The sequence below is a fragment of the Cornus florida genome, unplaced genomic scaffold, assembly GCF_030987335.1.
Source record: "Cornus florida cultivar Cherokee Brave unplaced genomic scaffold, ASM3098733v1 CherokeeBrave_3.0.0_Hap2_Chr06, whole genome shotgun sequence".
Lineage (NCBI taxonomy): Eukaryota > Viridiplantae > Streptophyta > Magnoliopsida > Cornales > Cornaceae > Cornus > Cornus florida.
In genome coordinates, this window is record NW_026775576.1 from 25,589,920 (window position 1) to 25,662,008 (window position 72,089).

Sequence of the window (72,089 nt, forward strand, 5' to 3'; positions counted from 1 at the left end):
ATTTTTATTTTTTGTACGTGGAAGTCATAATTTTAATAATAGGGTATGTGATAAAAACTCTTTCTCAAAATATGATATTTTCAAAATATAAATATGATAATACAAATTATTTTTCGGTAATGATCATACAAATTAAGTTTAATAATAATATGTGATAGAAACTATTTCTAAAAATAGTGCATGATAGAAACTCTTATGTGGTAGAAACTCTTTCTCAAAATAAGATAAACTCAAAATATGAATATAATGAAACAAATTATTTGTTGGTAATGATCATACAAATTAATTGAATCAATAATTAAATCATAATTCCAAATTAATTTGATTAAGTCACTATTTTAATTGTTATACATTTTCTGCTTTAATTAAGTTAATATATTGAAATATTGAAATTCAATTATTGATATATTTTGATGTAGAATTATTGTTATGTATTTATTGAAATAAATTATATATTTCATTCTCTATTTAGATTTACTTTTATTGAATTTCAGTAATTCTTACTTTATATTTCGTTAATTTGAATTAATTTGAATTTGAATTTGAATTTTATTAGATAATTTTGAATTTTATAGAATTTATATCAATTAATAAATAAATACTGAAACTCCTTACGCAAAGGCCGAGAAAGTAGTTCTACACTTGATCTTAGCAAAAAGACCAATAAAGGTTAGCCAAAAGGCCGACCAAAAAAAATTTAATACTACACTTAATCTTAGTCAAAAGGCCGAGAATGTGTGATTATTATTTCTTTGACTCTATAGTTTTACAAGAGGCTTTCATATAATCATTTTTATTTAAAACTAATATGGGATTTTGTAATTTGAATTAATCTCTTTTTATATTTTGTTAATTTGAATTAATTTTAATTTTATATTAGGTAATTTTGAGTTTTATAAAATTTATATCAATTAATAAATAAATACTAAAACACATAAACACTATGTATATTTAACAATCGTACAGATATAAATATATAAAGACATATATTTAAATAATTAATGTAGTGTTTGATTAGTCAATTGAAGGCTCAGTAGTTCTGAAGAATAAATACTAAAAAAAGGTTAGCCTCTGTAAAATTTTAAGTGATATAATTATCATTGAATCAGTACTTAAAATTCAGCTTTTAAATTTTTCAAAAGCAGCGTTGTCTTTTATCCCTTTCTTGGCACCACTACTCTCCCACACTCCCACGGAGCCTTAGTTGTACTCTCACTCCAGCTGGCTTGCTTTTTCTCCGCAGGGGAGAGTTGCTAATACCAGTATAAACCAGAAGATCCTTTCATTTCACTGGTCCGTCTTTGTCTTCCTCTCTTCTTTCTCTCTCTCTAAAAACCCTAGCTGAAAAAAGTATTCTCCTCTGTTTCAACAATGTCTGACTACTTCCCGCAAGAAGTGTTGATCGAAATACTCTCAAGAGTTCCCGCGAAATCTCTGCTCAGATTCAGGTGCGTTTCTAAGTCTTGGCTCTCTCTCATCACCAGCCCTGATTTCATCGGCCTCCACCTCAATCAATCACACAACAACCACCACAACCCTCACCTCCTCATCAAATACTACTCTCTGGACCCCAAAAAGGAGCGCTATTCGCTCCGATTCGATGACGAAACACTCACCACCGTCCACGAGTCCTCCGAACTCAAATGCCCATTCAAGACTCGCAGAAATAGCTTCTTCCGGATAGTGGGCATCTGCAATGGGTTGATTTGCCTCTCCGACGACCAGTTTGGTTACACCTATACTCTCATCATCTGGAACCCTGCCATTCGAAAGTGTGTGAACCTTCCCAAGCCTCGCATTTGCTTCGACACCTATGGACCCTACATGTTCGTTCTTGGGTTCGGGTTTGATTCTCGCAACAACGATTACAAGGTTGTGAGAATCGCTTACCTTCGCAATAAAATGGGTTCTTGGGACGCCGGTGCCGGTGTCGAATCGCTGTTGGGAGGGGAAGATGATTACATTGTTCCTCCTGAGGTGGAGGTCTTCGCTCTGAAAGCTGGGTCTTGGAAAACAATTGACACCAATGTGCCTCCGTATCACATGGTTGAGTATTTCTATTCTTCGCCTTTTGTCAATGGGACTATCCATTGGCTTGTGTATAATAAATCGGAAGGTTGGGACCAGAGTCATCGCTGCACGATTATTGGGTTTGATGTGGGTGGTGAGGTGTTCTGTGAGCTGAAACTGCCCAAGATATTGGCTCATGATAGCCCCCTGAACATGGTCATTGCGGTGAATGGGGACACACTTTCGGTGTTCCGGTATGATAATCGGGCGAAGATTAGGCATTGTTCGGTGTGGGTGATGAAACAGTATGGTGTGGTGGAGTCCTGGAGCAAACAATTCAATGTTGATTTGCAAGGAGGATTGTTAGGGCCTGCACTTGGGTTTAGGAGGGATGGTGAGATGCTGCTTGCTAGGAGGAATGGTGAGGTGATTTCGTATGACCCTGATAACAGAGCTGCTAAGAGTGTGGGAATTTCTGGCGGTAGAGACTCAATTTATGTTGGTACCTATGCTGAGAGCCTCGCGTTGCTCGATGGAGTGAATGCCGCCTCCGGTGCTAAGGTAGATTCTTGTGACATGGTTGATTCGGAGGAAGAACCTGTTTCTAATGGACCAGATAGAAAGGCACTAAAAGAACACGCACGCATGCATTTTGTTTTTTCGTCGGTGTTTCTCCATCAGTAATGTGTGTTCTTATTTAATATGCATAGTGTTGACTCAATGCTACTTACTCATGGAAGTCAAGTGTAAACATTGCATTACTTCACATCTTTTGAATGATGATGTGTTGGCAATTGGTAAGTTGTTAGGATTAGCTTAGTAGTTGTTTTGGCTAGTTATTAAGGTGATCAATCAATGTTACAATATATACTTATTTATCAGAGGGATGGTCATATGGTTTACTTTTGATATTGTTCATCAACTTAATTATCATGTATTGGAATGTTGCCTCATATGGTCGCATATGATGCCTATAGTGCTTTTAAATGACAGTTTATTATCTTAACTGTTTATCATGAATGGGTTGGTAAGTTTGGGTGACTCCAAACTGTGCATTGAGAACTCCATGAACATGCTCTCGAATAGAAAATACTAAATAGTTGCTGGTATGACAATTTGTTATGGTTTTATTTCCTGAGGTGGGGGTTTATGTTGGAAGCTTCCCATAACATTCTCAGGCTGTTTTGGAAGTAAGTCAGCCATTACCTCTTTTACTAAAAGATTGAAAATGGAATTTGGTATCTGATAACAAATAATGCTTCAATTTAGTGAGGACAAAGTCTAGATAATGAAAATTTGACTCAATTATCTTTATTAATTGTTGATATTTGTTCTTGTTAAGTAAACAGTTTTAGGCTGCACATGGATATTGAATTTCAACTTTGCATTGAATTAACTCTGAGTGGCAACCACTAATCTTTCTGGGTCATATATAACTGCAACAAATTTTTTATGGTATGCGTGTACTGGAAAGGATTGAGATCACCCCACCAGTGGACTCCAGTGCTGATGGAGTAATTTCAATCCTCCCTAGTGCAATGGAAAGACCAGCTGCACTGGAGAGGATCCTCTTTCGTTGTGCCTCAATGTTGTGAGTTGATTTGATTCATTTGAAAACTGACAATGAGGGAGAAAGGAAAGGTGGAATACGTGTGGAAAATATGTGTTTTTTTGAGTATTTTGTGGTAATAGTAAATTTATCTTTTACTTATAACAAAAAAATAATAATAAATTTATCTTTTGTTTTATTTGTATAATTTGTATGTTGAATATAGTGAGCAATTACCAAGGAAAAGGTTTTGATAGCTTGTCTTTGTAGCTATACGTTTTTGAGGCCTCCATTTGCTACTGCATAGTTTTTTCTCAAATCTTTTATTCAAAGTAATCAGTCAAGTTCCTCTTATATTTGAAGTGAAGGTGAATTTCCAATATATGTGAAGTTGGAATCAGTGCATCTTCCTTCATTTTTATGCTATTTTTGGTTTGTGTTCTATAATTTTATGATTTTTTTTTTTTCCTTTTTTGGGAATTAAATTGTTGCATGCTTACATGTCCAAGCACACTATTTTCTTTGTGATCATTCCGGTGCATTAAGATTTTGTAGCTGATTGGAGATTCATGATGTCTACTCACTGCTTTAGAAAATATTTGAATGAGCAGAGCCGGCCTACCTTGATATTGTACATGATCTCATACGGTTGGATAACTTGGCTGTTGTGCTTCAAGGTTGTGGTTGAGTTGAAAATCAACAATAGGGGAGAAAAGAAAGGCAGACTATGGATGAAAATGGTATGTTTTGTTGACTATTTTGTGGTTTAGTAATCCTTTATTGTGTGATGTTATACATTGCATACAGTGAACAATTTCCAATGGAAAGCTGCATTTAACTTTTTTTGTAGCTTTATACTCCTGAAGCCTCCATCGTTACTGTTTTATTCCCCCACCCCCCCCCCCCCCCCCAGCGGCAATCTTGTCACTTCTGCTGGAATTTTGTTTTGTGGACTATATCTTCTTTTTCATTTGATAATAAATTGTTACATATCTACATATCCAAGCACATCATTTTGGTCATTATGATGCGGTAAACTCTAACTGATTGGAAGATTCATGTTGTTTATACTATGCTTTAGCAAATATTTGAGAGAGCAGTGCTTATTGCTTACCCTCTAACCATCACACCTGACCTAATTACCCAGGGGTTGTTTGGACATCTAATGAATTTTAAATTGGTCCATTGTTTGATAATGAAGTGGAATGCACAAGTTGGTACTGTCATAGTTACAAGATGAAAATTCAAGATTGGATGAAATACTGATATTAGCAAGTTTAAAGTAAAACTGATCCTTTTTGGATTCTTAAAAACATGATGTACTCATTTTTTACCTACGTAGAACACTTTGTGCTTGTTCTAATTTCAGGTTGGATAATAATCTTACATTTAGTTTCCTTTCTCAATATCATGTTAGTTCTTGTTGTTCTTAGAGTTGGGTTGTGGTGGTGTAGTTTCTTAGCAGAACTAGAGAATTAAAGACAAAACCAAAACAAACTACATCATGCTGGTTTATTGAAGTTCCTTTAGGTGGTTATTATCATTAAATTGTGTAGGTTATCTGTTCATTTTGCATCAGCTGAGGTAGTGTAAATCCTTTATTGTTTTTTAGTACTTCCTCTAGCACCCTATGACTTTGTTTCTGAAGAATTTGTGTGTTATACCATTACAACTGAGGAGGCGGTATCAATTTGGATAGTTTACTATCTGAAGGAAGTATAAGAAGCCCAAAGGCGTAGATAACTATATGGATTATGGATTTTGTTTCTGTGGTTGTGGATCATTGTTTTGCCTTTTCATTACATACTTTCTTATTTCAATTTTTTTCTTTTCTTTTTTGGTTTTAACTTAGCTCAGATGAATTTAAGATGTTCTCTTGCCCTTACCAATTTTCATAAAATTAAGAAAACTGGTGGGGCAAAGTCGGTGCGTGAGTTTCTTGACAAGGTAAAAAAAAGAAGAAGGTATTTTTGAATTACTCAATTGAAGTTCCTTTTTATGTTTAGTTGAGATCAGTGCATCTTCCATCATTTTTTATGTCATTTTTTGGTTTGTGTTCTATAGTTTTTTTTTAATTCCTTTTTGGCGAATAAATTGTTACATGCTTACATGTCCAAGCACACTATTTTCTTTATGATCATTCTGGTGCTCTAAGTATTTGAAGCTCATTGGAAATTCATGATGTTTTATACACTGTTTTGAAAAAATTTGAGCAAGCAGAGCTTACCGCCTAACTTGATATTGTACATGATCTCATATGGTTGGTGTTTACACCCTTATTTTCACTCAATGGAAAATACACACGTGGAAGGAATTCTTAGTCAAGCCGGGTTCTAACACGTGGAAGAATTTGGGTCAAGCCGGTTTTGTGATGGGTGAGAGTTTTGCTCAAGGAAGGGTCTCAATAAAATCCAGTTAGGAGTGGTTGGCTTGGTTATATTAAACTAGTTTAATTTTATGAAGGCCTGTGAAATAGGGTTTGACTCAAAGAAGCCCATAAAGAAGATAGGCAGTTGAATTAAATTGCAGGAAAAGCCACGTAAGAAATGTTTGGTCAAAGGAACATGTTTATTATTAAACGTGGAGAGATTGGAGTTCCTAAAAATATGGAGGACGGTTTTCTTCAAAAACCACTATAGCCATAACCAAATTGCATGTTTGGGGCTACTACTACCACCATCCGGGAAAATAGGAGTGGTGGCCATTTGCTCAGACAGAGGAAGTCGTGCAAATCAAAGTACGATCACACAACTGTTGGCATGTTTGGAATGTTGGAACTCTAGAAGGATTAAAGCACGGTCACATGATGGCACAATTGCAGGGCAACTCCAGACACGATAATAACGTGGGAAAAGAACGTGGAAGTTCTAGAAAAATCACACAATTGCATGTTTGGAACGTTGGAGCTCTAGAAGCACGTCTGCACGTTTGCATGTTTGGGACGTGGAGGTTCTAGAAAGATCAAGAACGGCACGATTGCATGTTTTGGGACACTTGTCAGCTTTTGGTGGCATCAACCAATGGAACTGCTATTGTTAACTGTTATATTTTCATTCTATAAATAGGACATTATGTATAACGTAATAGGGGCTCAACGCTAAAAACGCATTTCAATACAATCTTTACTTTACACTGCAATGCAATTTTATTATGTTTAGTCTAAGTCCTGCACTTTACTTTACATTAGATAATCTTACTTTCCAGTCAATTACTTTCTCAAGTAGTTTGTTTTTTCCTAGCCAGTTAACTATCCTGAAGTCCTTTATCAAAGGCAAAAAGAACCTTGAGGTGTTCATTCCAGACCTCAACACAATCGTCTGGTCCTACAGTCTTCCCTCTGGAATATTGTTTGGATCTCTCTTTGGAATTACTGCAGTTCCTGGCACGCCCACCCGGTTCCATCAGAATCGGCGCCCACTTTTTTCAGGCCAAACAGTTGGATTCTTGGATGTTGTGCCTCTAGCTTGTGGTTGAGTTGAAAATTAACAATGGGAAGAAAGGAAAAGCAGATTATGGCTGAAAAATATGTGTTTGGTTGAATATTTTGTGGTTTGGTAATCCTTTATTGTGTTGTTTTATACATTGCATATATTGACTAAAGGGAAGCTGCTTTTAACTTGTTTTATAGCTTTACACTCCTGAAGCCTCCGTCGCTGCTGTATTTCTTTTTCCTGTCACTTTTGATGCCATTTTGTTTCGAGTATATCTTTGTGATTTTATTTATTTATTTATTTTAAAAGCTTGTTATATATCTACATGTCAAGTACATTATTTTAATCATTATGATTTGGTACACTCTTTGAAACTGATTGTTTATACTAGGCTTTAGCAAATATATGAGAGAACAGAGCTTATTGCTTATCCTCTATCACACCTGCCCTAATTACTCGGGTTGTTTGGACATCTAATGAATTCCGAATTGGTCATGTTCGGCTCACAAAAAAACGTGGCCGTTTCCAAGTGTGGAAAGGAGGGCGTGGGTTGCGGGCGTGCCAGGAACTGTTGTCGTTCCAAAGTTGAGTTTTAAACAATATTCAGGCGATTGTATGAAGGACTAGAATGACCACCTTCAAAGGTTCTTTTTGCCTTGAAAAAGGACTTCGGGATTGTTCTATAGCTAGTGGAAAGAAAGACGATATTGAAAGTGCAGGACTTTGAATAAAAAGTTGTAACGACCCTAGCTGATGCCAAAATTTTAAAAAAAATTGGCATAACCTCCCCTAAAAATGGGCCTACCACAACCTGTTTAAATGAATTTTTTAATCTGTCCCAACACAATAAACATATAATACATTCTAGCATCCCTTTCATCCATTCACCATGCCTTACTTAGTTCCTCTCATGGTGGAACATCCACACACCAATTAATCTAAATTATCATAATTACATTCCCAAAATACATGGTTGAGATTTAAAGTCCCTGTCTTACAACGTTACATGATACAATTGCATGGAAATATATATACCATAATTCCATTAGTTTCATTTACATCAAACAAAAGATAAGTTCATTATTAAATTACAAGGCCATGAATACTAACTTAATTACATTTCCACAACTATGAATATACATAGAATGGTCAAAATATAAATTAGCAAACAACCTTCTAATAACTTTCAAACTTGAGATGGATTGTCGTCCACCGGTTAATTTCCAAGACCTGAAAAAAAAAATATAAATATATGGGGTGAACAAATTGCTCAGTAGGTGGCACCTAAGACACGCATCTTGTGTCCCCGTGAACCCAAATAAGGAATAGGACAATAGGAATTGGGGTCATACTGTGTAGGGAAAATACAACATAATATACAGTCTCAACACAATCAATATGGAGCAATGAAATGCAGTGCATGTTAATGTCGCTCCCCATTTTCAACAATTCAAATCCACCAATTTCAAACTGTTAATGTAACCCCCTTTGGTGACTCCGCAGCGCCGAGAGAAGGATTGGCTACTGTCCCTGACCTTTGGTGACTCCGCAGCGTCATTATGGGGCCCAGATAGCTCAACTACGCTAGGGCAATCTCCCTAGTTCCCTCTAGGTTACATTAACCTACCGGCCCGTTGGTGACTCCGCAGCGACCGGGTTTTCTCAAAAAAAAATTTCATCAAAACTTGTTTCCCCCAAAAGTTCCCCTTTTGTATCAAACAATTTCTTTCCCATTTTGCTACCCAATCACATGCATGATCATCATATGCTTTCATGATGCCATGATACATGAAAGATTCATACAATACACAATTTAACATGCTCCCATTCAACAATTTACAAAGAAATTACTAGCACCATAAGCATAATGGAAGCTACACATAGACATGCTTTCCATATAACAAATTCTACCAAGATATAAACACTGAAGCATGTAAAATCAACATCTAAGCATGTTTGTCTCACAAAACCACATATACACATAAACATGAATCTCATTTACAAAACCAAATCATTATTAGAGGTAATCAACTCAATTAAGCATGTTAAGCATCAATTAACAAGGATTAATTCACTAGGGGGCAAAAACTCATGGATTAGAAACCCCTACCTCTTAGAATTGCGAAAACCCTCAAAATGGGTCCAAATTTTGAAGTCTCTAGGGAGCACCAAAACTGAAATTGCTTGTACCCACGTGTAGAGTTCGTCGTGCTCTCTGTTTTGCCTCAAACAACACTTAAATCTACCATGTAATGAGAGAGAAATCAAGATCCAAAGTTTGGCTTCCAAAAGAAAAGAAAAATGAAGGGAAATGAGGGAGAGAGAGGAAGAAACAGGGAGAGAGAAAAATGAGAGAGAAGGAGTGGTCTCTAAACCACTAATACATTAGTGGTGGGTCCCTCCACTTCAAATTTTGATTTTCCATTATTCTTTTGTCACAAAATTCTACACCACATAACATGTACAATGCACTGCATACACATACCACTTAGTCCACATGAATTTAAATGTACCAATTGCAATTGGACCCAACCACAATCCCGTACGCAAAACGTGAAATGACAGAAATATCTTTGCAGCAACAAAATTTTCAGAAAATTAAAAAATGGCAAAAAAAATCGGAAACGTCGCAATCTACCCTCCTTAAAGAGATTTCGTCCTCGAAATCTACCCTCCTTAAAGAAAAGGCTCCCAACCACAGTCTTTCTGAGAACTCCTCACAAAATCCCAAGACTAATAACTCAACAACCATATTGCCTTTGACACTAGCGTCAACAGGCAATCACACATTGCCGCCAGAAAACTCAATGATCACCACTCCCATGAGGGAACTCATCACTCACAACGTCATGCACAAAACCCACTGAATCCTATACTCAACTTAAGACCAACACTGGTCTCCTCTACACTGCTACATAATACTTCGGAGCTCGAAGAAGAATGGTCACAAGACCCTGGTGTTACTCAAGAATTGACTCTAGAGGGAGGGTGAATAGAGTCAATGGCCAATTTTCGCAAATAATAGAAATACAATTTCTAATCAACAGTATAACCAATTATGCAATAATCAAGATATGAAAGTAATCAATTTAGCACAATTGTAAAAGAGATAAGGGAAGAGAAATTGCAAACAATAACACGGCGATTTTTGAGAGGTTCGGAAACTTCTACTCCTCGGCTCAAGATCCCTCTTGAGACTTATCAAATTCCTTAGAGCTTCTCCTTAATGGTGGAGAGCAAACCTTCAATTGAAGCAAGACTTTGCTTCTCTTTCTCGCTAGGAGAACACCCTTCTCCTAGGCTTCCTTTTGGGTCACACCAACCCTTTACAGTATCCTTGCTAAGAGACCACCTCTCTTAGTTTTACATAGGCCACACCAACCCTTACAATTTCTTTGCTAAGAGAAACTCTTTCTCCTAGGCTTACAACAGATTTGTAGATAGAATTTGTAGTACAAGAAATCCTCTCAAGAACTGATACAAATCAAACCTCACAATAGAGTATATATGAAATCAAGTGAAGCTCAAACTCTAAGTATGAAATGTATGAGAGATGATGAGGAAAATGCAGAACAAAAGCTCTGATGAAATACTAGAACAAAAGTTCAGCAAAGGCTCACTAAATGCTCTCTGAAGTTCACTCTGGTTCAGCTATGGAAGCTTGTATATGAGATGAAGATTGATGTCTAAACAGAGGCTCTATGAGTGAGTAAAACCAGAACAAAAGCTCTGTATAAAGGTAGAGCCAAAAGCTCTCTTTGATGCACTTGAATGAATGTTCTTGAATGCTCTCTCAAGTAGTATAATAGAGCAAAAACTCTATGAAGATTAAAACAAGAGCAAAAGCCCTTTTAATCTTTACTGGAATCTCTCAAGATAGAATAAGAGTGAAATGAGAGAGATGAAGAGAAGATTGAGAACAAAAGCTCTGATTGCAATGTGATTTAATGTCTCTTAAATGGTGTGTTTATTTGCAGACAAGCCCTCTGTATATATATAGAAATTCGTAACTCAATATAGCTGTTAGAAGTGGTTAGAGGAATTAAATGCAGAAAAAATGTCGTTGTAATTCAAAACCCTCAAAGGAGCCGGCTCTTTGCAAAAGTGGAGGCGGCTCAATTTCAAATGGAGGTGGCTCCATTAAAAAAGTGGAGCAGGCTCTTTTTTTGAAATGGAGACGGCTCAATAGAAAAATGGAGCCTTCTCTAGTTTTGTAGAGCCTTCTCTACTTTCCCGAGCCTTCTCTAATTTTGTAGAGCCTTCTCTAGTTTTTCATTGAGCATTCTCTACTTTCCTGAGCCGTCTCTAATTTTGTAGAGCCTTCTCTAGTTTTTGAGAGAGCTGGCTCTATTTCTTATAGAGGCTGCTCTTGCTTCATGAAGGCTGCTGCTAAATTGGACAGAAAAAAGTGCATGACTTCAAATGGACATAACTCAGTCCATGAAACTCCAAATGAGGTGAAATTTGAGTCTAAATTTATTGTCTTGAAGTCAGCTATCTAAAACCACTGGCCTTGCTCAAAAATGCCAACCATAGAAAAAGTTATGGCTATTTAAGTGTAACCTAGTCAGAATTTTTGCAAAGCAGAATCAGGTATTTTGTGAACCTCATATCTCAGTCATTTTAAATCCAATTTAGGTGAAATTTGAGTCTAAACTCAAGGGCTCGAAGTAAGCTTTCCAATGCCACTAGCCTTGTGTAAAAATTCCAACTACACAAATAGTTATAGTAGTTTTAGTGCAAGCTAGTCTGAAATTTTTCTGGGCTGAAAATTGCTTCTTTGAGATATCCATCTTTCTAGCACCTAGGACTTTGATGAATGATTTAATTTTGTTCAAGGCCTGTTTCTAAGAGTCTAGGGACATATGAAGATGATAAATTTCAAGTGCATTGTATTCTAGAGTCATTTACCAAATTTTGGCAACAAAGGCTTTAAAGATGAAAAATTAATTCAATGCCGTTTCCTTTTCTTTTTAGAGACCAAAATAAATATAATGATTAATGTGCATGGTCCTAGAATTTATAACTTAAAAAATGAGTTCTTTCAAAGCTTATCAAGCTTGAACTAACTCTTTCTTAGCAAAGATTTCATATGACAATATATATAAATGAAGTTCCTAGTCTATTGCTAATGGTCATAGGAGCATATGAATGATACATGATATGCATGGTCCTATAATTTTGAGCTTCAAAAAATATTCAAATATACTTTGACATTGAATCTTAAGCTCTCACCATCCTATCTACTCTTTTCTTCATTCTTTGACCATGATCTTTTAGGCTTGATGAAGACTTTCTTTCTTTCTTTCTTTGAAATGCTTTGTGTGATCTTTGAAGTCCGAGTTCTTCTTTAATTTCTTGCAATTTGATGCTTCCTTGAATCCATTGCTTGAGTGTTTGGAATGCTTGAAATGGAACTTCTAGCTCATCATTGAGGATTGAATGATTGATCAATTATACTTCACTCAATGAAAATATTAGTACATAAACATCATTAATGGTTTGTAATCATCAAAACATAAGATTGACCTTTAGATAAAATCCTTAGGCCAACACCTGGAACATGACAACATCCTATCACACACATCCTTCTAAAGGGAAACTCAGACCCCAAATGAGAAACCTCATCCAGCACACAATCAGACTCCCAATCTACACGTCACTGTCTAATCCAATACTCGTCATCCAACATACGGCTATACTCCTACAAAATCATACAATGACCACTAACGACACTAACCGATAATTATAATACTGGTCAACTTTAAGATAACTAAATGATGAATTCCCCAACAATTATACAATTATGAGTCACCAAAACAATAAGATGTACTACTCTGAATTCTGAACACAAATCCTCAAAACGAGATTCTCTATAATCAATGATTGTACCACTAACCCGTTATCAAACACCCAATACCACCTAACACCTTCCGTCACCTAAGATAAATCAGGTAAGTCCACATTGCCACACCAACACAACATACAGTACCATACTCTCACTATCACTAACAAGTTGGAACGATCATTGACCTTGACCCGGTATCGTGCCAAAGAAGGATTGATTCAGGAGAAATGGTTGGCCAGGCCACTCTCATCCTCAATCTGATCTCGACATAGACATCGTTCTTGTCCTCAGGTGTAAACCTCAAACACAACCCTAAACAGTCTATAAAACAACTATAAGATCCACTCTTTAACCAATCCATCACTCTACGTAACCCGACCGCCATACAACCACATACCAGCTTTAAAGATCCTAATCGCACTTTAATCATACAACCCTTAACAAGCGGGAAACAAAACGACCCCAAACATCATAATTACCAATTAGCACAAAAGATCACAGTCTTCTCATAGCACCTATATCAGGTAAACAACTCAATATCACCATTTGGTTTAATTCTTACCTCTTCAAAACACTCGATGCGACCTCTCATGCCTGAAACCTCAAAACCAAAGTCAATTATCCCTACTATTCTCCAATGGAATCCCATAATCATTTTCTAGTTGTATAACACCCAAGCAATACGAACATTTATCCTTAAGTCACTATTAAAATCAATCACCTCTAAAATCATCCGAATACATGAGTCATATCACATCACTTAATTATTCTCAAATTGCAATTCATGACACATTCCCTAGCCACCACTGCGAATAACAAACATTAGAAATACAAACCTCATTTGGCAACTCGTGCCTCAAATTCTACCAGTCAAAACCATCCTCAAAACAAGGACTACAAAACTAAGGCTATACCTCCCTCCGTGGAAGTAAGTCAACCCCTTCAATCAAAACCTCAATTGACAAACTCTAACAAAGTAACACTCACTCGCAATTCCATCCTTCCATGGATGCACACAACTCCTAGACAGAGACAAGACTCACAATAAACGATGTCCTTGCCAGGACTAGAACAACGGAAGAGTACCAAGCCCCGCTCTCACAAGAGACCAACAACTCGCACCTGTATGCACCCGACACCCTATTACACGTTACTCATCAACTGTCCAACCATGGACCCCCACTCGCTCCTGAGATGAAATGAACTTCCTATGCACTAGGAAAAGAACCGACTAGTAACACACAGAGAACTACGAACACCAATCTAGGCGACCTCGCCACAAACAAACCGTCACGCTCTATTAACACAAATACCTCACACACACTACGCTAACCAAAACTAACCAGATAAAAGCACCAACGCCCTTAACATACTAACACTAGGAAACATTGCTGTAAGTTGGACACCGCGTCCCCTCCAACCCGATAATCTCTAAATGAGAAACTCTGTGAAATATAACGACACCTGATCACTTGTTCTACCTCTACCCTTTTGAAGTTGACACTGCCTTAATCACCATGTACATAAACCCGTGACCTCAATCACAACGACATTATGACTTATCAAAGAAAAGGGTGTCTATCTAGCAACACCGTCCTCACTGACCCCAACGTTCACACCATCCATAATTGCCTCAACTGGCATACAATCCATCACCTACCTAACAACACACAACAAATGACTCGTAATTTCCAAACTACATTTGGATTATATCTTAAACCACTCTGCTCATTAGCACCAAGCATCATACTAAAACACCATAATGCCCCTACTGCCACTTATTCCAACCACAGTTCTATCATATCCTCCCACTGGACCATCAAACCACAATTATAAGACTATTCCTTAAATATCCTTAAGACAATATCATCATAACAAAAGAACAAACATTACTCTCGATACTCCTCATAATGATCAGTATATATATATCCTTAAAAAAAAAACCTCAATACGGCAATGCCATGCCAACAAATCCTCAAACAAAATGAGCACAAGATCCGGAATGCTCAACACCCACTTGTCTCCTTAGAATCATCTACAATACAATCATTCACGAACGCTTAATCGACCACCTAACCTATTGTTTCTAAGGTGATTGACATGACTAAGCAAGAAAATTTTGTGTCCTAAGTTCAACGTCATTACCACTACCATCACCATCTCCATTACTCGTTAATCCGAACAATCACCAAGGAAAACACTAATGAAATACTATACATAATTGTCATTACATACCTTCATCCACAGGAGGTCTCTCTGGTGACTCAATAGGAGAAACAACTGGACTGGCTACACGACCCTGAGTCTCCCATTCCTGTGACTCCCTAAGCTAAACACCGATTTGTGATACTGAAGGTCGAGTCGGTCCTTGCTCTGAACCTACCTCGCCAACTGGAATTCCACCTCTTTTGGGACAATCCTTCTTCCTATGGTCTAGCTGACCACACACAAAACAGACTCCAGAACTGGGCCAATCCCAAGGGCACTCCGCTCTCAAATGACCAATTTGCTTGCACTTATAGCAAGCCTTCTCGACTTTAGAGGATGTCCCCGGCGGTGAAGCAAAAACAGCAGAAGAATAAGAAGAATCACCCTTTAACATTTTCCGTACATGACTCTCACACGACATATCCCTTTCCTTAACCTGTTTCCAAAAATCTCCGCCTCTTGATCCGTCCATAACCCCTGTTCTCACTGACTGTGCCATCGACCTCTGGGTCTCTATGACTACTGCATGTACAAAGTTTGTCATAGCCTCAACCAAATTCTTAACCAAAAGATCCCAATCAAGGAACTCATCCTGCTCCCCATCATCATCTGCTTCTCTACGTCTCTTCGGAGGCATGATTCTAAGAATAGAAAGAAGGAGATCAAATACAACACAATCATACAACCCTGACTCAAAGCTTTGAACATTCACACACAATAAGGGCACCTAGCCATAACATATGAACCCGTTCTACAGTCGTGCTCAGGATGACTACACGCCAAATAGCTCAATCCACGAGCTAGAAGCCCACGTCATTCGTTCGATAAGAATTGGCTCCCAACAACCCTGAAGCTACTGAGCTCCTCGCCATCTCAGGTCAAACTCACACAATCGTCAACGCCGTGACAATTACCCCAACGTACTAGCGATCATTCCAATGCTTAACCTTATTACTACTACATAAGGATATGGACACATACACATATGCGAGGTGGATGAAACTTACAATATCATCGTTATAAACAATACTGCACGAACCGTGCCTACTACTTGCCATTGCCATAACTCTCATACTCATCATCATAACAAGATCAACAAGTCTTTAATCCTCATCATGGTGACAATATGCATTACTTTAAACATATAAACATGTGATCACATAGCAATTAAGCAGGTAAGCAAGTAAGCAAGGAAGCATGCTTCTTAAACAGTTAATCACTTTATCATGTAACACACAGGCATGTAAACAATTTAGCATGCAAACAACTTCCCATGCAATCCTACATAGGCCTCTACCCGTCGTCCTAAGGTTATTGAACCATCGCTCTGATACCATCTTCGTAACGACCCTAGCTGATGCCAAAATTTTAAAAAAAATTGGCATAACCTCCCCTAAAAATGGGCCTACCACAACCTGTTTAAATGAATTTTTTAACCTGTCCCAGCACAATAAACATATAATACATTCTAACATCCCTTTCATCCATTCACCATGCCTTACTTAGTTCCTCTCATGGTGGAACATCCACACACCAATTAATTTAAATTATCATAATTACATTCCCAAAATACATGGTTGTGATTTAAAGTCCCTGTCTTACAACGTTACATGATACAATTGCATGGAAATATATATACCATAATTCCATTAGTTTCATTTACATCAAACAAAAGATAAGTTCATTCTTAAGTTACAAGGCCATGAATACTAACTTAATTACATTTCCACAACTATGAATATACATAGAATGGTCAAAATACAAATTAGCAAACAACCTTCTAACAACTTTCAAGCTTGAGATGGATTGTCGTCCACCGGTTAATTTTCAAGACCTGAAAAAAAAATAATATAAATATATGGGGTGAGAAAATTGCTCAGTAGGTGGCACCTAAGACACGCATCTTGTGTCCCCGTGAACCTAAACAAGGAATAGGACAATAGGAATTGGGGTCATACTGTGTAGGGAAAATACAACATAATATACAGTCTTAACACAATCAATATGGAGCAATGAAATGCAGTGCATGTTAATGTCGCTCCCCATTTTCAACAATTCAAATCCACCAATTTCAAACTGTTAATGTAACCCCCTTTGGTGACTCCGCAGCGCCGAGAGAAGGATTGGCTACTGTCCCTGACCTTTGGTGACTCCGCAGCGTCATTATGGGGCCCAGATAGCTCAACCACGCTAGGGCAATCTCCCTAGTTCCCTCTAGGTTACATTAACCTATCGGCCCGTTGGTGACTCCGCAGCGACCGGGTTTTCTCAAAACTTTTTTTCATCAAAACTTGTTTCCCCCAAAAGTTCCCCTTTTGTATCAAACAATTTCTTTCCCATTTTGCTACCCAATCACATGCATGATCATCATATGCTTTCATGATGCCATGATACATGAAAGATTCATACAATACACAATTTAACATGCTCCCATTCAACAATTTACAAAGAAATTACTAGCACCATAAGCATAATGGAAGCTACACATAGACATGCTTTCCATATAACAAATTCTACCAAGATATAAACACTGAAACATGTAAAATCAACATCTAAGCATGTTTGTCTCACAAAACCACATATACACATAAACATGAATCTCATTTACAAAACCAAATCATTATTAGAGGTAATCAACTCAATTAAGCATGTTAAGCATCAATTAACAAGGATTAATTCACTAGGGGGCAAAAACTCATGGATTAGAAACCCCTACCTCTTAGAATTGCGAAAACCCTCAAAATGGGTCCAAATTTCGAAGTCTCTAGGGAGCACCAAAACTGAAATTGCTTGTACCCACGTGTAGAGTTCGTCGTGCTCTCCGTTTTGCCTCAAACGGCACTTAAATCTACCATGTAATGAGAGAGAAATCAAGATCCAAAGTTTGGCTTCCAAAAGAAAAGAAAAATAAAGGGAAATGAGGGAGAGAGAGGAAGAAACGGGGAGAGAGAAAAATGAGAGAGAAGGAGTGGTCTCTAAACCACTAATGCATTAGTGGTGGGTCCCTCCACTTCAAATTTTGATTTTCCATTATTCTTTTGTCACAAAATTCTACACCACATAACATGTACAATGCACCACATGCACATACCACTTAGTCCACATGAATTTAAATGTACCAATTGCAATTGGACCCAACCACAATCCCGTATGCAAAACGTGAAATGACAGAAATATCTTTGCGGCAACAAAATTTTCAGAAAATTAAAAAAATGGAAAAAAAAATCGGAAACGTCACATAAGTGCTATAGACTACTTGTTGGAAAGTAGGAAAAGTAAGTGCTGGACTTAAATTAAACATAATTAAAATACATTACTGGAATGTAAAGATACATGAAATGTAATTGATAAGCAACGATGCTGAATTGTTGTGTGTGTTGAACAGGGTTTGTATTCTAGGCCTAAGTGCTCTATTTATAGAGTTTCTTTGCAGCAGTTGGCAATGTGGCAATTTCAACAGCTTCTGAGCCCTCTAAGTGGAATGTTCGGATTGTGCCACGTGTCCCATGTCTTCCCCAGATTTTTCATAGTGCTGACATGTGTAAAATCATATGTTTCCATGATCTGTAACTTTTGAGAGGTGGTTTTAGTGGTTGAATGCTTATACCCACGTTTTGGAACTGCCCAGATGGAAAGACAACTGTTTCCAGCAGCAATTGGAAACTTCCACCTGGCTTGTCCGGGCTGCCAAGTGTCCCATGTTTTTATTGTTCTTCTTCTTGGTGTGTGGTCACCTCCTTTACTTCATACACATAACTCCACTACTTTAACCATATTATCCATTATCTTCGGCCATTTCAGTGGTAGTAACAATTTGAAAAACCACCATTTTCAACTGATGATGTATTTGAGTTTGGCCAGGTATCCCGCGTTTCTAATAGTCTTTTCCTTCCACAGAGACCTTTTTCCTATATAATTCTATACATATCATGCATGTATATAGCTGTCATTTATATACCCATGCTCTCCTTAGCTTTGGTAACTTTCTTTAGTTGGACTTTCCTTTGTGGTTTTGCTTTCAGGGCGTCATGTGCTCCATAATTTTCGCAACTTCCTCCTTATGGGTTGTATCTTTGGTGTGTGTATATATATATATACACACACACATACACTAGCCATTTTTGCAGATGATCACCCACATCCCTTTTCTTTTGCAACTCTGTATTTGACTTAGCATAGATAATGGCTGCATATTTGTCGGCATTCTCCTAAAAAGTTGGAAAAGATTTAGCACCACGTTCACCCTTCTTTGCTTGGTCAACTTAGTCTTGCTATATTGGGGATTTTGAAAACACACGCTTTTGTTCAATAACCCTTTATAACAACAACTTTTAAAAGAGTTGATATACCAAGTAAGCTCCATGGAACTCGCCATGTGTCACTTTTATATTGGTTTACCAACACCATTATAGCATAGACTCCATGTGTTGAAAACGGATTGGTTGGATGAGTCTTGTCTTGAATAATTGCATAAGGTTGCATGTATAGTAGTATTTCCATGCACTTCTTATTTTCCATCATTAGGAAATCGGGCCGTTGATCTAAAATGGTAAGTCTTTATAAGAATCGCCATTTTCTTACCTTTAAAGATCCTACGTGGTGAAATATAATTGGCCTATTGATCCTTGCTTTAGATTGCTACGTGAAGTCACATTTGTGCTTTCAGCGTGGCAAGTTCCATTGGAACTCGCCACATGCTTCCTTCTCATTGGTAAATAGTCCTCGTGGCATAAAATCAATCTTCAATAATGCCACAATATAACTTCCTCTTTTGAATATTTAAGCAATATTCTAGTGTGGCAAGCCCACTGGAACTTGTCACATGTAATCTTTCCATTTGCCTAAAAATAATTGGATAAACAGGTCCATTGTCTCATATTGAAAATAATGTACAATTTTGTACTGTCATAGTTAGATGTAGAACAGTGTTGTCAAAGGGGTGCGCCTAGGCTCATACAAGCACAACACTTGAGCCTGTTTGGTGACTAGGTACGCCTTTGACAACATTTGCTCCTTTAATATGGAATACAAATATGCTTTAATAGTAATTTAATTTTTCAATTGTGCGCCTTGCTTCATTCAGGTGCGTGTCACCTTGCGCCTAGGCTCTAAAGGACCTCTAGTGCCGGCCTTTGGACTTTGATAACACTAATGTAGAATCACTTAGATAAAGATGAAATGCAAGATTGCCCGAAATCCTGAAATCAGCAAGTTTGAAGTAAAATTGATCCTTTTTAGATGCTTAAAAACATGATGTACTCATTTTTAACCTATGTAGAACACTTTGGGCTTGTTCCAATTTCAGGTTGGCAAATATTCTTACAGCTAGTTTCCTTTCTCTCGTGTTACTTCTTGATGGTAATATAAATCTATATATTTTTTCATACTTTCTCTAGCACCCTATGACTTTATTTATGAAGAATTTGCGACAACAGAGGAGGTGGTGTCAATTTGGATAGTTTAGCATCTGAGAGAAGTATAAGAAGCCCAAAAGCGCAATGGATTATAAATGTTGTTTCTGTGGTTTTGGATGATTATTTTTCCTCTTCATTGCATACTTCTTATTTGAATTTGTGATGGTGTTAACTTAGCTCTGATGAATTTAAGATATTCTCTTGAGTCATAGGATCATGTATTGTCTGCTCTTGAGAGGCCGAATGAAAGGTTGTTTTTCTGTCCTCAGAAAGTATAACATGAAACAGAGGCCTCTGAAATTGTAATCTCAGTGGTGAATGAATACCTACCTGTATTTGTTTTCTGAAAACATTTCTATTTTCCTATTATCATTATTATTATTATTATTATTATGTTTATTGGTTATTGTGTTGGAGAACTAGGAGTTCTACTAGATGAGAATTTATTTTGAAATTTATAGCCGAAAGGAAGCTATACATTTTTTCAAGATCCCTTGTACTAATTAATGCATCTGCTGACATATTTTGCTTTACAGGAGAGGAAAAGCCAATATGCTTTACAACAACTACATGTATCATTTAAATGTGTCACACCACCTGCACATTGATCTTTTTTAACCCAGCTGTGACCGTCAATTTGGACGATTCTAAGTGCTTACCTTGCATTCCACTTATCATGGTACCATCAGAGAAGATTTAATTGAGGTTTGAAAGTGCAAGTTGTTGCATAAAAGAAATTTGCATTGCCAAAAAGATGAAGATGACATCAAGTTTGAAATGGATTCTCTCCTGTTTCTCACCGTGCAGTATCCATCTTGTGCACTATTAAATCAATAGTGCAACACACTACACGGTCACAGGCCACATCACATATATATGCAATACTCATGCAACATGTTAGATTGTGTTACAATACTCGAAAATTATTAAATTGAGAATTCAATACATTTATGCAGTTGTTGATTTAAAGTTGCTAGGTTGTCGTTTTAAACTCACAGGACGACACTGAACGAAAAGATGAACAAGAGAGGATCATGATCCCTAATTTATGAACCATCACACTAGCTACATGGTGTACGAGTTTGTATATTATAGTGTGTTGGGTGAATGATCATAGATGCGCAAGTCAATGCTCATTGTCAGATTAGGGATGACCACGGATAGGATTAGGCATCAATCCTAATCCAATCCGGTCTCAACAGATTAGAAAAATATAAATCGGCCACCGATGTGTGGGATAATAGATCGGATCGGATCCGTAGAATAACAGGTCGATCGGATTAGCCAATTGAGATTTTCTTAAATAGTCCAATATTATTTTTTAACAATCCAATTTGATCTGCATGGATAAGATCAAATCGGACCAGACTTACATATTGACGGATCAAATGCCCACCCCATGTCTGATGACTCACAATTCAATGTCATATCGTAGTGGCACACCATATTCACATACAGAAAGGTCAAGACATATATCCAACCAGCTGTGTGAAGAATTGGATTCCTTCCTTCAAATCTACTTCATCTTTTTTTTCCCATGAAAGAGCATCTCTTAAATGGGCAAAGAATCACACTATTACATTTAGCATAGAATAAAGAAAAAAGACAAAAAAACTGAAAGAATGAAAAGATGGGGTATATATTCACTAGGTGCATATCAGCATAAAAACAAAGGATTATAAAACTGAAATTCCACAGCTAGCCCAAAGAAAGCATTACTTCTTCCTATAACTGAAATTCCAGAAATCATCAGGAAGAAGAAGAAGAAGAAGCAGCCATGAGCAACCGCACCAACAACGCGCCAACACCTGGGAATTGGCGGTATGGACAAAGTTATGGTTCCCATGCTCCTAACAGTAATGACTGGAACCTCACGGTGTTCCCCCGATCACTTTCCTATGGAGCAACTCGGGTTAGTATCTTTTTGCACATATAATTTGAAACCATAAAAGAATTAAGCTGAATTATTACAAATTTTGCTGAACAAGATTGACTTAATTTTCGCCTATGCGATAATTAGATATTGATTTCAGTTGTCTTGGTGTGTTTTCTAGAATGCCAGTGGAGGTGCACAGGAACCATGGTGGACACATGAGGAAAGAGTGATCACAGGACCTCCTTTTGGCTTAGCCAGGTAATTACTGCTTATTTCCAAACCTGTTTGAAGAGTGTTTAATCTATATCTTACTCAAAATCTTCTATATTTGCAATTTTCAACTGACAGTTTCAAAGTAACTTAGCCAAGTTAGATGTGTCGGATAATTTCATCTATTATACAATTTTTGTTTTTGACAATATTATTATAGATATGGTTTATTTATTTAAAAATATTGCAAATTTTCAGTTCCGTTGTAGAAGTCACAGATTAACTCGAGACAAGTCAAAGATATAACAACAATTTCATCCATCAAACTTTTTTGTGTGGGGGTGTGGAGGGAGGGAGTTACTGTACTCTAATTTTACAGTTTCAAGAATTTAAACAAATATATATATATTGTCAATTTCCCGACCTTCAACTATTCTTCCCAAGAAAAATGACCAATCTTATTTATTGATAATATTATTATAGATATGGTTTATTTATTAAGTTTTTGATATATAATTGTATGCTCTTGTACAAATTAATGTTTAGAGCAAAAAACTCACAACGTTGTAGGACAAGTAGTGTTTAAATAGTAACCAAAATAAAGAAAGGGGATGAGAATGAGAATATTAGATGAGGCTAGACAATGGAGGTGAGAGGACAGACGAATGGAATGAGAATCAGATTGAAGATTGAAGGAGGTAGGATGGATAAATTAAGGGATTGAGAAAAGCAAGAACACGAGGGAGAGAAGACACAAAGGGAGAGTTCGCAAGCTCAACGATAATATTCAATATTCCAAAACTTAATTATTTGTTCACAAAGAAGCCTTTATATAGGCAAAGCATAATCAAACCCTAAAATATTAAAACACTAAAATATCCCTAAAAATAGAACATTGTCAAAAATAACAAAAAACAATTAAAATAAAACCTAATTACATAATCCCTAATTTCATCCATCTTTGCCCCTTCTCCAAAAGTAGAGCTTGAACATGTGCGACTCATCATCCTTGAAAATCATCATAGCCCGTTCCCCATCAGACACCCTCCTGTGCTATTTACAAGCTCTCCCTTAACTCGTCGGAGTTGTTCATGTACATGGAACTTATAAAGAAGTTGATTTCCAAATGCAACACAATATTGGCACAAACACTGTTAAAAGTTTGAACACTATCACTCCCATGACCAAAACTAGAGTCCTACAGTTTAAAGAGTACATGCAGTCAAACACAATTAGTTTCTGAAGTCTACATCTACAAGTGGTGCCAACATGTGATGTGAATCCTTGCATGTTTACCTCCTGGTATTTGTGCCACAAGGTGCATAATACTGAGGAAAAATCATTGATAGCAGGGTCATGGGTGGAACACTAGAGTAAAAGAGGTCTAACTGATCTCGGCTTTTCAAAATATAAATTTTCCAACAATGCTTTAGATTACAAATGTGATTATGCAAAAGTTTCCTGCACCTGCAACCTTTAATTCCTAAGAACAACCCCTTCCTCAACCTCTGATAATTTCTTCTAAACGCGGTCTCATTTCATGCTTCCAAGAAATGCTACCATATACTATATATGCATATAGTTTAAAGGGACCTTGTTTCAAATTATTAACTAAAAAATAAAAAGCCGTGAAATGCAATTAGCTAGTAACAGAATTGACTATTTGGCAGGCATTTAGAACCCAAATGGAAATGAATCATCTCATTTTGCCTTACATATGTCCACTTTCATGGCTTTTTACATTTCTAATTTTCTACTGACACATTATATAGAAAACTTTTTCCATCTCTGTCTGATTAATTTGCTACCATCAAACATGGATCAATTTGCAGTTTTCCAGCTCCATCTCATTCTCCTATACGACTTCTAGTCCTCGACAATGATTTGCCAAGAGAGATGAACCCTAGGCTCGGACAGTTCCTCCAGGAGTCCCATCCAAGGTTCGCGGGACAAAGGACTACGCAAGTCCCTGCACAAGATGAGGAGTCCAGATTGACTAAAGATCAGCAATACGCGGCCTTGAAAAACATGAAGACAGAAATTTACAATCCCATGCCAAAAAGCTTAGCAAAGAGACACAGCTTTTATTACAGAGACCGTGCCAGAAACAGTTTCAATGACAAGGGAAAAGAGCAAGACGATGATGGCAAAGCTTGTGCCGTTTGCTTGGAAGATTTAGAGTCTCAACAGATGGTTATGACCACACCCTGTGGTCATATGTTCCATGAGGACTGCATTGTGCCATGGATAAAGAGCCATGGTCAGTGCCCAGTTTGTCGGTTTGCACTCTGCGAGCAAGTTAGACAAAGTGCAGCGCCGCGAGTCAACAATAATGTGATGCCACGCAGTGATTCAATTTCAGGAGATCTCATTTCTATTATAAGAGCCATGGAGGATGCTTTTGAATGGAGGAATATGACCCGCTGATGCGGTAGCAAGCAGAGGACGACAGAATGTGCTTACTACTAGCGGCAGTGTGGTCTTTGAAATGTCAACCTATTATCACACAATGCTTAAGAACATAAATCAACAAAGAAAATGAACTAATAACTCAAAACTCAGATCGATAAAGCAAAGCTCATATATCTTTTATTCGAGGTCTTGACCTCTATTTATAAGAAATTCTAAATGATTGAGTTCTTCTAAGATTCGCATTGCAATCTCAATTATAGCATACTACTATTCGTAGTTTAGGCTTGAAATCACACTATTCGGGCGTTCTTAACGAGTCCAGTCTATCGTGCTTGGTTAACCCGGCCCTTTCTTCGTGTCAATGCTCAAGTTGGAAGTTAAATATTCTTCATATTTTTTGGTGGTCTCCTCTTGTGCTGATGTGTCAACCTTCTATTGGTGGGGAATTATTTTCCCTCCACAACATTCCATCTCTTATTTGTAGCCAATGATCATGGAAACTTTGTATCTTCTCAACAGAATCCTTCTGAACTAAAAGTTAACCTGAGAAAGAGATTTAAGACATGAGAAAGAAAGCACATAAACCAGAGAATATGAGATGGCTTAGAGAAATGAAATGATAAATGGTAGAAAGTGGTTTACGTAGCCCAGGACAACATTAGTTACGAGAGAAAAGAAAAGAAGAGAAATAATGACAATAATCTCTGTTTATGTTTGGATAAATTATGGAGGAAAAAAAAGAAAATGATAATATCCTTGTTTGGAAAAAGTATTGGAGAGAAAAAAAATGAATGAATAATAACCAAATTATTATCGTACTCTTTTATGAGATGGGACTCAAGTGATATGACAAGTTTTTTCTTTCAATTATTGAGTGTAGTTTCGAAATTATGAAAGTATTACTTAACTGATCTCATTTCTCTCCTAATTATTTCTTCTCTCCATTTAAGACAACTCATACACACTTGATACTATCTTTGTTTTCTTAGGAGCTATTAACTGCAATAAGGCTTTCTTATAATCTCAACTTTTCAATATAAAACAAGTTAAAGTGGCTGTACAATGAAACTTTTTATGAATGGAGCATTTATATGGTCAAAAACTGAATCACAATTTTACAAGAAAACAAAACACATGCACATACTTTTCAGGTTTCAAATTCTTCAAATCATAACCCATGTTCATATTTGTTCTGAATCACAATTTTACAAGAAAACAAAATACATGCACATACTTTTCACGTTTCAAATTCCTTAAATCATAATCCATGTTCATATTTGTTTGCTGTATCTTATTTGATTTTGATTTATTTGGATTGATCTGAACCACGTGGTCGAACATTATTTAATAATTAACAATTAATCCCCCAACAAATGGCTTCTTTAGCAATGCTCTTTAAATAAACAATAATAACAACATAATAGGAGTTCTAAACTTCATTGCGTAGCTATTTCAGTTTTGCATTTGGACTAAAGGCTTGAGAGCAAAAGTATTTTTTCAAATAAAAATATATGAAACAATTTTTTATTTTTAAATTTTTTTTATCACTTGACATGTCACATTCCAATCACATGTGCAATTTGCTCAGGTCTGGTATTTGAGAGATAACATCTTGAACATGATTATTTTTAAAATCGAGAAGTCTAAACACGACGTAGATGGAGTGTTGTAAGCATCACAAATTTTCTTCGTGTCTTGTTCGGAATCTCCGAATCAGAAAATAATTTATGAATTTTTTTTGTACTTGACTATAATTTATATTTAAAACCAATATTGGAGTTGCTGTTGTTCACTATTAGGGTTATTATAATCTCTCATTTTTAAAGAGAATGTTGAGTATTTCAAGAAGGAAAAAGCCATACTTCACAAATTTTAATTTGCAATTTTATCTTGAATTGTGGGATTACTTATTTGTCAACTCATTTGACTACTTTGTGTATTTTAAAAGCAATTATCAACTGCATTACGATTTTTTGAACTTTTCAAAAATAATAATAATAATAATAATAATAATAAAAATAAAAAACAATGAAAGGCACATGGAAGTCCAAACTCCAAAGTCCATACCCTTTAAGAAAAATAAGTGGTGCAGCAGTCGATACGCGCCCACCAGACTCTCTCATATTTGGGTTCGGACTTTTGGTGCGCAAACCATTTCCCATTGTCAAAATATCTAGAAGTAGTAGAAGATAGACACGGCAGTTGTTTGTACACCGCATACTCCCTCTCTCTCTGTCTCTCTCTCTATATATATATCCCCTCTCCGCTTGAGCGCAGTATTCTCTGCGCAACACCGCACCATCTCAACACCTCATCGTTTATTATACTTGGGACTCATCTGAGTCAAGTTAGTAAGCACTTCTTCCTCATTTCTATTTCTTCTTTTCCTCAAATCGATCAATTGTTGTCTATAATTGTTAAGAAGGTCCAAATTTGATGCTTTCGTTTATTGCTTTATAGATTAGTTGAGGTTGGTTATTGAACAATTGTGGTTTAGTTGTGTGGTGTGACCATAACTATGATTCATTGAAAGAGGGTGTGAACTGAAGTGTGCTTGTTTTGACATCAGTTCAATTGCAGACTAGTTTATCTGCTAAGTTTTGTGGGTCTCAAATTTCTTAATTAAGAAACTGTCAATTATTAAGGGAAAATATATAATTCATGGGTTTTATTTTTTATTACCCATTTATTTATATTTGGACCTACTGCAGTTTATTTCTATGATTGTTTTGAAAAAATTCAAAGAAAAATCATACGGAGTTTGTGGGTTTTTTTTTTTTTTTTTTTTTTTTTTTTTTTTTTTTAATATAGTTTAAGTAATTGTATTATTTTGCAATAAGAATTATTCCAGAATCTTGTGAATTAAGATACGCAATTTATCAGAAGAAAGATAGGAGAACTATAGATAGGACAAATAGGTTTAGTTCATGCTTCATAAGTTGGGTGCTTCTTGCTTATGAAGCATAACTTGTAGAATTGCTTTATTCCGGTGCTTTCATGCTATTTTTACAATGTTTGGATTGAAATTCGGTTATACTCTATTGTGTGTCTTCTTCATCCTAAATTTTGGCAGTAAATGTTGCTCTCTTTGCTTACCAAGCTCTCAGTATAGGATGGAGGCATTGTTTAAAGTAGTACTCTTTCCTAACAAGTTTTGGCAATGGGTTTCTCTATCTCTTATAGAACTGCAAAGGATTTTCTGTGTCAATGATGGTGAACTAACTATGTGTCTTGTTTTTGTGCGGTGCCTGTTTATGTGGTCCTCTCTTTTTCATTTTATTCATTGAAATATTACCTTATTTATATGAGATAGATGAAGCAGTTGATCTTCTTTTCGTCTTTTTTATTTTTTGAACTGGAATTTTTGAATGATTTTTAGTTCTGTGCTCACAATTTTTAATTTATCTCAAACATTGTATCAGAAGGTTGTTTTAAATGATGTACTTTCACCAAGGTTATTCTGACTAAGCCAAAACCCAATAGAATATTATATTCACTGATATTCTTTGCCAAGCTGATGAAACATATCCAATACAAAATCAAATTCACCGCAGAGTGAATAAATCCAAAAGAATGACAGAAAAGAAAGTAGGAAAAAGTCAAATATGTTACTTTGGACCCTATAATGGATTATGCTCCTTCCTAACATCATATTCGCTATGTTGTTTTTGCTGATTCACAATTATCCTTTATGATAGTTTTTTTTAGTTGAATTGATTTCGAATGACTATTCTATGCATTAACTTTGTTTTTATATTATCTATATATGTCTTCCGTTGTTAAACTAATATTCAAATAATTTTTTATGTCCAGCATTCGGTTCTGGGTCATTATACTGTAGTAATGACCCAGAACCGAATAAATCAAATCAAATTCACCGCAGAGTGAATAAATCCAAAAGAATGAAAGAAAAGAAAGTAGGAAAAAGTCAATTATGTTACTTTGGACCCTATAATGGATTATGCTCCTTCCTAACATCATATTCTCTATGTTGTTTTTGCTGATTCACAATTATCCTTTATGATAGTTTTTTTTAGTTGAATTGATTTCGAATGACTATTCTATGCATTTACTTTGTTTTTATATTATCTATATATGTCTTCCGTTGTTAAACTAATATTCAAATAATTTTTTCTGTCCAGCATTCGGTTCTGGGTCATTATACTGTAGATGGCCGCATCATCAGTATGCCTAGTGGGAAATGGTTTGTCTAAATGTAGCACTAAACCAAGTTTAAGTGAGGAGTTCTATGGCAGGCATCTATTTCCTTCCTCAAGCCTTCCATTATTGGGCAAGGCATCAAAACCAGTTCTCATAAAAGCATCTCTAGACCAAAGGCAGCATGAGGGAAGACGAGGCCTTCTAAAGTTGTTGCTTGGTAATGTGGGACTTGGTGTATCTGGATTACTTGGTAGTGGGAAAGCCTATGCTGATGAACAAGGTGTTTCTTCCTCCAGAATGTCTTATTCTAGGTTTTTGGAGTATTTGGACAAGGACAGGGTGACAAGAGTAGATTTATTTGAGAATGGAACCATAGCTATTGTTGAGGCTGTTTCTCCAGAGTTGGGTAATCGGGTGCAGCGAGTTCGGGTACAACTCCCTGGACTCAGTCAGGAGCTCCTTCAGAAGTTCAGGGAAAAGAACATCGACTTTGCTGCACACAATGCTCAAGAAGACTCAGGTTCTCTATTATTCAACTTGATTGGAAATCTGGCTTTCCCACTGATCTTAATAGGGGGTCTGTTCCTTCTATCAAGGCGCTCCTCTGGAGGAATGGGAGGTCCCGGTGGACCTGGATTCCCCCTTTCTTTTGGTCAGTCTAAAGCCAAGTTTCAGATGGAACCCAACACTGGGGTGACTTTTGATGATGTTGCTGGAGTAGATGAAGCAAAGCAGGATTTCATGGAGGTGGTGGAGTTTCTGAAGAAGCCTGAGAGGTTTACTGCTATTGGGGCTCGTATTCCTAAAGGGGTTCTTCTTGTTGGTCCTCCAGGAACTGGAAAGACCCTACTAGCCAAGGCAATTGCTGGTGAAGCTGGTGTTCCATTTTTCTCCATCTCAGGTTCGGAGTTTGTTGAGATGTTTGTTGGTGTTGGTGCCTCTCGAGTTCGTGATCTTTTCAAGAAAGCCAAGGAGAATGCTCCCTGTATTGTATTTGTTGATGAAATCGATGCTGTTGGGCGGCAAAGAGGAACTGGAATTGGAGGAGGGAATGATGAAAGGGAACAGACCCTCAATCAGCTTTTGACAGAAATGGATGGTTTCGAGGGAAATACTGGTATTATAGTAGTTGCAGCGACCAATCGGGCAGACATACTTGACTCTGCCTTGTTGAGACCAGGGCGATTTGACAGACAGGTAAGAAAGTATAACTCTTATGTTTTTTTTTTTTTTTTTTTGTGCATTCTTAAATATCTTAGAAATACTTAATTTGAAGCTCTGCTGCAGGTAATGGTTGATGTTCCAGATATACGGGGAAGAACAGAGATCTTAAAAGTTCACGGCAGCAACAAAAAGTTTGATGCGGATGTCTCTCTTGATGTGGTAGCCATGAGAACACCTGGTTTTAGCGGAGCAGATCTTGCAAACCTCTTAAATGAGGCAGCTATATTGGCTGGTCGACGTGCAAAGACGGCAATCTCACCAAAAGAGATTGATGATTCAATTGATAGGATTGTGGCTGGAATGGAAGGAACAACTATGACTGATGGGAAGAGCAAAAGTCTTGTGGCATATCATGAAGTCGGCCATGCCATTTGTGGGTAAGTAGAAAAATGTCAACATCTTTGTTATTAATGTTTGACGTTACCAATTCCAATTTTTTTATTAATATTAATACAAACTTTAGTTCTTATAAGAAGGTCACATTGCACATTATTCTACAATTTTGAGCTAGCCTTGAATATGAATTGGTAGTCTTTATCTTGGTAACATTTTCTACTCCCATTTTGTTTGGTTGTGCAATAATTAGTGTAAAAATTGTGATCTACATGGTTGTTAAAAGCCTCTATTTTCTATTCCATCTTGTTTAGGTGTGTAATAATTAGTAGACATGTTTCTTTACCCCTCATAACTTCTGGATCCAGAATTAGGGATCTAATGTTGAAAGAACTTCTCGGTCGTTTGATTATGGTGACGTAAATCTGTGACATTGTTAGCATACAATGGTTAATGAAGTATGTGGTACAGGCAATTTTTCTGCTTTTGTGAATAAGGAAATGCTGTAACCTTGATAAAAGCTTTGGACCCTACCAAAAATGAGAAAACATTCTTGTAGTTTTAGGCATAACAAATACATTTGTTTGAGTATATAAAATATGCAAGCTGAAAATTATGGATTTTATTTCTCATATTTTAAGAGTTAATGTGCCACATAGAAATATCAAACAAGTGTAAGACATGGGTGGAAATGGGGTGTATGTCAGCGCTGTTTGACAAGGCAATTGTCAACAGGGAGAGGCGCCTTGCATACTTTAATCTTATTTTGATTTCGTAATTAAAGATTTGATTTCCTGTCAGAGATTTTATTTTGTTCAAGCAAATATAGAACATGTGAAATGTGTTACTATGTCAATGTATGAAACGTGTCTAATGATATATGCAGCAGAGACATGTACACATTCACATCTATTTGTCTTCAATTTGTTATTCCACATGAAGAAATCTCACTTTTTCATATGTGGAACAGTAAGTTAACTTTAAACTAATCATTAATGGATGCAAGTTGAATTAGTTGGCTTTGGAATTGAGGATTTGTGCTCCATTTACTTATGATAGTGAGGATTGAGTTTATTTGAAGCAAGCTGCCTTTTCTATTTGTGGAGTAGTTTTTTTGTTGAATATTTCATGGATATCAGTGTACAGAATTTATTTTATACTGGATTTGGTAACCGCATGGTCTGTATATTGTGTTAAACCAATTTATAATAAAAATGGTAATTCAAATAATTTCACTAATGCTTTATTTTCTTTTTCATGCAGAACTCTGACTCCAGGGCATGATCCTGTTCAAAAGGTGACCCTTGTCCCACGTGGTCAGGCACGAGGTCTCACCTGGTTCATTCCTGCGGATGACCCGACCTTGATTTCTAAGCAGCAACTCTTTGCAAGAATTGTTGGTGGTCTTGGTGGTAGAGCAGCTGAGGAGGTGATATTTGGTGAGCCTGAGGTGACCACAGGTGCAGCCGGCGATTTGCAGCAGATCACTGGTTTGGCCAAGCAGGTAAATGATCCATACCAGATTTCTCTTTCAAGCGAGTTTTCTAATTTTTTTATGAACATCAATCTGATCCCAGCCATAACTGAAATGAATCCTCGTCAAATAATTGAGGAAACAAAAATTCAAACTCTGAATTATTTGCTGAGTTTGTAAAAGTATTACAACCTATTATGGTTATAGTTAACTTCGGTTTGTAAAAAAAATTTATGTGCCAAAAAGTTTTTTCTTCATCCTGGAGTTATCCAGAAATTTAAAATTCTTGCAGTGAAGAGCTCGTTCCTGTCCAATCAGTAGCCCTCATCTGTATTTTGCCCGATGTTCCTATTTTTTTTATTTATCAATCGGCTATAAAGACTCTTTTCCATTGATGAGTTCATTCGACATTTTTCATGAAATTTAGGGGGTTTAATTGATCTATTTGCAGATGGTAACCACATTCGGAATGTCTGAAATTGGCCCGTGGTCACTTATGGACTCAGCTCAGAGTGGTGACGTCATCATGAGAATGATGGCTAGGAATTCAATGTCAGAAAGGCTCGCTGAAGACATTGATACCGCTATCAAGAAGATTTCAGACTCCGCATATGTGATTGCATTGAGCCAGATACGGAGCAACCGTGAAGCAATTGACAAGATCGTGGAAGTTCTTCTTGAGAAGGAAACAATGACCGGAGATGAATTCCGGGCAATTCTCTCTGAATTCACTGAAATTCCAGCTGAAAATCGCGTGACTCCCTCTGTAGCTTCTCCAGTCGCTGTATGATAGCATAGTTATACAACACTTGTAATTTACACTGCTGATCAGTGTAAATGTAATACTCTGTAATGTTTCCCACATTTGTAAGCAGGAAAAATGACTCATTTGGATCAGAATGCGAATAGTTCCGTTTTTGAGCCTTGGTTCTCTTTGTAGACCTTGTTAACTAGTTGCCAATTCCTTCACAATTCTCACGACTCCAAAATGAAGTTTTGGTTTTCGGATACGTTATTTGTTAGTTTATTATTTTTCACAATTAGAGAAATGTTATTTTATTATTTTTTAGTATACTTTAAAAGTAAATAAATAATATTTTATTATTTTTCAATTATAATCTAATAGTAAATAAACTCTTGAAGGTTTTTTTAGTTGTTTTTGTGCCTCGTTCACATAATATGGTTGCTCATGTGTTAGCTGGGAGGGCTCTTTGATGTGAATATAGTTGTGTTTTTCTTACTACTAAACTTCATAGTCTCTTCGAGAGTTTGCTTGTACTGATGCATTATTCTCTGTTTGATATGAATACAAGTTCTTGCCTTTGATTTTTTTTTTTTAATTATACATGAATAGTAAATAAAATATTATTTTATTATTTATTAATTATACTCTATAGTAAATAAAAGAGTCATTTTTATTATTTTATTATTTTTCAATTATAGTTGAATAGTAAATAAAAAGTTATTTTATTATCTAGTTATACTTTAATAGTAAATAAAAGAGTCAATTTTATTAATTTTCAATTATAATTGAATAGTACATTTTTTATTATTATTATTATTTTTCAATTATACTTGAATAGTATGTAGAATATTATTTTATTATTTTTCAATTATACTCAAAATAGTAAATAAAAGAGTCAATTTTAACTAAAAAATAAATTTACCAAACATATATATATTTTTCTCTTTTTGAAAATTCAACAATTTAATTTGTTTTGGTTTAACAGAAATGACAGTACAACTTTTCGAAACTTATCTATTTACATAAATAAAATCACAACAAAAAAATAAAAACCACAATTTTACCAAAAGGGCCTAAATATATGATATAAACAAAAGGGCCTGAATATATTTTTGATAAATAAATGATATAAACAAATATATAAACAAATATTATAATATTATTATATATAAACAAATACATATGCAACTCTATAGTTTAATAATAATTTGTTTATCATTTTTTATAATTGATTTCATTTGAGTATATATATTGAAGAAATATCAAAATAGTAATTATTGTCATACATAAAACAAATAATATATAAATGCTTCCGTAATTTTTTTTCCCTTGATCTTTCTGTTAGTATTCGTAGTACACCCATGCAATATATTTTTGTCGTTTATGCAGAATTTATGACAAAATTATTTAAAGTTGGTTGTATTAATGAAAAAATTATTTAAAGTTGGTTGTATTAATTTAATTTTTTTGTTCTTCATTTTCCTAACTATACCATATACAACCTAAATTTTGTTACAGATATTAAAGTAATCCTTCCTAGGTTTTTTTTTAAAAAATCCTTCCTATAAATAATAAAATTTTATTTATTTTTAAAAAGTCAGATTATCAAATACCAGATTTTTCCAAATGGCCGTATTGCTTCGTCTTAGGCATTACATTGCTCACAAAGCCAACCTAAATGTATGGGTAAGTCTTGTCTTAGGCCTCTCGGCTTCATTGCTCTGCACACTCCAACCTCTCGCTTTTTCTCCACAAGCACCTGTAAAGTTCCTTCTAAACCTGTAGGCGAATTCCTCAAACTCTGCAACAAAGGCAGCCTAAAAGAAGCATTCGAGGCCTTCAAATCAGAAATATGGTCAGACCCAACTCTGTTCTCTCACCTCTTCAAAGGATGCATACAGACCCATTCACTCTCAGTCGCCAGACAACTCCATTCTTTGGTAATCACATCTGGGTGTTCCTCAGACAAGTTCATATGCAACCACCTCCTCAACGTCTATGCGAAATTCGGAGAATTGAGAACTGCTGTTGCGCTGTTCGGGGTAATGCCCAGGAAGAACATCATGTCTTGCAACATTCTGATTGGTGGGTATGTGCAAAATGGTGACTTAGAGAGTGCACGGAAGGTGTTTGATGAAATGGGTGAAAGAAATGTCGCGACATGGAATGTGATGGTTACGGGTCTAACACAGTTTGAATTTAATGAGGAGGGATTGGGTTTGTTTTCTAAAATGCATGAGTTGGGGTTTTTGCCTGATGATTTCACTCTCGGTAGTGTTCTGCGGGGTTGTGCTGGTTTGAAAGATTCACAGGCAGGAAGGCAGGTTCATGGTTATATCATAAAATCTGGGTTTGAGTTCAATTTGGTTGTGGGGAGTTCATTGGCTCATATGTATATGAAGTCTGGAAGTTTGGGACTAGGAGAGAGAGTGATCAAAGCGATGCCAATTCAGAATGTGGTTGCTTGTAATACTCTTATTGCAGGCAGGGCTCAAAATGGGTGTTCTGAGGGAGCTTTAGAACAATATAATATAATGAAAATGGCGGGTTTTAGACCTGATAAAATTACATTTGTCAGCGTAATGAGTTCATGTTCAGAGTTAGCAACACTTGGACAAGGCCAACAAATTCATACAGAGGCAATAAAAAGTGGGGTGAGTTCTGTAGTTGCTGTGGTTAGTTCATTGATTAGCATGTATTCAAGATGTGGCTGTTTGGATGACTCTGTAAAAGCATTCTCGGAAAGAGAAGAAGCTGACGTTGTCTGCTGGAGCTCGATGATTGCTGCTTATGGGTTTCATGGGAGAGGAGAGGAAGCCATCAATTTGTTTAATCAGATGGAACAGGAAGGACTGGAAGCAAATGATGTTACATTCTTAAGCTTGCTCTATGTTTGTAGCCATTGTGGATTGAAGAATAAGGGGATTGAATTATTTACTTTGATGGTACAACAGTATGGATTGGAGCCTCGGCTTGAACACTACACATGCATGGTTGATCTCCTTGGGCGGTCTGGCTGTTTGAAAGAAGCAGAAGATTTGATAACAACTATGGCCATAAAGGCAGATGCTGTTATCTGGAAGACTTTGTTATCTGCCTGTAAAATACACAAAAATGCAGATATGGCAAAGAGGATTGCCGATGAAGTTCTTAGGATTGACCCCTTGGATTCAGCTTCTTATGTTCTCCTTTCAAATGTTCAGGCTTCTGCTAAAAGATGGCGGGATGTTTCAGTTGTGAGGAAAGCAATGAGAGATGGGGGGGTGAAGAAGGAACCTGGTATAAGCTGGTTGGAGATACGAAACCAGGTTCACCAGTTTTCTATGGGTGACAAATCCCATCCGCAATTGATGGAAATTGATAGGTATTTGAAAGAACTGACAGATGAAATGAAATTACGGGGTTATGTGCCTGATACTGGCTCTGTTTTGCATGACATGGATGTTGAGGAAAAAGAATATAACTTGGCACAACACAGTGAAAAGTTGGCAATTGCTTTTGCTCTAATGAACACTCCAGAAGGTGTTCCAATTAGGGTGATGAAGAATTTGCGGGTCTGCTGTGATTGCCATGTTGCTATCAAGTACATATCTGAGATAAAACACCGAGAAATTATTGTACGAGATGCTAGTAGGTTTCATCATTTCAAAAATGGGATATGTTCTTGTGGAGATTACTGGTAAGGCAGGTTACAGTATTATTGTCCATGGTGTATTTTTTTTTTCCCTAAGAACAAGATGATTTCTTTTTAAATTATTTCTATAACAGAAGCTGCACCATTTTTTTCTTATTGGAAAGAGATGATTTTGTGTCATACTTACAATAGTTATTGAGGACTTTTGAATTATAATGCTATGGTTATTCTATATATAAATATACATAGCTAATACTTTTTCTTGACTCATAATAATGATTCAACGTCTCAGAAGGACTAGCTTGCAATTTAGTTGCATTTATTTTTCAGTTATTCAAGTTGAGAAAGTGTAATATTTTCACGACTATTTGATTCCTAATATGCTGAATGAAGATCTTTTTATTGCAATTTATTGCAATACAAGGTAAAGAACACATGTTTTGGAGAAATAACTAGGAACATAAATTTTTAGTCATGAACTCATTTTTGAAATTAAATTATTGATACATGGATGCATTGATAGTGGATATTACATGAAAATAGGGGGTGGCAATAATTTAGGTCATAGTAGAGATGAGAGTCATCTTGCATGTTTAAACCTGATGTGAAATAAGATTCCAGACATCTAGACCTGAATTTTCTAGGTGCAGATTGTATCAACTAAGAACTCAGCACACACACACACACACACGCACACGCACACACACACACATATAGATATACATAGAAGAGGGATAGAACAAGTTGGCTAGTTGTTAAAGGAAATAGAAGCTCTCTGCAACTTCTTATCTGATCTACCTTACCAAGAGATGTAGTTCTTGATAAGAACTATTTGTAGGTCCTCATTCATCATCTGATAGCCACCTGAATGGCATCTCCATTTGTATGTAATTCACATGCAGCAATTCCAAAAAAAGTCTGTGACTTCAACCCTCTACTATACGTCGCTATAAACAATACCTTTATTTAGCTTCTGTACTCTCTAACTACAAATTCTCTAGCTTTAGTTGCATAAAAGTGTGGTTGACAACTGCTTTTAATTAGAATGTAGGAACTAGCATGTTATTGTTTGTGTCATCTCTTCTTGTCTTAATTGTTTCTAATATTTAATAAAAATCATTAAAACTTTAAATTATTCTTATCATGCTTTTATTTATCATCATTATTTTTTCATTTTTAATTCTGTAATGATGATATAGAAACGTTACAAGTTGTAAGTCCATAAAAAGGGCATTATATTATACATGGTGCGTGTGTGTTAAACCTATGTCTCTCTCTGTCTCCCTTTACCTCGCTTCCTCTCATTTTTTATTGTAATCCTATTACACATTATTTTATCTTACATATTGTGTTTGGAGTAACTTTGACATAAGATTGGTACACCCCAAAGAAAGAAGATCACTGGCGGATATGGGTTATATCTTGGAGCCGTACTAGTCTGTTGATACCTGCATGTAGAAAGGGTATACGACCTTAGAACAGTGACTAGCATGCCTCTTATTATCCAGGTCAGTTCTTTCCAATTTATTTTATAATTGTCATTTTCTTCTTTATTATATTATGTTTAGTTATTTTTACTATCATTCTCATTCGTGAATTCCATCCTGTAATTGTATTATAGTTAAATGTTCAATTAAATTGTTTATATCATTTTATTACTGAAAGTACTAAATTCTTTATTAGTGCTATCTTGTGAATTCATATTGTAAGATTTGTGTTTTGAATATTTTTTATGTTTTCTATCATGTATGAATAAAATATATAAAATTTTCCAAACATTAACAAAAATCAGTCCTAAAAGTGCCATGCTGTTTGATTCTAATGTACTCTTGCTTTTCAAATCAACTTTGCCTCTGACAAAATAAATCTTGCACTTCTCATCCAACTATAGGGTCTGAAGAAGTTTTAAGATTGCACATCCCATTGCCATTGAAATCAGGTACTTACTTCAAGCTTGGAATTTTTTTAGGATCCATCTTCGTCTAGAATGGTAAATTGAAATTTAGCTTAGTTAATGAAGGAAACAGAAAAAGATTTAGCTTAGGTAGTAAATTATTGTTACTTAATAACTAAAGTGAATTGCAAAATGAATTCCTGAACTATTTGAATTGCATTAAACTAATTTCTTATAAATAACACCATGATCTACTGAAAAGTTGCAATCAACCACAAGACATCATAATGATCTCCATTAGTGTCAAAACCCATTTTCAAAAGATAAACTGAGAGAAGTATTTTCTTCATCTTGAGTGTCTTGAACTAATACATCCACTAGGCCATTAGAAGCAGCAGCAAAAATCTTGCCATGGAAATGAGATCCAATTAATGTATATGGCTAGAAGTATGGACCTGCATGATACGAACAACAACACACGGATAATACCTGTACAAGAACTAGACATCGGCATTAGGGATGGCAATGGGGCGGTTTGGGTTGGGGATCTCATTCTCCATCCCTGTCCCCGTTTAATTTTGGTATACCCGTAACCGCCCCATAACCGGGTAAAATATCACCCTCCACCCCTATAACCGCCCCCGCCCTGCCCTCATCTAGCCCCGCCCCCACCCCCACCCCCGCCCCCGCCCCCGCCCCATAACCGATTAAATTCCATCTCCCATTCCGAATTCAGCATTGAAATAAATAGTTCACAAACAAATCCAGAAGCTTGGATTCAAATCATGCCACGAAAACAATATTGAACTAACATAGAAAGTTAGAAACAAGAGTTTACAATATATACATGCATATAAGTGTCTACATATATACATATACAAAGATGAAGTTGAAAGAGAAGTGAATCAAACCTTAAAGATAAATTGACCTTTCAAAAAAAAAAAAAAAAAAAAAAATACATATATGTGAAGTCTGAACCACCGATCGATTTTCTTCAGCAAACCACCGATCATTGGACCAGGTCGAGGAGCATGGTAGATCTCTCGACAACAACAAGGACCAGGTCGAGGAGCGCGGTAGCTGTCAGGTAGAGTTTCCCGACAACTAAATGCAATATCCTCTGACTTCCTGAAATTTATAATTTATAAAATTGTGTATGCACAATCATCCTTATCATGTGGAGAAAGTCATGCCAATATATGTATACAAATTATTGACATCTCTTATCATCTCAAGATCACTTTTTATTTTTATTTTTTATAAGTATTGTATTAAAAGCCATCAAAAGGGGAACATGTCCCTCAAAAGCTACACAAGACCAAATAGGGCCTTTAGACCCTCAAGGAGTCCAAAAAATCAACAAGTTCCTTCAAGAATTTACAATTTTTCCCTAGAACCCAACAAAAAAGGGTAATTAGAATAGAGAATTTCAACGACCCAATAGGATTCTCCTTTCCTTCAAATGATCTCCTATTTCTTTGAAGCCAAAGACATCACCAAACACACAAAAGCATAACCCTCCAAAGTCACGAGCTTGGGCCCCCACTATACAACCTCTCCGATCAACCAAGCCTCTGGAAGACCTGGGCATAACCCACTGAACCCCAAACAAACCCAGCAACAAAGTCCAGCAATCTCGAGCCACTGAACAATGCAACAGGAGATTATCAACCGTTTCCTCGTCATTCTTACACATGCAGCACCGATAGACCACAATCTGTCTTCTCCTTCTAAGGTTATCTTGAGTCAAGATCTTCCCCAAAATGGATATCCAAGCAAAAAATGCCACTTTGAGAGGGGCCTTCGAGCGCCAAATAGCCCTCCAAGGGAAGGGCGGCCCTAGGACAATGAATGACTCCCTATAGAATGACCTGTTATTGAACCGACCTTGTGAGGAGGGAGTCCACACCCAAAAATCCGAAATGTCTTCCAATCTCTTGACTGTAAAGCAACTCCAAAAAAACAATAGCATCCTTAATCTCCCAATCCTGAAAATGTCTAGAAAAGCGCACATTCCAACCAAACTACCGCTATCGAGATGATAGCAGTCGTCCACCAAGGCATGTATATATCTGTAGTAATCTGGAAAAGTCTAGGAAAAGTGAGGGCAAGAGAACGATCACCACACTAGACATCCTCCCAACGGTGTATTTTCCTTCCTCTCTAACTCGAAATCTAATATGTTTGGAGAATTCATCCTACCCCTTCTGAATATCTGTAGTAATCTGGAAAAGTCTAGGAAAAGTGAGGGCAAGAGAACGATTACCACACTAGACATCCTCCCAACGGTGTATTTTCCTTCCATCTCTAACTTGAAATCTAATATGTTTGGAGAATTCATCCTACCCCTTCTGAATGAATTTCCCACCCTTCTCGTGATCACTTTTCAAATAAAATTTTTCTAACATTTTTTATTTTTGAAAATGGTCAATCTATTTTTAGCAAAATTCTGGATAAACCTTTTAGTTGATTTTCTGTTATTTCCATGTTAAATTAATTCAAATCCAATCAATCACCTGTTATTTCTTTATTTTTAAAATTATAAACACATCTAAAATGTGTCCCAAGAATGCTCATGCCCAATAAGTTTTGGGAAAAGCTTCTTTTTAGAAGTTTCCATACTTCTTAGAAGTTTGATTGTGCTTGAACTGAAAATATCTTAGTTTTGTATTTACTGAAAAATATTTATATCTTAGGTTTGCATTGTGTGATGTGATTTTGAAGCTTGTTTGTGCGTGTGGGTGGGGCGAAGAGAGCACGCACGAGAGAGGGTTTATGAGGGAACTCTGGAGTTCCTATTGTTGGTGTGCACTTATGTGAGATAGATTTCTTTCTCTCTCTCTTTATTTATTTATTTGTTTTTTTTTTATTTTTTTATTTTATGTTTTTTGTATGGAATTAGAATTTTGGTTTAATCATGCTGTAGTTCTCCAATTGTCTTGTAAATGTATTTGAAAGCCTTAATTTTCCCCACGCACACCAAAAAAAAAAAGAAAAAAAGGAGAGACATGATTGTGTACTTACTAAGTGTACCACAAAAGTGAGGAGATCAAACTCAACAAACCAAAGAGTTGAGGATGTAAGCTTGAGTGATGCAACAGACTCGGAGAGAAGTAGATCAAACTCTTAAAGGGTAGGGGGAGAGGCCAAATGACAATGAGAATTGCTCTAGTGCTTGCTTGTGGACAACCACCGCACCACAAGAGATTGAGGAATGGAGGTCATATGCATAGATATGTTAGGAATGGATTATGAATGAGAGATCATCCTTGGTTATGACAAAGAAACAGGAGTTCCCTTGCCAAAGCCCCTTGACTCTTAAAAAAATAAAGGTAACTTCAGAGCTGTCCATTGATGAAGACATAGGAGTAGGGAGAGGAAGATATTTGTTTGTTGAATGTTCCAAATATGACAGTAGATAGAGAATTTTCACTTCTTGATAGATTGTTACATTTTAAGGAATTCTCGAATAAAGAAATATTAATGTCTTAGTTTCTTATTCCTTCCTGAAGATTTGGAAAAATCCCATTGAGCTCTTGCTTTAAATTGCCCAAAAAACTTCATCAACATTTAACGATACCTTTTAAGCTTTTGGTTGACAGTGGGGGCGATTGTCCAAAAAACTCATTGATTGGACTGGGAATCACTGTGTAAAGAAGAAAAATGGAGGCCAGGGATTCCGCCAGCTGGATGCTTATAATTGTGCTCTCTTGATGAAGCATGGGTGGAATTTCTAAGTAGAGAAAAGGGGACTGGCCTTCCAATTAATGAAAGCTAAATATTTTTCTTCTCGGTCTTTCTTGCAGGCCAAGTTGGGTTCTAACCCATCTTGGGTGTGGCGGAGTATTTGGTCCACTCAATTGATTATTGAGAAGGGCTCAAGGTGGATTGTTGGAAATGGGCAGAATATCAACATATAGATGGATCAGTGGGTTCCGGGGCATGTTTATAAATTGAGCCCCAGGTCAGCACCTTCTGAGTGCCAAATGGTGCAGGAACTTTATTGATGAGTCTAGTCATTGTTGGAAGATGGATCTGATTAAGCAATTGTTTCCTCCTCCAGAGGCGGATGCGATCCTTCGGGGCCCGCTGGGTTTTTCAAGAGACAGGCTCAATGGTATTGGGTCCAAGTTTTAGTGGTATGTTCACGGTCAAATCTACATATCACATAGCCCATTCCTTTCAGCAAGATACTCATTGAAAAATAGCCAGTAGGGTTCGTAGCTCGTTTAGTGGTGATCAGAATCTTTGTCTGAGCATATGGCCGTGTCTGTTTAAGCCTTGCATGTGAAAAAGGCCTTGAAGATCCAAGGGATTTTCGAAGATGCTGTGTGCCTTCGCTGCGACTTACATAAAAAGACTGTTGAACACCTTTTATTCCAGTGCCCCCATTCTCTTGCTTTCTGGAAACTCTTACCGCTTCGTCTTTATTGTACACTATTGTATGAGTTGTCACATGTGTACAATTAGTATTGTATGAGTTGTTACCTACCCCTCATTACCATATATAGAATTACCATGTATAGGGTTTACTTGTTCTCCACTCACCTACCTCCGTAACTTCTCCTTTATAAACACCATTGTATTATTATATTACTCACTCAAAAAGATATACGTTTTCATATATTCTCTTTCTCTCTCTCTCTCTTTCAATATGGTATCAGAGCGGAAATCAATCCCTCTTTAAATTTTTTTTAGTCTTATTCAGACTCCGATCTTGATCCATCTCGGCTTTCTCTCAGCAATCTCTTCTCAACGATCTCTCCTTGGTGATCTCAGTTCTCGTTTCAGCAATCTCTCTCGGATCCCTCCTCGGCTTTCTCTCAGCAATCTCTTCTCGGCGATCTCAGTTCTTGTCTCGACAATCTCTCTCGGATCCTTCCTCGGCTCTCTCTTCGATAATTTCTCTTGGATTCATCTCGGCTAGATCTTGGTTCTCTTATCTCGGCTCCCTCTCGCTACTATATCTCATTTGTTCGGCAACTCTTGTGATCGATACTAAGGAATTCCATCTACTTGGGTCAATCACCAACACCAAACTGAAATGCTCAAACTACCTTCAATGGTCTCGAGCCGTAGAGGTGTTCTTACGGGCTTAAGGAACACTATTACTCCCTCCGTCCCATTGGGATATATCTCAAATCAACCAAACCCACCATTGATGAAAAGATTATTGAGGCTTGGGAGAAAGAAGATGCTCAGATTATGACTTGGTTATGGAACAGCTTGGAGCCTGAGATCTTCAACAACGTGTCATTCCTAGAATCTGCCAAAGATATCTGGGAAAATCTCAGAACATGTATTCTTCAAAGAAGAATATTTCTCGTATTTATCAGTTGTACCAGGATATTTTTAATCTTCAGCAGGGAGATTGTTTTGTTGAAGATTATTACTCAGAATTGAAGGGCATGTGGGAAGAATTGAATGTCTACCAACCATTGACTACAAACATAGAACAACAAAAACGGCATAGGGAGGAGTTTCGGGTGGCAAAATTTTTATCTGGACTTAAACCCGAACTAGCTCTGATCAGTTCGCAGGTTTTGTCTAGCAAGGAGATACCCACAACAAGTTGAGACTTTTGCTCGAATTCGAAGAGCATCTATTTATGCCCCTGTGATTGAGAAGGATAACCACTCTGCTTTTGTTGTTTCTATTGAGCGACATGATACTTTCCGTATAAGACGAGGGGGCGGGAAGAGGTCCTTCCAACCCAGGCCGTGGTACTCGTGGCGGCAGAGGGGGTCGCGACAACAAGAAGTGTACTCATTGTGGCCGAAATAATCACTATGTTGACTTCTGCTGGGCTCTTCATGGCAAGCCAGCTTGGGCTAATCAAGCTTCAGTTTCGGAGGAGACTACTCCCACTTTTGTGAATGAACAAGTCGTTCTCTCCAAAGCCTAATATGATTCTCTAGTAAAGTGTGAGCGTGCAAATCAGCCCTCCTCCACCGCTACTATCGTTACTAGTGTGTCTCGTACCAGTTGCACTAAAAGTGTGTAGTGTAGCCAAGTTTGAATATATAGAATGCCACTACTATCACTAACTACTAATATAGCTAGAGTGAGTAGGGATCGTCCCAAAGGAAAGGAGGTGTATTTTTGCTTGGAAATCAATGTCGGATTAGTAGGTCGAATGATCAAAGATGGTTTGGTGGTTGACTTAGACTACAATTTAAACTAAATGAATGCAATGTAAGGCAATTAATGTAAAGTGAGGTGTAGAGAGTATAAGGGAGGAATCTTGGGTTATAGAGTTCACCACTAAACATTACCTTCTTAGACTTTCAACATTTGATGGATTAAGGAGGATATGTGTTGTGATACCCCTCGACTCCGAGACATGGGTTGATCAGGCCCAAGCTCAAACCCGAGGGAATATCTAACAATTAATATATAAACAAGCAGGAAAACAAAATGAATTAAAGAATAAATAACAAAGCTAAAGGAATTACTAATATAAAATCCTCAAAATGATAATGAATAATAATAATACAATTCTCCAAAATCTCTAAGAGTACAACTCGGGAATCCATCTAGTGGACCCCTAAACAAAATCTCAACTGAACTGAATAACTGAAAATAAAATCCCAAACTAAAACATAGAGATAAGTCCTACGTAAACAGATGAATGAGTGACTGCCTCCAATAAGCACGATCAAGCTCTAAGGCTAGAACCGTCCGGTACCTGAAAAAAATATAAGAGTGGGTCAAGCCCACGAACAAGTTCTATTCTAACTATAATCCATACAGTGACCCGATACGCAGATACATCCTAGATATCTCACAATATTTATCCAGTCCAAAATATATATATATATATCCACATTAAAGGACATTCACTGGACTACAAAGGGGGTCTCAACCTGAATAGAAGGCAACATGCAAAAATGCACCCAAAGGTGGGTATGAATACCTAGACCTAACATGGTACACCTCAACCTATCATAGCCAGCTACGCATCCACTGCATATACGCGCCCTAACCATCGACTCTGAGACTCAAGCTCATATTATGGTACCATAATCATATATTTAAAGTTCGTCCAAAATCAGAGTATGTTATTCAATTCTTTGTTGATCTGACATAAGATTTATAATCCCGATAGTCACTTAACTTATTCAGTTGATCTGACTTAACTACAAACAACAATTAATCCATGTGGTCACTCAACTTACTCAGTTGATTTGACCTAAATATAAGTAGGATCCAATTTTTACAATCCATTCCCTTATTCCAATAGGGTAGATCTTAGCGTTTTGAGCTAAACCATCCCTAGTATGCCACCATCCCATACCGGTGCATACAATCGACAACATCCAAATAATTGATAGAATTTAATATAACAATTCAGCAAATATAATCCAACACATAAATCCAGATAATTAACAGAATATAAGTTAATAATTCCTCAATTAAAATCCAGGTTAACTTCCATGTAACTAACAGAATATATGTTATTAATTCATCAATTAAATTCAAGAGAAGTATAACAAAATCTAATACGTATAAGACCCTATTATGCATCCAGAACAACTTAAAAAAACATACTCCAGTCATCTAGGTTGCTAAAATAAATGTAAGCAACTAAATACTTTATATCCGTTAACAGCGTGCAAAGTTGCTTATTTTTATGCTGTTCATTCTATAACGACCCTGGATTTCTAAACCCAGTGTCTCTGTGATGACCCGAACTGGATCCAGAATGCGGAAGCAAAAGATGAAACAGTGGTCTCAAGAGACACAATACGTCCCTAAGACACAAATGTGATCCTCAATGAGGTCACGGAACCCAAGGAAGACAAATGTGGAAGCGACGTTTCAAAAAGGGACAAGAATGAACCTAGGGGTAAAATGGTAATTTCCAACCTGAAAGTGGGTTCTACCGACCATACCATTGGAAAGACAACGAAAAATCAAGCAAGATGGACTCAAGAATCGCATGATTCGGAGTCCGGACAAAGAAGATATGACTCACGGAAGAAACAGGGGTAAAATGGTCAATATAGTCAACCCTAGAACATCTAACCGGTTAGGAGACCTATCTAACTAGTTAGAAGACCCTAAAACACGACCAAAACACTGCCCAAGCACATCTAACCGGTTACGAAACCCCATTTAACCGTTTAGATGTAAAGGAGGCAGAATAGGCAGCAAGAAACCCTAGCAGCAGGGGTTTTTTCGGGAAAAAATGAAAATTTGAGAGCCTAGATGACATTTTCTGGAAAAACATAAAGAAGAAACCCCCCTCAAAATTGAGTTTTCTACGTGACTTACGAGAGAAATCGAAAAATACTCACTGTGAAATGCCCAAAATGCCCTCCCAAGAAATCTGGTACAGAGGGTCGAAAAAACTGCTAAATAGAAAAACAGAAGCTGAACTTCGGAAATGGTTTCCGATGCCAAGACGACATTTTTAGGAAAAACACGAAGAAGAAACCCCCCCTAAAATCACATTTTCTAAGTGACCATGTGAAGAACGGAATTTATTTTATAAAGGAAATTTCCAAAATACCCTTAGGTCAGATTATGCAACAAAAGTGTAAAATGAGTCCTTAGGAGGCTCATTTCATCAAAGAAGAAGCTTTGCCCGGAAACGACTATGCACGCAAACGTAACTTACCAAATAAGATGTGCTACAATGGTCCATGGCTCAAAAATATGGCCGATACAAAATATGACCCCCCAATGGCCAAAAAGGCAAAAGTGGACTTGAAATGGAAAACGTGAAATCCAAAAATATAAAATGGTTTCAAATTACCGTTTGGCCCTTGGCCACATTTCATACATGATTAATGAGATCCTACGGAAGAATCAAAATGGAATTCCCACACCCGATGCAACCATGATGAAACAATAACTCAACATTTTTCAATATTTTCATAGTATTTCATGAAGTTGAAAGTTACATAGAATACAAAATAATGGTCATTGGCCTCCGGCCTCATCTCATACATATCAAATACATTGTAAAAGGTGTACTCATGTACACATTACATATATGGAATCAAATATACACATTTTGACATATAAGCTACAAGTGGCATTTCAAGCCAACATTTTCATGAAATAGATACTTCAAGTCAACAAAACTTCCATGGCATAGTGTGCTTCCCAATTCAAGGTCCCTGTACCTGAAAAATGTCCCCACTACGTGGGTGAGTAACATAAAGCTACTCGTAGGAGATGAACATGTATCGACCTAGCATTTTACAATTATATCACCTTATGGTGAAATATGTTACAGGGGCTCATGCCACCTAATGTCTATATCTAGCGAGACTCGGGGAGCATCCTAAGCTACTCATGTAATTCAAGGCGAACAACGGCATACAAGTATACATACTCAAGTATACCGAACAATGTTAAAACATGTTATGCGACATATAAACATACATCTCTAAGTATACTAAACCATATTAAGACAAGTCATGCAATGTCTAAGCATATCTACACAAGTATACATTAAGATGGAAATTTCATGAATCAAGTACACAACCACAAGTATACTAAGCGAAAAGGATTGCGTATGAGACAAGTATAAACATCACAAGTATACTAAATGCAATTTAGCTCACGGAACAAGTATACGAGTTCAAATATGCTAAATAGTATTCAATTGCCCAAAGCAAGCATCAATTCTCAAGTTACAAGTAATCCATGATTAACAACTTGAAATTTAAATGCAAAAACAAATAGTAGAAAGACTAGGACATGCGGTCGCTAGACCAAGCAAGTATTTTCGGGTAATTAAGACCCACATGGTACTACCTAGTGCGCACTTATGACTTAGAAGACACTTGTCTCCGTATTAGAGTCAAACCCTAGCCATCACATAATTTATGTCCTCACAAGCTTTCCAAAACTAATAAGTTCAAAACTTATACAAAATCAAATGCAAGTTACCACATTGCATGCACAAGTAAGGTTGATTCCACACAAACCATGTCCTAGAATTTAAGTCTAAATAGCATATGACAAGTCGTGTTCTCAATATGCAATTTATACACAAAGTAAGAATATTTTACAACAATTGAGTCACATTACCATCCTAAGCCACAAGTACTAAATAAGTTTCAATTTAGTAACTAGTCTCCAAGGTAAACAATTATAATATTCTAGATAAGGTATATAACTATACAAGATACATTTAAATAAGCTTTACTAATCAATGATATTCTATATCATGTTAAATCTAAATACCATTTTAAGAGGCCACAAGTACTAAGTATACATCAAATTAGTAGTATGTTCACAAGGTAATTAGAATACTACATTTTAAGAGATTTTCAACCTAATCATGGAAAGTCTCTAGATTTCAAATCTATCACAAATAATCTCAAATTAATTCATGTTAAACAACATAGCATGCTCATTACATATATCAAATCAAAAGAGTAAAACAAGCAAGACATCATCATGTAGATTTTAATTAATTTAAATTAATTAAATCTCTAATTTTTCAAAAGTTGTTCAAATGATCCCAAATAAATATATAACAAAGACTAAGTCATGGCCATGCCATATATCAAGTCAAAAATGGAAAACAAGCATTGTACAATCAAATAGAATTTAAATCAAATTAAATTCATTTAAATATTTAGATTTGAAAACTCATTCAAATGGCCCCAATTTATTATATAACAAAGATCAAGTGAAGGCCATGCCACATACCAAGTCAAAAGTGAATTATATGAAAGTTACAACAATCATTAATTTCTCGAATTAATATTAAAACATGCATTTCACTTGTATTCCATTACAAAAGTAATTAAAACCACATAGAAAATAACCTATAACACCCCTTACCTCACAAGAGGATTGTTCCTCTTGAATCCAAGGCAAATCAACACAAAATGACAAACCCTTCAAGAGTTATGAAGAGGAAGATGAGAGGAAACTTTTGTCTCCCAAGGTTAATGGTCTAAGGTGAGTGGAAGACCCTCAAAAATCAAGGTCAAAGCTTAAGGCTTCAAGCTCCATCCATGGAGGCTAGGGTTTTTGTGATACCCCCCAGATTTCCGAATGCGGGTTGGCCAGGCCCACGCCCGAATACCTTAGGATATCAAAAATAAAATCGGCAATAAACGAACACAGAGTACAAAAGAATAAAGAAGAATAAATAAAATGCTGACAAGAAACTAAAATGATAATCTAATAATAAATCTCAGAATATATTTCCATTAATTAATAAACTCTTCTAATACAACTGATCCTTCAAAATACAACTCGGGAATCCATACTGTGTGGACCCCTAGAAAATCCAAACTAAACAAATGATAGCAATAACTGTCTAAATCAGGAAACTAAATCATAAAGGAACTCCTATCTAGCATCGGAAGAATGAAGTAGATTGATCCCCGCTCAGCACGAACAACCTCTACTCCTGACGAACACTTGAAAAATAATGGTGGGTCAGGCCCACAAACAAGTTTTACTCTACTACAGTCCAAGTAGAGATCCGATACACGTATACATCCTAATCAATCCAACAGTAACTAGTAGTCCGTATATATATATATATATACACACACACATACACACTAAAGGAACCTCACTAGACTATAGGGTTGTCTCAACCTGAATAGTAGGTAACATGTAAAACGCACATATAGTGGGCATGAGTACCTAGATCTACCAGGGTACACAACTACACTATATCTAGCTACACATCCTTGGCGATATACGCCCTCTAACCATTGATCATGAGACTCAAGCTCATATCATGGCACCATACTTATATATATATAATCTAGTAACCAACCTATTCAGTATAAATTAATCCTCCATAAGTTATTCAACTTGTTCAGCTGACCTGACTTGAATATAAATAGGACTTAACATTTTAGTTAATCCATTCCCTTATATAATAAATTAATCCTCCATAAGTCATTCAACTTGTTCAGCTGACCTGACTTGAATATAAGTAGGACTTAACATTTTAGTTAATCCATTCCCTTATATAAAATAGGTAGGACTTAACTGATAAGTTAACCCGTCCCTAGAATGCCACCGTCCCATACCGGTGCATTAAACCACATAATCCAACAATTAATGTAATGATTAAGGAAATACATCAAACAATTCAGAAATAAATATGATAATATGATATCAAGTTATCACAAAATAGGAATGACTTATTATTTATTTAAGCTTTCTATATCATATGTCCTATATAAACTGAATCTTATACATATGATGATATTTTATTATACCGTCAAATAAGCATTCTCCATATCCAATTCATCCTACACATTTAATCTCAATTGCTAAAACATATTAAAATATTAAATTCATTCGTTTGTTTAAAACATTCAAATAGCAAGCATCATTATGATTGAGTCTATTTAAATTTATTTAAACTCAAACATAGTTCCTATTTAATGTTCAGGAATTCTAGGCATGTTTCTACGTTCCATCATTCCACAGATATGAAAAATACATAATTTAAACATGTAAAAATTCACAAAATCTTGCATTTATCAATTCATAACACAAGAACAGATATGAACCAAATTCATAAAATCTATGTTCTAATCCAATTAAATATGCATAATTATTTAATTTTATGTGTTTAATAAATCATAGAATTTCCTAGGCATGTACAGAAACACGAATCAAAGGGAAAGAGATAGAAGAAGAACTTGCCTTAAACTTTCGGATCGAAAGTTAAACTTCTTCTTCCTTGATCTTTTCTCTATAGGGTTTTTTTTCCTCCTTCCTTCATTTTCTTCCTTCCCTTTCTAACTCTCTCTCTCTAGAATATATCACGTGAATATTTCTAACCCCTTTTTACAACCTATAGCTATATATTTATAGGTTAAATAAAATAACCCTAACCCTTTTCCCAATCCAAGTCAACTTAAAAAAATATATATATTAAAATATTAAAAAGGTAAGTAAAATATGTTACGTATATAATTTATATATATTTTTATTAAATAAATAAATTATACACATCCCATTATTTATTAATGGATTATCCAATAATACTTAAGTTACCATAATATTATAAAGTAACTTAAAATATAACACGTATCAAATCTATGTATATTTTTATTATTTAAATATAAAACAGTACATCAAATTAATATTACTACTCAAGTTACCATAAAAGTAATTAATAAATATAATTAATAAAAAAGCAAATAAACAAGCAACTAAACAATTAAACCAATAAAAATGTAATTAAATACCAGGACTATCCTTTTAAAATTAGGGGTATTACAGTAATGCTTCTACTGTGAGTGGTAAAGGTAAGATCAAATTTTTCGAAATTGGGGAGTTAAAGAATGTTCAATATGTTAAAGGTTTAGCTGCTAATCTGTTGAGTATTAGTCAAATTTGTGATGAGGAGTTCTAAGTCAATTTTACTCAACAAGGGTGTTTCGTAACTAATAAAAAAAGTGAATGTGTTTTGAAAGGAATTAGAACTTCTAATAATTGTTATGTTGTGTTTTCAGATCCTTCACTAATATGTTTTTCTGCAGTTGCTGATGCGGCAGTTTTATGGCATAAAAGACTTGGACATGTGAATTTTAATGATCTAGTGAATTTGTCTAATAATGATCTTGTTCGAGGTTTGCCTAAATTGAAGAAGCCTAAGAATGAAATATGTGGTCCATGTCAATTAGGAAAACAAACTAGAGTGTCACATAAGAGACTTATTTACAAAGTTATTTCTCGACCTTTAGAATTGATTCATATGGATTTGATAGGTCGCATAACACCTGATAGCGTTGCAGGAAAAAGATATATATGCTTATTATGGTTGATGATTTTTTCAGATTTACTTTTGTTGCATATTTGAGAGAAAAATCTGATACTTTTGTGAATTTCAGGTCTATTTGCCAACTTATTCAAAATGAGAAGGGATATCGAATTAATTGAATTAGAAGCGATAATGGAGGTGAATTCGAACCTAAGGAGTTTATTGAATATTGTGATAAGAATGACATTAAGCATGAATTTTTAGCACCTAAAACACCACAACAAAATGGTGTAGTGGAAAGGAAAAATAGGACAATAGCAGGTATGGCACGTACTATGCTTCATGAGAATAAAATTGCAAGTCACTTTTGGGCTAAATTAGTATGTACTGTTTGTCATATCCTAAATAGAGTTTATCTTAGGCCTGAAACTAAAAAAACTTCATATGAATTGTGGTATGATAGAAAACCCACTATTAAATACTTTAGAGTGTTTGAAAGTAAATATTATATCCTTAGAGATAGGGAACACTTGGGAAAATTTGCCTCTAGAAGTGATGAAGGTGTGTTTTTGGGTTATTCACAAATAAGTCGGGCTTATAGAGTTTTTAATCTTAGAACTAAAGTGGTAATGGACTCTATAAATGTTGTATTTGATGATACAAAATCTAAGATAACCTCTTCTCAACTTGATGAAAAAGAAACTAATTTTGAAATTGCAGGAGAAAGGAAAAAACCTACAATTCATGAGGAAGAATGAGTTGAAGATTTAGTTGGAGAAGGTGAAGAGGTTGAAAAAGATGATGATGAGGAATTAGAGGCCACAGCTAATGAACCTATAGGAATTCCTACACCATCCTTAGATATTCCTACACCTAGCAGTTCTAGATTTAGATTGAGTCATCCAATTAACAATGTGATAGGTCCATAGGATAAGCATGGTACTAGGAGTATAGTCCATAATGATGTAGGATACTCATGCATTGTAGATGATATAGGACACTCATGTCACATGGCTCAGTTTTAACCTAAGAATGTTGATGAAGCTCTTCAAAATTCTGATTGGCTTATGGCTATGCAAGAAGGATTATTTTAATTTGTAAAGAATGATGTTTGGGAATTAGTGCCTCGACCTAGTGATGTTAATATCATAGGGACCAAATGGATCTTTAAAAATAAACTTGATGAACATGGTCTTGTGATGAAAAATAAAGCTAGATTAGTTGCACAAAGATACACTCAAGTTGAATGAATTGATTTTGATGAGACTTTTGTACCTGTTGCTAGACTTGAGTTTATTCGATTTCTTTTTGCTCTTGCATGTTACTTTAAATTCAAATTGTTTCAAATGAATGTGAAAAGTGCTTTTCTTAATGGTATTTTGCAAGAAAAAATTTATGTAGCACAGCCAAAAGGTTTCATTAAACCATATAATCCTGATTTTGTATTTCATCTTAAAAAGGCTTTTTATGGTTTAAATCAAACACCTAGAACATGGTATGAGAAGTTAACTTTTTAATGCACAAGGGCTTCAGAAGAGGAGGAACAGATAAAACATTATTTATTTTCAGAAATGGAAAAGATTTTCTTATTGCTCAAATATATGTGGATGATATTGTTTTTGATGCTACATGTGATAATCTTGTTCATAATTTTTCTAAAGATATGAGTAATACTTTTGAAATGAGCATGGTTGGTGAATTGACTTTTTTTCTAAGTTTCCAAGTGAAATAACTTGACGATGGAATTTTTATATCTCAATCAAAATATGCAAATGAGCTTGTTAAGAAGTTTGGAATGAAAGATTCAAAGCATGTTCAAACTCCTATGAGTACTTCATCCAAATTAGATAGAGACTCTAATTTTAACAAGGTTGTTTATTTCTTGTATAGGAGTATGATTGGTAGCTTGTTGTATTTGGCAGCAACTAGGCCAGATATTTCAGTTAAGCGCATTATTTATGTTAATAATACATTGAATTATGGATTGCATTATTCTTCTGAGTCTAACTCTGAGCTTGCAGGCTATACTGATGCTGATTGGGCTGGTAACAAGGATAATAGGAAGAGTACTTAAGGTGGTTGTTTCTATGTTGGTACTAATCTTGTTTCGTGGTACAACAAGAAGCAAAATTGCATATCTTTATCATTTTGTGAGGCTGAATACATTGTTGCTGGAACTTGTTGCACATAATTGCTTTGGATGAAACAGATGCTTCTGTATTATAGAGTTGATCAATGTACTATTGCTATCTTTTGTGATAATACTAGTACAATTAATATTTCAAAGAATTCAGTTTTGCATTCTAGGACTAAACACATTGACATTTGACATCACTTTTTTAGGAAACTTGTTGAACAAAATGTCGTGTCTTTGGACAAAGTACATACTGATTAGAATTTGGCTGATATTCTCACTAAACCATTAGATGCTCCTAAGTTTTCTCATTTTAGGAAATCTATTGGTGTCTATTGTCTTGATTAGATGCATTGCAAAGACATAGTCTAAAAAGGATTTTCATGCATATCTTGAGAGTCTAGATTATGTTTTTGGGAAGTTAAGCAAACCATATTGGTTAAGTATGTTTAACACCAGGAGTTTAATGACACATACATTATCTGTGGATAACATACAATGGTTATGAATTGATGAAATTGATTTTGCTTATTTATTTCGTATAGTAAATGAATCATTGATATTACATTTATTTGAAATGTCATTGTTTTGGTCAAAGATAATGTTGATATGATTGATTATTGTTTTGGAATTTAAACTTGATTTATGTGTTTTAGACCAAAAGAGTGGAAAAAAAAGAAAATTGAAAAACAGTTTGGAATGAAAAAGTTTTTGAAAAAGAAAGAAAAATATTTGCTGCTTAGAAAAAAGGTAAGATGGAAAAGGCTACCTTTGGGATTTGTCTGAAAGTTATCTTGACTGTAAACAATTGGGAATAAAGGAAAGAGTTGGCTGGCCATTAGCGTGAAAACCGCCAATGTGCAAAAAGAAAAAAGGAGCACAAAGAGGATATAAAAAAAATATTTTTTGCACATGTTGATTGTTTGATTTCTAAAGATATGTGATATTATTGATTTATTATTTGAAATCTGAATAATTGACAGGTCATATGTTTTTGGAACTTGGTGGTGATTTTACTACACTTGCTAAGTTTGTGGAACTTTAAAAAATTGATCTTGGTTATTTCTGTTGATACATATAATCTTGTGGAGTCTGCATTCTCAATGGTTTCAATTTACAAGATTTATATGGCTGGTTACTTCCTTCTTTTAGGATATTTTATTCTTGAGACCCTTGTTAATTTGTGACAAAAAGGGGGAAAGAGTTGAGATACTTATCATTCAGGGGAGAAAAACTTTTTGCATTGAGGGGGAGAACCTTTTTGCATTGAGGGGAGAACCATTGTTCATTGCATTGCATTGTATTGATATTTCGGCATTATTAGCTTTGCTATTTTATGCTTGTGTTTATTTTCTTGATTAAGCTTCACGGGTAGTTGTGTTTGAGCTAATGTACAAGTTACAGGTTACTACACGTGTTGAAGCTTCATAAAATTCAAGAAAATTTTCGCGGTTTGTTTCCTTTAACAAACATTGTAATTTACTTTCCTGCTTGGGTAGATTGTTGAATTGTTTTTAGGGCATTGTCACAAAATTGCCAAAAGGGGAGATTGTGAGATATATTTTGTAATTGGCTAATTTCGTTGTCAAAACAAGTCCGATCGAGTTGTAATTTTTTGGTTCAAAATTTCAAAGATTGATGATCGGATGCAGATTTGAAGAACTTCAAGTGTTTATGGTTTGCTACACATTGAGATGATGAGAACAATACTTTAGGAATGTATGTGAGTTAGTGAGAACACTTTTAGAGTTTAGAAGGGTAAATGAAACAGAGAATACTTTTCTGGGCTTTGGGAACCAGTAGCATAAACCTTGAACCGGTAGCAAATCTTGGTTCACAATAGGTTTTGTCACTGCCAATGTGGAATTGGTACCATAGTAGGGAACTGGTACTAAAATGGCGTCGGAAACCATTCTAAACTTTAGGAACCGGTATCAAGATCTGGGAACCGATTTCAGGAGTCCTGACAGCATCAGGTTTTCAGTTTCTATGATCTGTTGATTTCCTTTTGATGAGCACTGAAAAGTGCGTATTTAAATTCCTTAAGCTTAGGCATTCTAGTACCTTTATCTATCTTATTTTACCGTTTTAGATTGATTTCGTATTATTTCCATTTTCAGGCACTTATCCCGAAAATAAGCTAACTCAGCCAAATAAGAGTTTAATTGAAACAATTCTGGGATTGAACAAAGAAAGGAGCAAAGTGGAGGAAGAAAGAAGCAAAATGTAGCAAAACAGCAAGTTCGATCGATCCAAGTCCAATGTTCGATCGATCGAACATTGATCGATCTTAGTACTTCAAAATAGATCCAAGCCTTGACCCAAAGCACTTAAGTCCAAAAGTTTGATCGATCCAACATCATTCTTCGATCGATCGAACACCTTTGTCTTTATCCAAATGATTGCTCCTATCCACAGCTGTACCACCCACCAACCACTTTTGTCCTTTTCCCATAAATATCTCCCATAAATATCTTGAATTTGTCTTTTTCCAAAAAGCTCAGCCAGTTGGATCGATCCAACCTAAGTTCGATCGATCTCACTTCCTTTCGATTGATCAAACTTCTTCCAATGCGAAAAAGTTAAAATTCCATTCCATTGAAAGTTATCCTTTATCCAATTATTAGGGAATATTGTGTGCACGACCCCAACTCATTTTAGATGTCATTTTGACCTACCTATATAAGGATAATGATTGCTTTTTCAAAGGGAGAGCCAACATTATTTTTGATATCATCTCTTGGAGAGGAAGTTTTAGAGGAGGAGGAGGCTAGAGACACCATTAGAGATCTTCATCAATAAGGAGCAAATATCTTCCATGGAGTTAGCCTTTGAGGGTTGGAGCATCATCACCATGAGTGGCTAAACATCATTTTGGAGTTAGAGTTAGCCCCAAACATGCTTTTTATATCTTAATCTTGTGTATTATTGAGGGATTAGTATTATAATTGATGTTTTGACACTTTGATATATATAGATCTTGTTTATTCAATGATTTATGTGATTTAATGCTTCCAATTGGTCATTTCATTCTATCCATATGTCTATGTATGATAGAATAGATGTTCATGTGTTTATCTCTAGATTTTGTGTTATTGATGCATGTCTATGTGTATTTATGCTATAGATTTAGAGATTCTCAAAACATTGTGCTTAAAAGAATGCTTTTGTAATTCTCTTGATGGTTCATGCTTACCTCTTGATGGATTGTGCCTCTCCTCTAATTTATTTTCATACTAGTAGTGTAGATGTAGTATAGTTGTAGTGTAGTATTAAATGGGAGGACAATCTATGCTTGTTGTTTGATGATCCAAGCTTGTGAATGCAATTAACATATGTCTCTATCCTTGTGTTGTATTTGGATTGTGAGCTTAATGAAATGATTAATAACTTGTTTTGATTTATTGTGCCTTTCACATGTTGTTTAGACAATATATGCTTCATAACTTAGATATATTGTGCCTTTCACATGATGTTTAGACAATACATGCTTAACTAGTCATCCTTGCTTGTTGAATCAACCAAATACACACACACACCAACATTGTAACACCCTAATTGCCCTCATTATTCACTTGTCAATAATATTGAAATGCACTGCTTTGTGGTGATCTCTAAACCCCAAGACTCTTCTCTTTCTTACGTACTCGTAATTGCACTCTTTTGCTATTACTTAGTTTAATTTAGGTGCTCTTTAATCAATTAACCAACCAATTGTTTGATCACTCGACTTACTAGCCCTAATAGCGATTCCACAATCAACTCCGACATTGCTCAATCCCCATAATCCCTTGGGACGATCCTTTCTCACTCTTGCTATCTTAGTAGTAGTGTGCTAGTGGTTTTTATAAATTTAAATTTGATCCAAAAGACTTTTCTTGAACCGCACATTCACTTCATTATTTTGGCGTATATCAAGCGGCCTCGTCAAATTTTGGCGCTGTTGCCGGGATTAGTTGATTGGATTTGGCAACGTCGGATTTATGGAATTGATTATGATTAGTACTCTTTTGATCGTGTTTTTACTTTATTTTTATTATTATTATTATTTTTTAATTTTTCTTTTTGGTTACTTATTATGTTGTTCTTACTTCACTAGGTGTATTGTTGGAGAGGAAGCAAGCAAAGAAGCCATTGAGCATTCAATTCAAGCAAGCAAAGAAAAGAAAAATGCTAAAAACTTAATTTTTTTTTGCTAAGCTAAGCTTTAAAATTTGGAGTTGAAGTGCTAAAGGACCTTTGTGAGACTTTCTTGACTCAATCTCTTTAGTTAAATCGTGAGCCCGTGTGGAGGCATTTTTCTTGTTATTACATTATTATTGTTTCAAATATGGGTTAAGTGTTTGTGGAGGGAGTTTCATTGCATTGTTGTGAAGGCATAATATTTGTTATTCTTTGTGTTTGTTGTGTTTTGTATTGCGCATGCATGGGCGTCGTTCATTAAGACCAACTCTTGTCCCTTTTGATTTGCATCTTGAATCCATCGTTAGAAATCTTAGGGGAAGAGGAAGTTCGAATAGAGCCAATCTTTCAATGGATGACCATAATGATGACCATATTGAGGACATTGGTCACATAGACTAACAAGGCATCCTTCATCCAAATGTGCACAATGAAAACATTCAAGTCCCATTAGGCATGCCTAGGCCATACATTCACCCACAACCACAAAACAAGGCCAAATTCCATTCAGAATGCCAAGGCCAATGTATGCTCCACAACCTCCCATTGTCAATCGAGGAATTCAAAATCAAGGTGTTCATGTTGCACCTCAAGTTACTAACCCACCACTTACTTTGAGAGACCATTAGGTGCCAAATGAATATAATGCACCCACATGCATTCAATTGCCACCATTTCGAGCACACCATTATGAAATTAAAGCACAAACCATTCAAATGCTTCCTAACTTTCATGGACTTCCAAGTGAAGAACCCTATAAGCATTTGGATGAGTTTCTTGAAGTTTGTTCTACCGTAAAATATACGGACATGCCGGAAGAAGTCTTAAGGCTTAAACTTTTTCCATTCACCCTTAAAGACAAGGCAAAGTATTGGTTTAACAATCTTAGGCCTTTTTCAATCACTTCTTGGGCAGAAATGCAACAAGAGTTTTTGAAGAAGTACTATCTGGTTTCTAAGACCAATGCCATGAGAATTTCAATTAGAGAATTTACACATGGGGATGGGAAAACATTCCATGAGGCATGGGAACGCTTCAATGAATTACTAAGGAAGTGTCCACACTATGACATGCCCAAATGGCAATTAGTTCAATATTTTTTTGAGAGCTTATTGAATAATTATAAAGGCATGGTTGATGCTTCCATGGGTGGCTCATACATTGATAGGCATAAGGATGACGTGTGGTGTCTCTATGAAAGCATGAGTGAAAATACTTTGCATAGAACACTATCATCAAAGAATGGTAGAAATATATAAGGTAGGAAGAGTGTTGGCTTATTTCAAGTCGACAATTCTAATGAAATAGCCGCTGAAATGAAGTCTTTGTCTCAAAGGTTTGATCAATTTTTGATTAACTAAAACTCGGCGAACCAAGTAACTTCCTTCCCTAATTATTCTCATCGTGCATCAAATGAAACATGTATGACTTGTTCTAGTGTTCTTCATTCTACTTCTCATTGTCCTCATGGACAAGTGCAAAGTGAACCTAATGAGTAAGTCAATGCGGCTTTTGTGAACCAAGGGAACAATCCTTATGGTACTCATTACAATCCAAGTTGGAGAAATCATCCGAACTTCTCATGGAAAAACCAAGGGGAAGGCTCAAACCCTCCCCAAGGCGGTTTTCAAGGGAAGTATATTCCACCTCCAATGCAAAACCAAGGATCCCAAGGTTATAGGCCATACCAATCACAAGGGAATCAATTCTCTAATTCTCATTTTCCCAACCAATCATATTCCCAAGGTAATTCTCGAAGTCCCGCTTTTGAAGAGAAAGTTTTAAATACTTTGGGCACTTTAGAGGCTAACACACAATTGCTTCATTCTCACTCTCAATCTATTGCAAAGCTAGAAACTCAAGTAGGGCAAATAGCTAGCACTCTTAATGCTAGAGAGAAGGGAAAGATGCCTATTAATGCCCCGCCTAAGCAACAATGTGTTGTGGAAACCCAATCCTCATCGGAGGGGTGCACTATAGAACATGTTAATGCGGCGACCACCTTGCGGAGTGGTAGAGTTGTGGATAATCAAGTAGAAATGACCAATGAAGAGAGTGAACCGGTGCAACCACAAGTTGTCACCCGTCCCGTTTCACATTCTATTCCTCCTTCATTGCATGTGCATGATCATATAAATGAGAAAACTGAAAAATGTGATTTGAAAAGCGATCTTGAAAATGATCCATTGAAGAAAGTTTTGAAAAATGATGTTGAGAAAATTTTGTTGAAAAGTGAATTGAAAAATGATTTGAAAACTTCTTGTGTTGAAGAGGCTTTAAAAGAAAATTCTCAAAATGTTTTCGAGCCAAGAGCTCCATTTCTGGACGCCTTGAAAGGGTCCATTTCGAAAGAAAAGCAAAAAGTCAAGACCAATGAGATTTTGGAAATGTTTAGGCAAGTAAAAGTTAATCTCCCACTTTTGGATGCAATCAAGCAAATACCGGTTTATGCCAAGTTTTAAAAGATCTTTGCACCCAAAAGCGAAAGAACAAGAGCTAAGCACCAAAAAAGGTGGTTTTGACCGAGCAAGTAAGCTCAATTTTGCAACATAACACTCTTCCAAAGTTTAAGGACCCTGGTTCACCCACTACATCGTGCATCATTGGTGAACATATCATTAATTGGGCGCTTCTTGACTTAGGAGCAAGTGTTAACCTTCTTTCTTACTCGGTTTATGTCAAACTAGGCTTAGGTGAATTGAAACCGACGTCGGTAGTTTTGCAACTTGCCGACCGATCCATTAAAAAGCCTAGAGGTGTCATTGAAGATGTTTTGATTAAGATTGATAAATTCTTCTTTCCAGTTGATTTCGTTGTCATGGACACGGAACCGGTTTCCAATCTTAAGAGCCAAATACCCGTTATCCTTGGCCGTCCTTTCTTGGCAACCGCAAATGCCAACATCAATTGTAGGACGGGGATAATGAAGATCTCTTTTGGCCACATAAAGGTGAAATTGAACATATTCAATCCAACACCCAATTCATTTGACAAGTATGAAGGAGAGGTCAATGTTGTGGAAAAATGTCATGAATTTAATAATGAAGGAAATGAGTTTTTATGTGACTCAAGGGTTTCTAAAGCTTCATCTTCAACCTTGCATTCTAAAAGTCTTGTTTCAAACTCTTATTTTGAAAGGGCGTGGAAGCCCAAAGGTTGTAATTGCATAGACAAAGGATCAAAAACTTCTTTTGAGTTTGATCCAACAAGTTCTTCCAAGAACAATTTGTTGGGTGGGGCTCAAGATATTCATCACCCCAACAAGGAGGGGATGCATTATAAGATCTTTGATCCGGGCTAAAAGAGCCCAATGTCTTGCTAGAGACGTTAAAGACTAGCAAAAGCATTCGTAGGGTGTCAAAACCCTATTCCTCCCCCATTTCTATCTTTCATTTCATTTCTTGCGAAGTTTAGATACTTGTTTTTGGTTCATATGGATTTCAAGGAACTTTGGTGAGGATTGCATAAGCTTTTATGTCATAATTAAGCATTTGGCAAAGTTCGATCGATCTCACATTAGAGTTCGATCGATCGAACTGTGGATTGCACTCAACACTTAGAAAATTTTTTCGACCTACATCCACCTGCATCCAAAATCAGCTCTCTTTCCCATCGTTCGAACTCATTCTTAGATCGATCAAGAGACCTTTGATCGATCCAACTTCCAAGTTTGATCGATCTCAGGACTCAACACTTAGAAAAATTTTGAGCCTGCATCTACTTGCATATTTTCAGCCCTCTGTTTGATCGTTCGAAACATTCCAAGATCGATCAAGAAGTTCTTCGATCGATCTAACTTTCCAGTTCGATCGATCTCATGTTCCAACACTTAGCCAAATTTTTGAACAAAAAACCTGCATATTTTTGCTTTCTGTCTGATTGATCGAACTCTTGATTCAATCGATCACAAATCTTCATTTCATTGTTTTAACTTTAGTTTGACTTTTCAATTTTTCAAAAATTAAAAAATATTTTTATTTTATTCTATTTTCTCTCTCATTTTATTTTGTTTTAATTTTCAGCAAGTTTTTTAAAAAAAATTTCAAAAATATTTTAATTTATTTAGTTTTTAATTCATTAAATTTAAATTTCAAAAAAAATAAAAAAATAAAAAAAAAAATTTTCAAAGCAAATCAAAAATATTTTGTTTTACTTTATTTTCCAATTTTTAATTTTATTTTTGCAAATTTCAAAAAAACCAAAAATCCAAAAATACTTTGAAAGGAGTTCATCAAAGTTCGATCGATCACAACTCATCTTCGATCGATCGAACTAGTCGGGAAATGTTTTTAAAAAATATCCAAGGGTCATGATCGATCTCAACACATCAAACCCTAGCCTCTCATTCCATTCTACTGCAAATCATCTCCCCTAGCTCAGGCCACCACTTTTGCGAGATCCAAGCACCTTGAATCTCAGTCCATCTTCATCTTCTTCATCTCAGTTCTTCATAAGCTCGTTTTCCATTCTCTCATTCTCTTGAGACTATGGCTCGCATCAAGACTGTAGCACGTAGACACTGTCACAACACCAGACGCAGACTTGACGACGGGGCCGGTCCATCTCATGTCCGGGATCCTAGCCCCGAGCACACACAGAGGAGAGTCCGACAGCGGACAGAGGAGACTGCGCAGCCCTCCCATATAGAGGAGCCATTACACCGTACTCTACCCTAGTCGCCAACTCATCCAGCATTCACTCCATCACCATCTCCACCGCATAGAGGCGCTGAGCAGCTAGCTCAGCCGGCTCCACCTGTTCAGCCATCTCCTTTACAGCGCGACAGGCTCGCGCCTCGATATGCACACATGACTATTGACCACGAGTCAGCATTCGACACCGTATTCTTCTCCAGATCGGTGCTGACTCGATCTGCCTACCAGGACATCATTCAGCGGGGCCTCTCAGCTATTCTTGCCCCAGTCACAAAGCCGATCTACCTGCGACTGGTACGGTTGTTCTACCAGAACCTCCGACTGTCGCCGTGCACTACAGCCGAGCTCATTACCTTTATCGATGGCCATGAGATCACCATTACAGTGGATACTCTGGCCCGTTTGACTCGCTGTCCACATCGGTGCCCGACCGAGCTACAAGAGACATATCCCAGGCTCCACAGGCCTTCTTACGCCGATATGGCGGTTTTTCTCACAGGTCACCATGCCGGTGGCGAGACTTTCGCCACCCACACATATCTTCCAGACGACCTTTGGTTCATCGATTCCGTGCTTTTCCGGAACATATACATGGCCGGACACAAGATTCAGATGCGGGGCGACTATCTAGAAGTCCTGTACGCCTTCTATATCGGCCACTGGGTGTCTATTCCTGCGCTTATCTAGAGCGTGATGAGGAAGCTCTACGATGAGTATGTCAGCAAGGAGGCGCTTGGAAGGGCCAAGTCTCTTCCATTCAGCCACCTCATCACCCAGATTCTCATAGACCAGTGCTATCCCATCCACCCGCAGGAGGACCCCGAGAAAGGTTCCTGTCACTTCCTCAAGAAGGACTGGGACAAGAGCTACAGAGCTATTATCACTCGCTTATAAACCCATGCTATATTGGCGGCTGCAGAGTTGGAGTTAGAGGAGGAGGCAGCAGCACAGGCAGCCTCGGCACCAACAGAGCCAGCAGCAGCAGCTCCTACAGCAGATGATGCACCAGTCGATCTAGCTGCCGAGCATGATGACATTGATATAGACATTGACTTGGAGCACTCAACGGATGACGCAGTTCAGCATTCTCCAGCCGGGTCACCTATCCACGAGCAGGAGCAGACCGAGGAACTGTCTTCTGACTCCTCCATACCAAACTTGACCCTCGGCTTCAGAGTGCATTTGCAGACGCTTGAGGATGCTGTTGCTGCTATCCGAGCTAATCTTACTGCCCATAGAGCTGATCTTATTGCCCATCGAGCTGATTTTGCTACCTTCCGCACGGATGTCGTGACCATGTTCAGAGATTTATCTAGAGACATCCGCGGAGCCAGACCTGCCCGTCCTACCTCATCTTCCTGAGCTCCCACTCTTTTCTATCTTATGATCCCTCTCTCCTTTTGATATTTTATTATTGTCACTGCATTACTTTTACAGCCGGTCTGTCGGCTTTGATATTTTTGTTGTACCTGCACTTTCTCTATTTTATATATCTATTTTTGCTATGGATGTCATCTGATTGTATTCTCATATCTGTATGTTTGACTCTATCAGGTGCATCACAGTGACTTCAGTGAGAGAGTGCTACCTAATTTTCAGGACCACCCTTATACCTCTCATTTTATTTTCTGTTTATCCCATTTACACTTGCATGTTCACTGTGCACTGATTATTTCATTTTGTTATCTGATAAGTTTATCCAAGTACCAATTTTCAGGACCACAGTTCATCCCAAGTTTGGGGGTGCCATGCCACCCACTTCGGATACTTCAGTCCCGATCATTCTTGCTTAGTTGCATTGGTATACTTTTTCCTTTGTTCTCTTTGCACATTGAGGACATTGTGCAATTTAAGTTTGGGGGGAATGGTGCTTTGCAGTGTTAGTTTTAAATTGCATATCTTTTGAGCATGACTTGTGTATTTGAGGGATATTTCTATGATTGGTCCATATCTAGCCATGATTCTGGTCTTTTGAGGACTATATTGCTTAAAATTTAAAAATTGCTTGACTTGAGAGTCCAATATTCCTTATATGCCTTATGAATGCCATTTAAGAGTAAATTTTTCAAAAGATTGATATCTTGCTTGCACTTGTGGTCCACATCATCCTGATTTTGTGATTGTTTTGAGATTCACTCTAATCTTCTACACTAGCACAGGCGCACACTAGCATTCATTTGTGGGGTACATGCTTTGTTGATTATTGAATTGGTTATATCCCAATTAAGCTAGTAGTGCATTGAAAGCTTTCATTCTTGATAAAGGTGGATAACAACCCTTTTTCACTAAGTAGCCGGGATTCTAGCCTCATCAAGCACTGAACTTCTCGCGCCGAAAGGTGGAGGGCCCAAACTCTAGGTTAATAATTAAACTTGCTTACAAAAAAAAAAAAAAAAAAAAAAATGCAAAAGCAAAAGTAATAAAAAGTGAGGACTTCTCCCAAAAGGTGAGAAGTGGGAAATGATTAGATGGTTGTTGTCTTGATTTGTAGCCTAGTTGATTTGAGCTTGTAAGTCTGTAGGGGTGTTTGAACACCTAGTGCCCTAACGCCGTCTGGTTTGGGAGTCATTGACCTAACGCTCGACCTCATGAATCGCTAGAAAGCTTAATAGATCAACACATTGCACTATACTTCCATCTTTGATCCTATGAAAAAAAAAAAAAAATCGAGTGAAAAGAATAAGCGCACCTAGATGAATAAAGCTTTAATAAAGGGTCCATTTTTTGTCTTGATGATCGATACTAGATTTGTGTGCTAGTTTGAGGGTAAGGATGTGATTAATTCTTTAGTTGGCTAAGATAGCAACATATTTGATGCCAGTCCACTCAAAAAGGATTCTAGAGTTGTTTTGATTTGCATGATCATTTTCTTGTTGCGTGGAGGACCACACTTGTTTGTTTGATGTTGAAATTTTAAGAGATTGCTTGGAAAAGGGTTGAAAAATTGCATATTTGAGGTAGTTTTCACCCAATGCTTGTTTGCAATATTGGTACCTCTTTTGAAAAGAATGAGCTTAATGTTTGTGGGTACCATTTCTGGAAACCCTCACGAGACTTCACTCGTCCACTAGGGGTAACCTAGGGGTTTAAAATGCATGTGCTAAGTGCAATCGTATTCCTTACGAAAGTGGCGTTATCCATTTATTACTTTCTAGTTATAGTTGTATAGTTGTTCATTTCATTCCTTTACTTTTTAGTTCATTGCTAGGGATTAGCAATATTTAAGTTTGGGGGTGTGATGAGCATTGAAAAATGCGTATTTAAACCCTTTAAGCTTAGGCATTCTAGTACCTTTATCTATCTTACTTTACCATTTCAGATTGATTTCGTATTATTTCCATTTTCAGGCACTTATCTCGAAAATAAGCTAACTCAGCCAAATAAAAGCTTAATTGAAGCAATTCTGGGATTGAACAAAGAAAGGAGCAAAGTGGAGGAAGAAAGAAGCAAAATGAAGCAAAGCAGCAAGTTCGATCAATCCAAGTCCAAGGTTTGATCGATCGAACATTGATCGATCTCAGCACTTCAAGATAGATCCAAGCCTTGACCCAAAGCACTTAAGTCCAAAAGTTCGATTGATCCAACATCATTCTTCGATCGATCGAACACCTTTGTCCTTATCCAAATGATTGATCCTATCCACAGCTGTACCACCCACCAACCACTTTTGTCCTTTTCCTATAAATATCTCCTATAAATATCTCGGATTTGTCTTTTTCCAAAAAGCTCAGCCAGTTGGATCGATCCAGCCTAAGTTTGATCGATCTCACTTACTTTCGATCGATCTCACTTCCTTTCGATCGATCGAACTTCCTCCAATGCGAAAAAGTTAAAATTCCATCCTATTGAAAGTTGTCCTTTATCCAATCATTAAGGAATATTGTGTGCCCGACCCCAGCTCATTTTGGGTGTCATTTTGACCTACCTATATAAAGATAAGGATTGTTTTTACAAAGGGAGAGCCAACATTATTTTTGGTATCATCTCTTGGAGAGGAAGTTTTAGAGGAGGAGGAGGCTAGAGACACCATTGGAGATCTTCATCAAGAAGGAGCAAATCTCTTCCATGGAGTTAGCCCTTGAGGGTTAGAGTATCATCACCATGAATGGCTAGACATCCTCTTAGGGCTAGAGTTAGCCCCAAGCATGCTTTCTATATCTTAATCTTGTGTATTATTGAGGGATTAGTGTTGTAATTGATGTTTTGACACTTTGATATATATAGATCTTGTTTATTCAATGATTTATGTGGTTTAATGCTTCTAATTGGTCATTTCATTCTATCCATATGTCTATGTATGCTAGAATAGATGTTCATGTGTTTATCTCCAGATTTTGTGTTATTGATGCATGTCTATATGTATTGATGCTATAGATTTAGAGATTGTCAAAACATTGTGCTTAAAAGAATGCTTTTGTGATTCTCTTAATGGTTCATGCTTACCTCTTGATGGATTGTGCTTCTCCCCTAGTTTATTTTCATGCTAGTAGTGTAAATGTAGTGTAGTTGTAGTGTAGTGTTAAATGGGAGGACAATCTATGCTTGTTGTTTGATGATCCAAGCTTGTGAATGCAATTAACATATGTCTCTATCCTTGTGTTGTATTTGGATTGTGAGCTTAATGAAATGATTTATAACTTGTGTTGATTTATTGTGCCTTTCACATGTTATTTAGACAATACATGCTTCATAGCTTAGATATATTGTGCCTTTCACATGATGTTTAGACAATACATGCTTAACTAGTCATCCTTGCTTGTTGAATCAACCAAATACACACACACACCAACATTTCAACACCCTAATTGCCCTCATTATTCACTTGTCATTAATATTGAAATGTATTACTTGGTGGTGATCTCTAAACCCCAAGACTCTTCTCTCTCTTACTTACTCTTAATTGCACTCTTTTGCTATTACTTAGTTTAATTTAGTTGCTCTTTAATCAATCAACCAACCAATTGTTTGATTACTCGACCTACTAGCCCTAATAGCGATTCCACAATCAACTCCGACATTGCTCAATCCCCATAATCCCTTGGGACGATCCCTTCTCACTCTTGCTACCTTAGTAGTAGTGTGCTAGTGGTTTTTATAAATTGAAATTTGATCCAAAAGGCTTTTCTTGAACCGCACATTCACTACATTATTTTGGCGTATATCAAGCGGCCTCGTCACCTTTTTGATTCCAATTTCTTTCCAAGACATTCTAAACTTTATATAAATCTTGTTAGGCTTCTAGGTTTAGAGATGACTTTAGGGAAAATCAATTCTATATTTTGAGAAAACCTTTTAGAGAGAGAGAGAATTTAGAAAATCAAATCTGATTATTCTGAATTTATTTATGTGAGCATACATATATATTTATGAGTGATTTAGTGGTGGTGTTCTCTATCTCATCGGAATTGAAGCTATATTGAAGATTCAGATATTCTGGATGAAAAGAAAGATTTAATTCTTCTATAATCAAGTTTAGATCTTGAAGAACAGAAATAAAAGCGATCACACTTTGAAAGGGTTGGAGCATTCGAGGAGTGTTGTCTGATCTACCTGCTACTTTTCTGCAAATATCAAGCATAAGCCAGAGGTCAAGTTGCTGTTGGACGAGGAGTTGCAAAGCTAGAGGATTGTCAGCAATTGGTATTTGGTAGAGTGATAGGATGTGAGGCAGAGTCAAAGTTCGGTATACTTTGTTTCAAACATAGTTGATCGATTTACTTTGGACTGAATAGTCCACGAGATTTTTCCCACACAAATAATTGACGTATTTTATCAACTGGGGTTTCCTCGCTAAAAATCCTGGTGTAATCTCTCTAACTCTAACTTGCTTTACATATATTTGTGATTGTGGATGTTTATATTGATCATATAATTTAATCAATCATAAATTGAGCAAGTTGACTTAATAATCAGATCTAGGTCATTAAAGGAGTTAATCACAATTAAAATCAACTAACTGTTTTCGCACCCCGCATGACTCTATTTTCACAAAATAGACAAATACTTTAATAACTTACTCAACGAATAACTATAGAATTTTTCATTTACCAACAATTAAAAATATTAGGTATATGATATCATTATTGTTGTAGACATTTTTTTAGTATGTCACAAGAGCAATGACTTTTGAGTTGAGTGGCCTTAGGTCAAGCGTGGTTGAGCTACCTAGGCCCCCAAATGACACTAAGGAGTTGCCATAGGTCAGGGATAGTTAGCCAATTCTTCTCTCGTGGAGTCGTGAAGTTGCCACGGGCCGGGTTGCATTAACGGTTTGATAGTTGTTGTGATTGGTAAAATTTTTAAAAATGGGAAGCGACATTTCATTGCATTGGCATTGCATTAACATTGCATTGCATTTTGTGGGTTTTTGTTGGATTTATATGATGATGTTATCTTCCCGAAAACAAGCACGATTCATTTCCCTATATTCCGTTCTTTGTTTAATTTCACGGGATCATTAAGGAGTGCGTTTTAGGCACCTCCTACTGAGCCGTTATGCTCACTCCAATTATAACCATTTTTCAGGTCACGGGAAAGAAGTGGCGAACGACGTTCCTCCACAAGTTTAGGTGGGACTAAAGGATTGTTTTTGACATCTTTTGTAACCAAATCTTATTTTTGTAAAGCCTTGGTACATGACATGTATAAGGTTGGAAATCGTGGCATTGTAAATTTAACTATGTCCCTTTAGTATTATTTTGATATAATTTTTAGTATTGTAATGGCCATTAAAGTATGTATGAACTATGTTGCCATTTTGGGTTGAATTGAATGGAAATGAACAATTTTAATGCTTATGTTGATGTTTAAGATTATGAGACGGTTATAGTATAATTGCTGTGAGTTAGGACAGGTTTACCACAGGTTTAGGCTCACAAATGAACCCGGATGCATTCAAGGCCTTAGAACCCAAAAAATTGCAGCATTTTTTGCTCTCAGTCCAATTAATCGGATTTCGATTCGATCGATCAGATTTTCCCAGACGTAGAAAATTTTTGATGTTGTTGAAAACACTTGGATTGGCTAGACTTCATTAAATCATAACTTGGTTATTTCTAACCCAAATTGTGCCATTCTTGAGTCTAGATTAATGCATTTTGAACCACCTTTCCATTGGAATCAACCTCATTTTATAATTTTAAATTGAAATGACTATTTTACCCCTCGTGAGCCTAAGGTTTTGGCATGAACCCAAAGTCGGATTTACCATTCTTTAATAATCCAATATGGCTATAAATGACTAGTATGACTTCATTTTGACTCCTAACTCGTAGTAAGATACATAATGAACCTAATTCTCTTAGATAACCTTGGGTCGGGTTAGGACCTGGTTAGCGATCCGAATCTCCGAGTTTAGGTTGTTACATGGTGGAAGGCAGCTACGGTGGTGGAAGGTGGCAATGATGGTGAAGGCCGCAGCTAGTGGTGGTAGTAATGGTGACGGTGGTAGAGGGTAGTGGAGGTGGCGGTGGTCGAAAGTGGTAGTGGTAGAAGGCGATGGCGGTGGTGGCCACAATGTAGGTGGCGGTAGTTTGTTATTGAAGACGACAACAATGGTGGTGGTGGCAGTGACATTGGTGGAAGGCAATGGTGGTGGTGGTGGTGGTGGTGATGGTGAAAGTCGGCGGTGGTGGTGGTGGTTTTTGGATTAAGAACATAATGATTTTGGGAACTCGATTTTTTTTTTTTTTAAATTACTTGGGAATGGAATGGTCATTCCATAGGTTTAGTTGTTGAATTGATTTTTATTCCCAGGAATAAATTTTCATTATAATGTAATGACCATTCATATTTTAAATTGTATACTAAATAAAAGAATGGTTAGAATAGACATTCCTTTACTGTATATGAAACATATCATGATTCTTTTTTCTTTTCTTTTCTTTTTTTTTTTTTCTTTTTTTTTTTTTTCAAAAAGAAACACTTTTGATAGGGTGTTAAAAAGGTGGTAATTTTTTTTTTTACAACATGCAAAAAAAAAAAAAAAAAAAAAATGGAAGATATTTACCGGTTATGTACAATAATTTTTTATTTAATCTGGTGGCCCTATGTATTGTGATGGGTCCTGGGGAACACCATGCAAGGTTTCGGAATTGCGCTGTTGATAAAATAAAGAGCACTTCTAACAACCATTTTTAAGCATTCATTTCAAGTGGCCTGACTATGCAATTAAAAAAAAAAAAAAAAAAAAAAATATGTGATTGCATCTTTGTAAGAATATCAAGTTGCATAAAATCTGTTACTGTTTCTAGGAATATCCAAAGATATACAAAGACTACGGACAAGTCAAGTAATAAATTCTTTAAAAAGAAAATGTCAAACATAAACAAAGACTATGAACAAGTTAAGTAACGAATTCATGAAAAGAATTGGCTAAACATAAACAAAGACTACGATAAGTAATGAATTTTTGAAGTCTTATTTTTGTGTGTTACACACAAAGACTCAGGACTTCAAAGCATATATATTAATAATATTATATATACTCGTGGTAGTGAAGCCAGACTAGATCGTACCTGCTTCTAGAAAATTGCAGCTCATGTCTTGGCCACAAACATTGTTGCGAGGAGGGAGACAGAAATTTTTATTTGGAATCAGTCAAGCTAGAACTATGTAACTAAATGTTGAAAATTTTAAAAATTAATTGTAGTATATATATATATATTTTTTTTTTGTTTTTAGAAATATTAGTAGTATGCAGTAGATATACTAATTAAAAATATAATTTAAAATGTGATAAAAATGAAACCGAAATAAATATAGATGAAAAACTTAACATGAACTAACAGGCTTGTGACTTAGCGGTAAAAGGATTCTACTTTTCAAAGGGAAACTAAAGCAGTATGTGTGAGTCTCAATTAAAAAAAAAAAAAAAAAAAAAAAAAAAAAAACCACTTAACATGATGAAGCGTAAAGGAAAAATATTGTTAAAAAATTAACTTTTCTCCCGTAATTATTTCAATTTTGAGAAAAATATTTGAGTG

The 72,089-nt window shown here is 36.2% G+C and overlaps 4 protein-coding genes, 1 long non-coding RNA gene and 1 pseudogene across 6 annotated transcripts; 5 read left to right on the forward strand and 1 right to left on the reverse strand.

Moving 5' to 3' along the window:
• Window positions 1-1,204: 1,204 nt before the first annotated feature.
• Window positions 1,205-3,016, forward strand: LOC132314819 (F-box/kelch-repeat protein At3g06240-like). The gene has a single exon (XM_059813628.1). The coding sequence runs from the start codon at window positions 1,372-1,374 to the stop codon at window positions 2,692-2,694; it is 1,323 nt and encodes a 440-aa protein (XP_059669611.1). The 5' UTR covers window positions 1,205-1,371; the 3' UTR covers window positions 2,695-3,016.
• A 19,108-nt stretch (window positions 3,017-22,124) lies between these two features.
• LOC132311219 (uncharacterized) lies at window positions 22,125-25,192 on the forward strand. Its single transcript, XM_059809043.1, has 3 exons — window positions 22,125-22,372; window positions 22,515-22,594; window positions 24,379-25,192. Exons 1-3 carry the CDS (start codon window positions 22,238-22,240, stop codon window positions 24,971-24,973), a joined length of 810 nt encoding a protein of 269 aa, XP_059665026.1. The 5' UTR covers window positions 22,125-22,237; the 3' UTR covers window positions 24,974-25,192.
• Window positions 25,193-27,165: 1,973 nt separating this feature from the next.
• LOC132311220 (ATP-dependent zinc metalloprotease FTSH 2, chloroplastic-like) lies at window positions 27,166-33,071 on the forward strand. 2 transcript variants are annotated; one of them, XM_059809045.1, is made up of 5 exons: window positions 27,166-27,305; window positions 29,101-30,316; window positions 30,407-30,720; window positions 31,940-32,180; window positions 32,602-33,071. In XM_059809045.1, the coding sequence occupies exons 2-5, from the start codon at window positions 29,129-29,131 to the stop codon at window positions 32,938-32,940; spliced, it is 2,082 nt and encodes a 693-aa protein (XP_059665028.1). In that variant the 5' UTR covers window positions 27,166-27,305; window positions 29,101-29,128; the 3' UTR covers window positions 32,941-33,071. The 2 variants fall into 2 exon arrangements, with proteins under 2 accessions (XP_059665028.1, XP_059665027.1); XM_059809044.1 differs by having other exon boundaries at window positions 27,169-27,309.
• Window positions 33,072-34,511: 1,440 nt separating this feature from the next.
• On the forward strand, window positions 34,512-36,769 carry LOC132311221 (pentatricopeptide repeat-containing protein At2g41080). Its single transcript, XM_059809046.1, has one exon. The coding sequence runs from the start codon at window positions 34,578-34,580 to the stop codon at window positions 36,576-36,578; it is 2,001 nt and encodes a 666-aa protein (XP_059665029.1). The 5' UTR covers window positions 34,512-34,577; the 3' UTR covers window positions 36,579-36,769.
• Window positions 36,770-38,289: 1,520 nt separating this feature from the next.
• On the forward strand, window positions 38,290-42,167 carry LOC132311222 (uncharacterized). The gene is made up of 3 exons (XR_009482881.1): window positions 38,290-38,468; window positions 39,422-39,510; window positions 41,120-42,167. It is a non-coding gene; the product is annotated as an uncharacterized LOC132311222 (long non-coding RNA).
• A 17,256-nt stretch (window positions 42,168-59,423) lies between these two features.
• Window positions 59,424-59,522, reverse strand: LOC132315460 (small nucleolar RNA R71; annotated as a pseudogene).
• Window positions 59,523-72,089: the final 12,567 nt, after the last annotated feature.

Coding starts and splice junctions, on each gene's coding strand:
- LOC132314819 (XM_059813628.1), top strand. CDS start 1,372: ATGTCTGACTACTTCCCGCAAGAAGTGTTGATCGAAATACTCTCAAGA.
- LOC132311219 (XM_059809043.1), top strand. CDS start 22,238: ATGAGCAACCGCACCAACAACGCGCCAACACCTGGGAATTGGCGGTAT. Junction 22,373..22,514: donor TTTCCTATGGAGCAACTCGG/GTTAGTATCTTT, acceptor TGTGTTTTCTAG/AATGCCAGTGGAGGTGCACA. Junction 22,595..24,378: donor CCTCCTTTTGGCTTAGCCAG/GTAATTACTGCT, acceptor ATCAATTTGCAG/TTTTCCAGCTCCATCTCATT.
- LOC132311220 (XM_059809045.1), top strand. CDS start 29,129: ATGGCCGCATCATCAGTATGCCTAGTGGGAAATGGTTTGTCTAAATGT. Junction 30,317..30,406: donor CAGGGCGATTTGACAGACAG/GTAAGAAAGTAT, acceptor GCTCTGCTGCAG/GTAATGGTTGATGTTCCAGA. Junction 30,721..31,939: donor GTCGGCCATGCCATTTGTGG/GTAAGTAGAAAA, acceptor TTTTTCATGCAG/AACTCTGACTCCAGGGCATG.
- LOC132311221 (XM_059809046.1), top strand. CDS start 34,578: ATGGGTAAGTCTTGTCTTAGGCCTCTCGGCTTCATTGCTCTGCACACT.